The sequence below is a fragment of the Adelges cooleyi genome, unplaced genomic scaffold (genome assembly GCF_023614345.1).
Source record: "Adelges cooleyi isolate 19-005CV unplaced genomic scaffold, UGA_ACOO_1.1 ACOO_flye_CR_arks_rails_tigmint_CR_PRNA_9, whole genome shotgun sequence".
Taxonomy (NCBI): Eukaryota; Metazoa; Arthropoda; class Insecta; order Hemiptera; family Adelgidae; genus Adelges; species Adelges cooleyi.
This window is the reverse complement of record NW_026096579.1, coordinates 14,556,889-14,619,023: the sequence shown is the minus strand read 5'-3', so window position 1 is coordinate 14,619,023 and position 62,135 is coordinate 14,556,889. Positions and strand designations below refer to the sequence as shown.

General features: G+C 32.0%; 3 protein-coding genes across 5 annotated transcripts; 1 reads left to right on the top strand and 2 right to left on the bottom strand.

The window, feature by feature from the left end:
- Nucleotides 1-3,203: 3,203 nt before the first annotated feature.
- On the bottom strand, nt 3,204-4,391 carry LOC126846438 (protein jagunal). The gene is made up of 4 exons (XM_050585829.1): nt 4,122-4,391; nt 3,875-4,016; nt 3,474-3,689; nt 3,204-3,399 (listed from the first exon to the last, which is right to left on the bottom strand). Exons 1-4 carry the CDS (start codon nt 4,205-4,207, stop codon nt 3,268-3,270), a joined length of 576 nt encoding a protein of 191 aa, XP_050441786.1. The 5' UTR covers nt 4,208-4,391; the 3' UTR covers nt 3,204-3,267.
- Nucleotides 4,392-7,263: 2,872 nt separating this feature from the next.
- LOC126846218 (aryl hydrocarbon receptor protein 1) lies at nt 7,264-44,834 on the bottom strand. 3 transcript variants are annotated; one of them, XM_050585473.1, is made up of 11 exons: nt 44,562-44,834; nt 37,043-37,236; nt 14,079-14,194; nt 13,851-13,940; nt 11,651-11,872; nt 11,384-11,574; nt 10,937-11,043; nt 10,706-10,847; nt 9,975-10,457; nt 8,986-9,786; nt 7,264-7,780 (listed from the first exon to the last, which is right to left on the bottom strand). In XM_050585473.1, the coding sequence occupies exons 3-11, from the start codon at nt 14,187-14,189 to the stop codon at nt 7,591-7,593; spliced, it is 2,337 nt and encodes a 778-aa protein (XP_050441430.1). In that variant the 5' UTR covers nt 14,190-14,194; nt 37,043-37,236; nt 44,562-44,834; the 3' UTR covers nt 7,264-7,590. The 3 variants fall into 3 exon arrangements, with proteins under 3 accessions (XP_050441430.1, XP_050441429.1, XP_050441428.1); XM_050585472.1 differs by lacking the exon at nt 44,562-44,834 and having other exon boundaries at nt 8,986-9,355; nt 9,449-9,786; nt 37,043-37,157; XM_050585471.1 differs by lacking the exon at nt 44,562-44,834 and having other exon boundaries at nt 9,051-9,786; nt 37,043-37,157.
- A 3,527-nt stretch (nt 44,835-48,361) lies between these two features.
- LOC126846301 (stress-associated endoplasmic reticulum protein 2-like) lies at nt 48,362-48,838 on the top strand. Its single transcript, XM_050585606.1, has 2 exons — nt 48,362-48,384; nt 48,616-48,838. Exon 2 carries the CDS (start codon nt 48,626-48,628, stop codon nt 48,836-48,838), a length of 213 nt encoding a protein of 70 aa, XP_050441563.1. The 5' UTR covers nt 48,362-48,384; nt 48,616-48,625.
- The last annotated feature ends 13,297 nt before the right edge of the window (nt 48,839-62,135 follow it).

The window sequence follows — 62,135 nt, the reverse complement described above, 5'->3', positions numbered from 1 at the left end:
TAGATAGAAAAATTATACATAATTAATTGTGCTGTATGTCTACGCTGTTTCGTTCATCCCACAAGTAATAATATGAGTGTTTATTCAATAGGAAAGAAAAGATCCTACATCCGATGGGGTAAAAATTATAGAAGCATATCCCTCCTGCATATAGGATATGATTATGTCACCAGTCACTTTTTTCGGGGAGAAGGTTACAAAAATATAAGGAAACCATTATACAGGCAATTAGGCTTTAGAAAGGTGTCATACTATTTTTGTCCAAGACAAACACAAGAAAAGCACTACAAATAATAAACATGGATATTTATTTAGCTTAATAGACTGTAATCAAGCTTACGCTTAATAATAGAAACCGTGTTGAGGGTTAAGATTAGCCTAGATTGAATATGTTTGGAAAGCTGATGGTTCGCTTATTAAGATGGTACTTTTATATCAGATAGATCTTTCAAAACGAAGATGGCTGGGCACAATAAGAAAACACCTGATGGAGGTGAAACTCAACGGGAATGGAGTTTATGTAAGAAGATAATGGAATAAATTGGTTTTGGAAGCAAATAGCCTTAGCCTTTAATGCATGCTGCTAAAACAAAAATGTGTATAACATTTAATATAACATAGTACAGACTATAGTATATAAGTATAATATATCCATCGCAGTTTCTTTATTCACCACACTCATATCAATATGTAAATATTTATCACCTCCACCCACTTCTTCGGTCTACCTTTTCCTCTTAACTTTTTGTACTACTCCACTTTCTATATGGAGTAAAGTTGTTTCATTCTAAACGGAAATAAACCTGTATAACTCCCATTTGTAAAACTGGTAATAGAAACATAGTTACCAATTGTCGTTCGGTATGAAATTTAATTGATTCGCCCAACTTAGTTTTCAAAAAATACACTATTCCTATATTTTAAACACAGTCAAGTCAGGCAAAGTTAAATTTATGCCATTTATACTTATCTTAGAAAAGCTTTTGATACATATATTAATTCTTACCTCAAACAACTTAAAAAAATGATATTAAATTATATATAGTCTCTAAAGGAACAAAACGTATTTTCGATGCGAATCTAGAGGAAAATCCGTTTACACTTTACCACAATAATTTTTCTAAGTAATTGTGTAGTTCATTGTTACAATGCTTTTCAATTTCCAAACATCTATAAAATTTTGGTATTTACTAGACGTTACCCACTTTGAAACTTACATTTTTAAGTGAAGAAAATACTATATTGAACATTTTCACTTGTAAGTCATCAGCACTGTTATACTGTGAAGATAACCGTAGTCATCAATAAGCTTATAATATTATATTATAGTAATTATAAGTATATATATATATATATATATATATATATATATATATATACTTTTATGGGCTGGCTTTATGATTAAATCTATCTGGTAGTAAAAGGATGATCAATGTGTGTCCAAATATCAATAATTTCTGCTAACACCAAAAAATATTTAACGGATATGATTATTTTGTTTTATTGGTAGGGCCTTATTACATTGTCATGTTAACATAGCGGAGACTTTTAGCGGTTACTTACACAAAAGTGAGGTCTTTGTAAATAAACTTTTCAAGCACTATATGAACATATTATATTATAATATATTAATACATAATTTTTTGTACATGACTTTTCATAATAAACTAAAACATGTATTATAAATTATAAATTCTATTACAGTTAATTTACAATCTAAAAAGCAATAATACATTCAATAAAAAACGTTTTTATTGCATGTTTTAGAATATAGTTGTATTTTAGATTATTGCTACAATAAAAACACTAATTTTAACAATCATAAACATTACACTACTAGCACCAAGCTGTATTATAATAGTCTTGTTTGTCGTTAGGTATTCTACTATTTGAGTATTTTTTCGTATTTTATCCATCATCCGACCCCAGATAATTAAATAATTATTATTACGTAACTAATCTCTATTCTACGTCTTTTCAACCCCAGTCCTTAAAAGCACATCTACAAATTAAAGAAAAAAGAAGTATAACATAAAAAAATTACAAGTTATTTGTCATTAGGTAGTAAATATCTAATTTAACAAAATAAAAAATTTAATTATGCAAAACTATATTATACTATTTGCTATTATTACACAACTATTATTGGCGCTTAATTAAAATTAGATAAAATTGAATTATTACCCTGAACTGACTTAACATGCTTTAAAATCTAGGAGATAACTAATTTGGTTTTCGGTTGAATCCAAATGTATTTTAACGCCATATGTAAACATAGTTAATTATTTACAAGGATATAATGTTTATGGTTTCTGTTAATTATAATCCTAATGCACTAAAACAGAGAAAGACTCAAGTTTAACAGTAAATTTTATAATATTATCTACAGTCAATAAATCAGTCACGTTAAAACCTAATACATTATGTGAAATATTAATTACACTAGTTAACATTTTATTTTATCCGAGTACGACCACACTGATTTAATTGTAAAAATGATCTATTTAACCATTGATCTGTATACATTATGCAATATATATTTAATTAAAATTAATTGTTTATTTCACTTTCTCATGGCTTATAATATAATGTATTCTTAATTCTATTAAAATAAGTACAGAGTTTTTAAAAACAATTTAAAGACTTAAGTGTAAACTTGACCAAACACATGATAATAAAAACTGAAAGAAACCATTTTTCTTTTTTTTGATAATGCAATTTAGACTAGATTATATTTGACAATAATTAGTACATATCTTGCAACTATACTATTAATAAATAGTTTTTTTTTTTTTTAGCATAAAAAATATCAAATTAAATAATATTTTACTTTACAATATTTTTAATTGAAAAAAAAGAAAACCATAAAAATTTATATTTTTGTTGTTTATACAAAAAAATGTATTGTATAAATTATTCAGATCAATTGTCGACCTAGTTGTAGGGCAATTGCGAAATGCCCACTGGGCCGTAACTCATAATAAGACATGGTGTAATATGTAAAATCTACATAAGCATAAGCTATATTTACCGACTACCTATTTAACCTCTCCTGATTAAGATATTTCAATTTAAATATGAAGCAGGCGTGTTTTATGTTTGCAACATATAAATGATAACCTATAATAAATGTGGGTTCAATCTATACATAATAATATGTAGAGCTTGTTTAGATGAACGTTGTGCTGTGTAAAACAGTCATGTATAATCAATAACCCTGTATTTACATTTTACTAGATCAAATAGTGAACACATTATTGTACAAATTTATTTTTTCTTTTGCGTCGATCCTCTGGCAGTCCAAGCGCTTTTCAAATTTGACGCAAAATGTATCGAAAACCCGTGAATTTGTACTGCTAGTGCGATAAATATGTACCATAATATTCCATAGGGAAAATCCTGTATTATAGAAACATTTATTTTAATTTTAATTATAACTACTATAAATGTGAAATTATTACAAAAACACTCACTCTCCATTTTAGTACAGAATCGGACGGATGTTCTGTAATAAATGTGTATACATCGGTTAAGTAGTAAAAGAAAGCGTATACGACAGGTAATATGCCCAACAGTACAATCCATTTGATGTAAAGTGATATATTTCGTACGCAATTGTGTTTGACTGCGCTTAAGGCCAAAAACGACGCTGGCAAACTAAAACACCACAAGTACTCCCAAAGCAGTGGCTAAAAAACAAGAACAAATATTATATTAATCGATTGTGCTTTACTCGTAACGTAGAATAATTATCACTCAACTCGGTAAGAACAAATTTAAAAATATTAAAAATATCAAATACACTAATATTTAGGTATTAGGCTGGTCGAGTTGAATGGAAAACGTTAACTAAAAAATAATATTGTAATATTACCTTGGGAATTTCAAGTTCTTCGATTTCTAATACAAATATATCTAATCTATCGAGTACATCGGGACACAATTTTGCAAGCATGAGGAAAAATAACAAATAATGAAATAGTATACAATATTTCAATCGGCTTTTATTTTGCACACTAAAAAAAAAAAAAAACGATTTACATTAGATTACAAATGAGTAGAATTTTAAATATAAGTATAATAAAATATAGGTTTTTTTTTTTTTTTTTAGCTAAAATCACCTTATTTTATAATGGTCGGCTACTTTTTGTCGGTGTGAAAAATCTGATCCATCCGAACCTTCTACCATGGGTCCTCTCGATGACATTATTGTACTGTTTATTTGGAATATTCACTTAACTGACTATATTGAGTAACCATGCACAACGAGCAAAACCAAAGTATTACAATATTATTACTTTCTAATGGACTGATTCAAATGTACTGTACGATTTTTCGCCAACATACCTATTAGTTTGTTAAAAATGAAATGAAACTGCCAAAGTGGTCCCTGATTATTGATAACAGCGAATTCTTAACCTAAATATAATCTACTTGGGCAGCTGACTGTCAATGATAACTGATAACATGGCTTGTCTGTGTAAGCGTGTCATATCGCATACGTTTACACGAATGACTGCACAAGTACTCAACCTAAGACCAAACTTAATACTTGATTTAAGTATTAACATTTCAGAAAAATCAAATTTATAATGGAATGTTGTAATAATTATGTAAAACAAAATTATTTTATTAGGTACCTATATACATATGACTGTTGACACAACTAATATAATATATGTTACCCAATAATAATTTGGCTTATAAACAAACACACCAATAGCCAAAATAATTTTATATTTAACTGAATAAAATGAATGTAAAAAATATCTAAAAATAAAAAAAAATTGTCTAACACAAAAATTGCTCATATTTTTTTTGGAATTTCAATTTTGAACACTAAGACACTAAGAGGGTATTTTTAATTTGTATTTAAACAAAATATCGGTCGAATGTCTTAGGCATAATATTAGAGAACAGCCGTGATTAAATTCATATCCTTGTAGGAAGTTGTTCTAATTTCATGATTATTTTTTTGTTTACACTGTCAAAAAAAAAAATGTTTTTTTAACTCAAATGGTTATTTTGATTTTTAAATTCTCGAAAATACCTATCGACAAAACCGTGTTTGTGATTTCTATTTTTAATTTCAGTTGTTATTAATTTAGAACAGGTATGCATTTAAGCATATTTCAAAAGTTAACAAAACTGTACAAAACACTAACAGCTTAATAATTAAAATATAATTAATAATTATTAAATTATTATTTATTATATATTTTATTCAAAAATAGTGATAAAGAATAATGTAGTAAACATTTTGACTGGTCGATAACCAGTTTTAGATCACTATTTTTGCTAACCTAACCTAACTTAACAAAATTCGTTTTAACATTCCCGGGGTAAAACAAATGATAACATTATTCGGTATAACGTTCTCGGAGCAAATAAGTTTAAAACGTTTTTCGTTATAACGTTCTCGGACCAAATAAATTTAAAACGTTATTCGGTATAACATTCTCTCGGTAAAAAAAGTTATAACGTTATTCCTAGTTAACGTTCATGAACATATTTTTGAACTGAACGAATAAATAACGGTTAACGGAACCCTGATAAAATATATATGTGTCAAAACGACAACAGTTGGTACTGATACTGTTTGATTAACTTAATATATTTTTAGTTTTTATATCCATGTGCTACCTATTAAACCCCTTTTGTTAAATGTATGTACTTAAAATTTAATGGGTAAATAGTAAAAACCTGTTTTGGACATCATTGCTGGGAATAATGTTGAAACTTTAACCTTGATATTTGCGCCATGGCATACTTTTTTTCGAATAAATGTAATTTGTATTATTTATATTGCATTATAGCTCTTGAAAAAAAAAACTTTTATTGTCAGTTATTTATCAGTTTAACACTCTCCAAATGTGCTCAGACTGTTTTGATAGTTTTTCTTAATTTTGCTATTTTAGTTTCAGGGCTTAATAAATTGCCTCGATGGGTATCTTTATCTTTTCTTGCTCATTCCAGATAACGTATTTTTTTTATGAATATAATTTATGAGAATTTTTATCTAGTATTACAAAATAATTTTATTTTTTAAAATTCGATTAAATACCAAATAGTACACATGCCTGTAAGTTATTTTATCTATTTAACATAATTCACGGCGTAGAAATGATGTAACATTATAATAAATATACTTTTTTTTTATTGTAAGGTATATATAATAATATAGCAAAGCCTTACGATATCGATGAGTATAATATTAATATTATACTTAAAATTATAAGTATAGTAAAACCGTATTGATTACTGCAGTCTTTCGCAAAAGGATTTGATAATAATTTATATTCATGTATAATCAACTTGTATGTACAGCTGGTATATAAATAATTACAATGAAATGAAAAACGAATAAAATAAATAAATACAAATAGTCATTTATACAATAGTAGTAAAATAGTATAATAATAAATTATCATAGAAGATTCGATACGGGCAAATTGTTTTTGTAATCATTTGTCCTGTATAATAATAATAATAATATGTACAATATATTATAATATATTTATACAAAAATAAAATATATACATAATAATATAGGTACACGTTGAAAATATATTATTAAAATAATATAAAACATTATAATATAAGTCAAAGGCTCGCTGTTTTTAATGAGAAAAAAGAAACTTAGGTATAAAAAGCGATAATCGAAATTTTACAATAATATAGATTCGTATATAAGTTTAATTTTAATTATTTATCAATATAAACTTCTACTTAAATTACAAATTACACTATTTATGAATTATAATAAATAATTGTATAGATAGCGATTACAATTCAATGTTCATATCACAGAAACAAACGATAAAACTAATGTACAAAATGCAATCATACAAAATGTCCAAAATAGTACCTAGTAATTGTTGTAGAATTAAGAAAAATAAATTTGACATGCGATTCAAAATGACATATATTTTGTTTTATTATGAAATCTATTTTATTTTGTGCACAAATCAAATAATATATAAAGATAAGAGACCTCTAGCATGTAAAACGACAAAAATTGGCTTAAATATAATAAATAAATTACTAATACAACTAAACAATATATTAATATAAATATATATTGTATAATTATATTGCACAATCTATGGATAATAATACTATATTAAGCAGGTTTAATGCAATAATCAGTGTAGCAAATTTAGGAACGGAACAACTGAAATCACCGCTCTATCCATCCTCGGTAGTTTAATTAATTATTCAAAATCTAAATAACCTTATTTTTTTTTTTTTATTTATTTATTTTTTTTTTTTATTAAATATTTTTTTTTTCGTGAGGAGCTACTAATATCAAGACTAGAACTGGCAGTAATATAATATTAAGTACCTTACTGTGAGTAAGAATGAACGTTTACATTGAGTTATTGTTAATCCAGTCAAAATTCAACCGTTTCGGTACTTTAATATTAATTTATATAATTTTTTCAAAAAACCATTTATTTTTTCCACGTTAAATGTGTATGGTTTGGGAAAAAAAAGTCATTCCGGAATGAGCTGTAATATTATGATTTGTAATCTTATTATTATTTCCTGATTGCCTGGACCATCATCATTGGTTGAGCAGTGTGTTGGTTACCTCCGAGATGGACAGCAGAGGACTGCAGTCCTGTGATTTAATCTGGACGGAGACGGACTCGGGTATTGCGATTGTGGAGGCACAGCCGGTTGATGATGATGAGCACTGTGATTGTACAGATAATTGTTGTGGTAAGGCGAGTCGTGATAGGCATCCGTGCTGTTGCTGTTGCTGTCGGTGTTGCTGCTGTGGAAGGACAAAAAAACAAATAAGTATTTTTTAACCGTGTGCTTATAAAAAAAAACGTTATGTTAAGTATAACGTACAACGGTTTTATTTAATAAGAAAAATATGTATAAATTAAAAAAAAAAACGCGCGATGGCAAAAACAAAACAAATCAAAAAAGGTTTTTTCTATCAAAAAACATGCTCTATTAAGTGTTGTTTGTCATGACAAACAATAGATAAATACTTTTATAAGTTTATATCGAGCTAATAATAGTAATGACGTTAACTATGTTGTATTATATGTTTATAAGGACTTACAAAATATATGCATCTTGCAAGTTGTTAATTATTTTTTTTAAATAATCATAGGTACTCTTAATAAATCTACTATATTTAATCGGGCTCATATTTAAATAGTAAGATCTGAGACACAAATGTTAAGAGGGGGTAGACACAAATGTTTGTAGGATCAATGAACTAATTTCATTAAATCTGGCTCTGTACAGAACTGGATGTTAAAATTCGGAGGACTAGAGGCAAACAAAATTTTGAGGTCAATTATTCTGACTGGAACCAGTAATTTATATTGTTATGTTAATATTGAAATAGTATTTTTGAGCGTTAAATAAATTTGAATTGAACAAATTCTGACCTAGAGTAACCTACGTTTTTAATTATTTCTACAATAAAGCTAAGGATTAACATGTAAACACCTGTATAGACACTATACTGGGCAATATAATTAGTTAGTTCAAGAAGAAGATGTCAGGCGGGGAGGTATTAATTTCTATTTTTTTTATTAATTATTGTCAAATTAATTTCGCTATATGTCAACATTTTGAAAATATAAAAAAATTATAGTAAACAGAGTTATAGCCAATAAACTGCGATATGCCACGAAATCAAATTCAAAAACCTAATAAACAAGACTAACATACAACTATACAAGACAACATATCTAAATAATAGTAAATTTGTATTAAGAAAATGGCCATCTCAAAACGGTCACACTCTAATCTTAAAATGGCCGTCCTCTGTAAATGGTTTTTGATAGGTTTGTGCTAAGATGTACCTATTTATTTAATTGGCAAAATATAAAAAAAAAAAATAATAATCTAATGATATAAGTAAATAAAACACAATCGCTTTGCGCGGTGCTTGGAATAAAAGCACGAACTAAGATACTAATACAGTTTCTTAGTTCGTGGATAAAAGACACTCACTGGTGGTGGTGGTGGTGATAAGCATAGAAGTGGTGCGGTGGGTGCGCGTGCGGGGGTGTCCATACCTCAGCGCCCCCGGTCAGATGTTGGTGATACTGGTGATGGTGGTGGTGATACTGATGGTGGTTGGCGTACGCTGGGCTGGGCGGCGTGTCGGGCTGCATTTCCGTCAGCAGTTGAGACTTGAGCCCGTCGGACGACGACGACGGCGGCGACATTTTCTTGGGCTGCAGCTGATACGGCGACGGCGGATGGCCGTTGGTCTGTGGCGGTGTCCTCGAGTCGCCGCCGTCGCCTCCGCTACTGCCGCTGCCCACGCCACTGCCGCCACTACCGCCCGGCGATTGGTTCGGCGACGTCGACGAATTCCCTACACACGTTCCCCACATGAGTACCGTTTGTCTAGGCGCGTCCGAATCGGACTGCATGCCGTACTCGGATTTCGAGTCTTCTATTTTCAAACCGTTTGGTATCGGCGAGGAACTCTTCACCCGGAACTGGACGTCGCACAGCGGTATCAGGTACGGCGTCCCCTGGTCCATGCACTTAGAGACGTCGTTCTCCGCCGACCCCTGCTGCTGCTGCTGTTGCTGTTGTTGCTGGTGTTGTTGTTCCATCGACACAGGAGGCGACCCGTACAACTTGTCGCAGTCCCTGTTTCCGGCCACCGCGGTCAGTTGGTCATACGTGGGTAAGCCGCATTGGACCGGCGGTGCCCTAGGGTTAATGTCCAAAAAACCGTGTCCCATGTACGGCGTACTCGCCGGCGTGTGGTACTCGGTGTAATAATTGCCCAAAGGCCTGCAAAATAATAAATCGGGCGTTCATAATAGAGTTACGCATGAATGTTTTATTATGGACAATTGATGAACTTTTAAAACTACAACTACATAAAGTTTATTAAATTAATATATTAATAAACATATTAAATTATTAATAAAATAAAATGATATTCGTGAAAAATTAATTCCTCAATGAGAAATACCTACCTGTACTGGAATAGATTGTCTGTCGTCGTCAAGTAGGGTATCCGCGTGTCGTACAAAGTCTGATGGTAATTCGTTTGGTAGCCTGCACCGTTGTCCGGCATGGCGGTACCGTTGTACGGCGCGGTCGAGTAGAGTGCGGCCGTGTTGAGATTTGTGTAGAGCACGTCCGCCGGGGCTGCCACCGGTGGCACGGACGGCACCTGTACCGTTGGATACTCGGCAACGGTCACCGGCGGCGTGGCCGCAGCCGACGCGGAAAGTTTTCGCTTGGTACGGCACGTGGACAAGAAGTCCCGTAGGTGAGTTTTGTACCGGCGTCTGGGCTGCGATGGCTGCGGTTGACTAGTGGGCACGGCGGCGGGTGGCAGAGTGCCCGTCAGCTGATCCGAGTCACTAAAGTAGCTGTTGGTCAAGCCGGCGTCCAAGTAGCTCACCTTAAAGTCCATCGTCCGTTTGCCCAACAAATCTCGGCCTTCTTCTTCCCTGTACAATTTGGTAGAATAAGTCTTACATAACTATAATAATAATATATATGTATATATTAATGTATATGTATTAATATGTATATATATTTTTGGTAATACATTGGGAAAATACACTAATGTTGTATTTTTGGAGAACAATAACATAGTTAAGGGTTTACTAACCCAGATAAGAGTGGTAAACAGCTAAGTGTCGGTGAATTCGTCATTGCCATAGGTAGCAGATATTTAATTATATAATATACTCACATCAACGGCCTATGCGTGCCTATCACGAAATCAGGTTTTGAGTTTTTGTACACCAGCCTGGAACTGGTCTGCAACCATTGCCACGTTCCCTGTTTTGTTTGCACTCTGTACGCTATCATTCCCGAAGCACCGGTCTTTAACACTGTTGGTGCATACAAAAAAAAAAAAAAAGAAACTTCAACATAAACGCATAATAGCATATTTTGTGGGGATCCAAATCGGAGTACTTACGTTCTTGGTGAGCACTGGCCACGTACGCTAAGTCGTCGTAATGGACCAGGTCGTATCCTCCCATGTTGGCCAGTTCGGAATCGCAATAACCCAATAATAGTTTGCCCCTGAAAATAATAGAATACACGGTGTATTATACTTTCATACTTTTTGGAAATTTATTTTTAAACAATGGCGTAGTTAGGGGGGGGGGGTAATAGGGTTTAGATCCCTCTTCCCATTTCATCCGAAGCTTTTAAATGCCAGCGTTTCACCTCGATAATGAAGCTAATTTAGCCGCTGCTAGTAAGTTTATTACTGTATTTATAAATTAATTTATTTTGATCAAAGATACATTAAGACATCAATTGGCCTATTTGAGTAAAACTAATAAAATACTTGTTATAGTTTTAAAAATAGTTGAAAAAAGTCCTCAGCGTTACTACATATGCACACTATAGCACAAACCTTTGGTCCATGGACACCAGGCTGAGATCGAGCTTGTGTTTGCTCTTGAACATTACTTCCTTGTGCGGGATTTCCAGCAACGAAGGCGGCCCGAACGGCGTGCACAATGCAAATAAGCCCAACGGAGGGGGTTCGTCCGACTTGCGGTTTTGGCCGTGGATGACTTTGATCCGGCCTCGGACGTCCAGTCTCTATAAACAACAATTATGGTAGGTATGTAGGTAGGTATAACGAGAAGAGTTGAGCCTCTTTAAGCTGTTTGTGTACCAAAAATCCGGATGTGTTGTCCAAAAGACACCTGAAGCGGATGGTGAAACTGCGCTGCAGCAGGCGACCGTTGTCGGGGTGCAACGCCTCGTGCAGAGTGATGGACGGGGAAGGGGATCCTGGTTCAGACGGTAAAGCCGAGTTCCACATAAGTTGTCTCTGCAGTTCTTCCCGGTCCTCGGAATGCACTAGCTCGTAAACGGACTGGTGCACGATGTCGGACTGCGAAAGTAAAATCAAATGCATATATTATAACGGCTATCAAGGTCACTTCCGGTATTAAAATATACAATAAATGCATTAAACCGCACATGTGTAATATCGATAAAACCGTTGTGCGTTGGTCATGGACATCAGAGGGGGGTATGGGATACTAAAATTAGCACTTTTCAAAATACCTATATTAATTTTTTTAGAGAAATATTTGTTAGAAAAAAAAATATAGACCTAATTTTAAGTTTTACGGTTTGTTTAATGCAAACTCTGTGTAGAAAACTCTATATACATAGCCTACTACTCTGGATCTACCTAACTGTCTAATTTTCACATCTCAAGCCATTTATAAAACAAAAATGTCTAACTAAGAGTAACGGTTTTAATGTGTATAATAAATGTTGTGTTCTTTAAATTATAACGCTTGCGCTATTATAATATGTTTTAAGGCTGATTAATACATATGTAGGTATGATTAAATAATAAATTAATAGCATTAATTTTAATTTTAATAATTTCATTGTTTCATGCATATTAACATTGTGTGCACATTCATTTATAGCTGTTATTTCCGTGTATAATATATTATAGTGGCTTTAAGTCGAGTAGTGATACTTTGTGACCATATAGTCCACAGACATTTTAATAACATATATATATATATATATATATTGTGTACAATATTAGATACAATAATTATTATGAATATAATACTTATTTTAGAAATATTAAGTACTAAAGCATGTAATGATTTGATGTCTCGCATATACGAACGATCAGTCGGAAGTGTCCAAATTGGAAACCGCCAGTATTATAATAATTATATAATTACCTGTATAATAAAATTAAAATACAGGAAACACAGTTCACTGACCACTGAAGTCCCCCGCCCCCCTTCGCCTGCGCTTCCATTCTTTTTATCCATTCATCAAGCCTCGAAACATTTTAATAACATAGAAATCTACGAATATTATGTATTTTTGCAGTATTTAAATTTTAATTTAACACACAATAGTGTAGCGGGTACTCGTATAATGGATGAAAGCAAACTGGTAATTTTTATCGATTTTGGAACAAAATATTATACTGGTGTGACTTGAAGTGCTGAAGACAGTTGCAGGAAGATAATAAATATATTATTATGATTGCTTAATCCTCCCCATCTTAACATGGACATTATGTTTCAGGATTATTGGTCTATCTGGAAATACACAACGTTTAAATAGTAAATTTTCCTTTTTTAAATTACAGTTAGGGTTATCGAAATGCTAGTGTGGCATTTGCTCCACTACGTCCAACTTAAAGCAGTCCCTGCATTAACCTGTATATATAATATTATAATCTTATAAGATGATTTTACAGAGTTTTGTTGATTTATACAATTAACAAACGAATGAAAATACAGTTTGACAGTTTACAACTTCTTTCTATTACACACCCAGTGTATAATATGTAGTGTTGGATGGCGTTTAATAGCTGGCAATAATAATATTATTTCTCCCCTAACAAAAATATTGTCGGCGGGCAGATGTGAATTCAGTACACTCCATATATGTATAGAGGTATGTTCAATTAATTTGTCGACGAAAAAATTAGTATATTATTTTATTATTACAATACATCATTATATTGTGATATAAACAATAAAAACGTATTTTATTATTATACGGTTTAATATACATTGTATATTGTATTTCGTTTCGCTTTATATCCCATTGCAGTACATCTGTATAATATTATGACAGCTGTTGAAAGGTTTGAACTATAATGTATTACACTATCATATACCTACTCCTACAGCTAATCAATCGAATAGTAAAATATGTACAACATAGTTATAAATGTATAAAATATTCCATGGCGATATAGGTGATAATAATTATTGTCAGGCGGTTAAACTTACTGGAAAACGGGTGCTTAATAATAAGGGTATGTCTATTGAAAATGAGCATAATTATGTAAAATATATTGTATATAATACACTTACTTGATGGAAGCCAAGATAATTTTCTATGGTGTGCGTAGCAAAAAACACCTCGCCGTCGCAGGTGAGCATCACTAAAAATCCGTTTAACGCCTGTGGAACGAACAGAAGAGGATGTTAAGGGTCATTTTGCTATATGAAATCAATGGTTTTGCCAAAACATTTGACAGGTAAAAGACTTAACAAAACCACTGTTTGGGCTCGATTTAAGAATTCATCATTACAACGTACTTGTAGGAACATGTCTCCGTCCAAGTGCAAGTGATGAGGCTCCGGGCACGTGCGCGAACGCTGGTACTGGGAGCTGGTAACATTGGCTTGTTCTTCTTTGGACTTGTGCATTGTGACTGTATTAACACATAAAAAATAAAAAATAAATACAATCATTAATCCGACAGTGTGAATGTAGTAAAAAAAAAAATGCTGGTCATGATTCACTCGAACGACCTTTAATTATTATATTAACCAAACAGCAAATCACCACCACCCTCTTCGCGATGATCGTTTAATTTTGAAAAGTGATACATACTAACCTACCGTTGAGTAAATATAATTATTTTTTATGAATAGGTTGTTTTTTTATTGAAGGGTACCTTACTTTTTTAAACGCGGTCAAACGGAATGCATTGTTCTCGACATTATATTACTATGGTTTTGTTGGGTATAGGTATTATCATTATTTGTATAGGTACAACATGGAAATGCTACCTATTTATATAATATTAACTGTGAACATGGTGTATACTTGGTAACTGGTATACTTATTTCTGGTGTACACACAAACAGTAGCGTTTGAAAGTCTATAATATATACATATATAGTGTAGTGCAAAATTGTGAATATGTACTAACCGAATATTGGTATTTGGTACTAAGATTAAGACCACATTTTATAATAAGTGTTCTGGCAAATTTTTTAGAGTGATTTTTTAGTTTTCCAGAGTGTCCATTTCTGGTCATAACTGTTGAATAATTTGTTCAACGTGAGTAGACCATTTATTAGCGTTAACGTGTTTACGGTGCAGACAACGATGGCAAATTATTATTAGAGTTTAATATGTAGTAAATAATTATACCATAGAGAATACAATATAATAACACAATATTATATTATACTCAATGATTGTACCAAGTTATCATTTTCGTTGCCGACGGCATTGAATAAAGGTCAGGACGTCATGCGGTTTGAGATGATATATTTTATGTTTATTCGAGTTCGGCGTTGTTATGTTTTAATTTGATTAGGTTTTGAGAGGATAACGGCTATTTATTTAATGAATATTTTTTTCGTCGAGAACAAAGATTATATTTACATAATATTTTCGAAAAAAAAATTGTTGATTAATATTTTTTGTTAGTCGATTGTGCGGTGTGCCTAATTCGTGTTCACAGCCAGGTGACTTTAACATAATATGACATTATATCATAGATTGAATATACTCAGTTATATATTAATTATACTATGACATATTATTCATATTTTTAAAATATTAGATTTTCTTTGTTTTTTTTCCACTATTATTGTGGTCGATAAAAAATAACATTAACACAACGCTTACAAATTGTACGTGCGGTTGTAATGAAGGATTTGCATTAAAAAAACAATGCAACAAAAAACCTCATAATAATATACAAATATTAATAAATGTGACAACTCGGCGTGGGAATATGTAAATTTTATGTGATTTTTTTTTTTTTTGTATAAAATTAGTAGTCTATATTTTTATTTGCTGTTGGCCGCAGAGCCAAGTCGACTCGAAAAAAAATGTCTTAGAATAAAAGGAAATCGCGCATGCGGTGTGTGTGTGTGCAATAAATCCGTATAGTAAATAAATAACGAAAAGACAAATACATAAATAATGATAAAAATTATCGGCCGCCCGCTGGTGATGGCTTATTTACATCCCAAACAAATCGTAACCCATCGGCGCCCCACCTTAAAACGACAGCTAACGAGCCTAGTTTATTGCCTCTTGTACACACCACGTTCACGGTAAATATATATATATACAGGTGTATATAACTCCCTATTTTTTTTAATCTCATATTCTTTCTTCCTTTTATCCTTCTACGTTATGTTATTATATATTTTTATTCCCGTCGCCGCCGTTTTTTTTATTATCATTCTCTCTCTCACTCTTACTATCCCGACGGCGGCGGCGACGACTCCGACGACGACGGTCTTTCTTTCAGTGGTATCGCTTTAATTAACCGGAATGAAAATTATTTATTATTGTGTACACAGCGTTACTCGACCGGATCGCATAATATAATATACTGCGTTATTTTTTTTCATATTATTTATGAATATTATCAACCGGGCGTTTATTGTACATAAACAATAATACTATAATAAACGAAAAATAATATCAAATCCGTATTCCGTTTAAACCGGAATCATAAACTTGGCCCGTGAGGCGGCGGCCGTGTATACATATGTATATATATATATATACAGGTATACATATTATGTACACGTGGGTAATTGTATATTGTTACAAACACCGCCAACGGTAGGTAGGTACGAGCAACCCCTGTAACGGTGAAGTTTTCCTTTAGCGTGCCGTCCTACCCCTACAGCCCGTTTCTGGAGTGACATAAATATGAAACGTCAGATTTCTGAAAAGTAAAAATACACTTTGAGCGCGCAACCCCTCGTCCTACTTGCACGTGCTTTGCTTTCACATGTTACCATGTACATCGTTTATATATATATATATATATATATATATAAGTTATAATAAACATAAAACTTTATTATACTTACACACAAGAATATACCTAACTATATACATATATCATGTACACACGCGGTCGGTTTTCGCGGCGTATCATTGATTGGCGGTGGCTGTCGCCGTGGGGGCGGTGGTAGACCGTCGGCCGCACGCGATCTTATGCGGTAATCCCTCGGGCCGTTTGCGGGCACGGTTACCATGGGCACCTGGTGTCAAAACAAATCATCCCCACGCCGGCCGAGTGTGTATAAACGGTTCTGTGTCACCCGTCAGCCCCTCCCTTAAACCCCCTAAACGCGCGCGCTTAATGTTGCACACGGTACAATGTTTAATATCAACATCAAACGCTTAGATTTTGCTACCAACATATAATATTATAATTTACACAACCACATTTTCCATCTAGACTTGCCATAGGTCTGAGTTGAACTGTACAGCCTTCATCACATCACAAAAAAAAAAAATTACATAATTGGACCAACTATGTATTTTTTCCAGGCATATAATATACTATAACAGCTAATCGGTAAACTACCCCATTATACACCCTTCCCTCTCCCCTACCCCAACTAAATACGCTACTTTTTATCTAATTTTAATGCAAACCAAACAAAGATAATTATTTTTTCTAACCATAAATTATAAAAGAACAATATTAAAATTATAGTTGGGAAAATTAAGTATACCATTACATCTCTTTTTATTGAAACTTTTATGTAGAACCATATTTTATTGGGTAAAAACGTGTTAAGTGGTACAGTGCAGAGAATTTAAACAGAGTATAATATACAAACGCAGTCTAAGATTTAAATATGAAATTGTTCAGCTATAATAAACGGTTGGTTACAAACAATTCTAGCAAGTTTTTACATACATTTTGAATCTTGAACATCCTATAATAATACATCCTAAACGTACAGCTAACGCATGTCGTATGCGCATTCTTACTGTGTTTACTATCTACACATTTATAACGTATAAGCGATTAAAACGAATGGACTCAAAGAAGTGCAAAAAATAGTATAAAAATTAGAGAGTCCATAAATTGCAATATAGGCTAACCCCCCCATTGGATGAATGAAAGAATGTGTTTGAATGGTCCTTGAGAGGGCGAAGACGTGTATTATGTTGTAAAAATTATATCAGTGGTAGCATTGCCTGGACGGCGTTATCCAGCTGCGATCGCACGGCGCGTTTATCGTAATAAAAATAATATATCTGATAATATATTTTTATGACTTACATGAGATTATATAAAATTTTTTTATTTTTTTAAGTCCTCCTCCGTCCGTCGCTGCTGTCCGCGTATCGACGTGTGGGAACCTCGTATCGTGAATTATACACACACATAAACTCTATTTTAGTAATAATATAATTGTTATTATGAAAATGTACATTTAATATTTATAATAGGTACATATTATACGCGAACGTCCACGTCAACGTCTTATTATAATAGCCCACACGAAAGCGCTTATGCTTTTATACAGAAACCTCAAAGTACTCGTTTGTGTAATGTAATATTTGTTATACTAAATATATATTGTAATTGTCATAAAATGGGCCCTATTCCATTTGTACTACACTAAAACTATATCAACAAAATTAAATAATACATAATAATATGTAATGGATATCGGCCCATTTAAAACTGCAAAAACTGTTTTATGAGTATTGTATATAATGTATTATAATTAATCCTCTTGGGGCCTATAAACATATAGGTACTAGGTCCTATTAATAATAATTTATCATTATACAACCTACAACTCTTTACGTTTTGATGTAATAAAAGCGTTTTTTTGTTTTGAGGTACACCTATTATTATGATTATAGATACAATATTGTAGGTATCTATTATGATTCTTACCCGTACAAGTACCGTTGTCTTGTAAGACAAGAATAAACGAGTTAGGTTTGATTCCTAACGCTCAAGCTTAAAGGATCTTAAATATGATCGACTAATAACTCTGATCTTGAAAAAAATGTACTCAGATCATATATTGTTGATTTGTTTTTTAGATTTTGGTACGTTGAATATAGTGTATACTTTTAATTTTTTTTATCTAACAGTTAATATACATTGCTATAATTTGCTAATTGCTTTTGGGTTTTCATCAGTAAACATAAAAACTATTTCATTTAGCTAATTCCTACAGTTCGAAACAAATATATTCAAAATTTAAGCAGTAAACCTATAGTTTCACTATTGTTAATCAATTAATTTTCAATTTTTAACTATAGTTAGGGTGCAACCGGTCATTAGTATAATTGTTATTTTTTTTTATTAGATGTTCTATCATTAATGTAATTAGTTGTATTATCGATTCAAATTAAAAATCACAATGAACGGATTGTTTTGCGGTATTATACAAATTATAACAAGCATGTTTATTTCCAATAACAATTATACTTAAAATATCTATAGATTAATATTTATTAAAATATTACTATTTACCAGAAAAAATGTGTTGAAATACGACGTTTAATAATCTACTATTCGACGGCGAATACTTAATTATAAGTATAAAAGTTGCGTTTCAAGGGTGGGCAATATGTTCATCTATCTATACAGCGTATAACGTCATTTACATGGAACATAGTAATTAACTATCGCGTTGACCTCGCAGAAGTCAATTGTTTAAGTGTATGTCTAATTATCATTATGGAAGAACAGTTAAAAAATTATTTATAATAGTAATAAGCAAATATAAATTATAAACCGTGACAATACAGTAGTAAAATGTTTTTTTTAAATATAATTCAAACAATTTTCATTATACATTTTCAGCTGTTCCTTTTGTACTACTAATTCACTAATGAGAAAGTGGCAGTATTATCTGAATACTAATAAAGACATTTGGGTTATCTCAAATGTCAACTAATTACTTAAAAGTGTATATATCTATACATATTTTAAATGCCAATGGTAGTTTTAGATTGATATTCTAATTCGCAATACATCTTTTTTTCAATATCATAAATAAATAATTGGAAAATTAGGAATTGATAATTTAATTATGTTTAACAGAACTAAATAAACTGTAAGCACTGCATAATTAATAAGATAGTAAAATGTGTTTTTACAAATGGTGATAATGGTTTTTTAACCTTAGAACATTTTCATTATTTAAGAACTTTCTCGATAAATATTCATGTCGCATATTATAATGAAATTATTAATTATACTAAAAAGGTTAAACACTTTACTTTGTTCATAATAATAAATGTTAATAAGATTCGATAAACATATACTGATTTGTCATAGTAAATGTAGGTTAAAGGTTATTATCATAATTAGGTTCATATAGGTATGAGTGCTCTGAAAAAAATTATAATATGGTTGGAATAACAAAATTAATAGTTAGACCAAGTTAACACTTAGTAGGCCCGCCTTTTTATTTAGTTACTCCAACAAAACATTTATCGTGTCCCTATATATTAAGTATTAACCATAATTTTACTTGGTTCAACTAAAATAATAGTAAATAAATAATATAGGCACTATAAGGAAATATAATTACTAATTATTAATTGTAACTATCTTATATCACTGCGTACAGACAAAGTTAAAACTGCGTTCTGCAAAATTGTCCCTTTTGGGTTTTGCCTAAACGATGGCTAATGGCTTACACTTTTGGTCTTGACTAAATTACTTATAAATATATTATTAGCAGTTTTTTGCTCTTGTTGTGGTGCGTCCTGCTTTGACCCTATATATATTTAAACCTATACTTATTATAGGGGAAAAAAAACAATTACCATTTTAAGTAATTAATTTCCGTAGCAAGAAAGACGAACGGAGGGAGGGCGATGACATCATCGCGGTGGAGGGGTGTAGAGAGGAGTGGGCTTTGCCTACCGTCAAAACATCTGGCTGTTTGATTTATATCTGTCATTAGACTTATATACCTATATAATATACGGTAGGTGTAATTACCCGCGGCCACCACCACTGCTATCATGTCCCAAACGGTCACACGTCAGCTGCTGTTGTAGACCAGTCCACTCTCTCTCTCTCTCTTTGCGATGTCCGTCTGACTGTATATAATAATAACAGTAATTTATGAATATACACTATATATTACGTACACGTGTGTTGCACTTTTATTATTATACCTACTACTTGTGTCCGAGTAAACCGTATGCTTAATAATATTAGGTACTTGGAATTAGGGGTGAACGCCGGCGACCATCGACCGGTATAACGTCATAATAATATCACAGATTAAATAAAACCAAATAGTGCACTTCATTGTAAAAACAATAGATTTTCATATAACGGTTTTTGAATGGTTCATACTTAATGTAGTAGGGCCAAATAATTGTGCCGAAAATATTGTACACTATTTACAATAATAACGTAAACTGATAAGAAATAATGATAATAAGTGGTCAAATAACAATGGCGGATGGTAATAACCACGAACGTACATATAGTACCTATACTATTTTAATAACATATTACAGATGTGTGAACAAATTTCTTTAACCACCCTGGAAAACGGAAGAATAATTTTTTTTATTTTTTGGTCACACTGACCAGAGATTATTATAGTTTACTTACATTTTTTGGTTCTATCTGTAATCTGTTTTTATTTAATCTGTGATAATATGCTGGCAAACCGCAGTAGCTTTTTTTTTTGCGCCAGGGTTTTCCAGGAACTACAGCAAATCCGGCATAGCTCAATAATATATGTTATAACACGGGCAATACGGCAACGAGTAAGAATATTAATGTATAGGATAAAAACAGAACGATAATTTTAAGTTATTTTTTTAATTGTATATCATACCTATTAGTGTAATATAGTGGATGGCAGCCGTTGTAAAATAGGCCACATTTTTTGGTGTTCCAGGCCGAGTAGGAATATCATAAACCAGCTTTTTATTACTTGTATCGACCTAACATTAAAATAATAAAATGTACATTCGACTGTAGCATAATATATTATTGTCGTTATGCCGCAATATCCACGGTATTTTTTTTTAATATTATTATTATTCTTGTATTTTAATTAGTATATTATACTGCTCCCGCCGTCACCGCAACAAATACCTCTCCCCTATATATAGATAGTTACGGTCGAAGGACTTTTACAAGGGCACCCTTGTGCCAATGCACATGCCCCAAAAATTACATACCGTATTATAATAATTGACAGGGTCAGCTTGCTGGAATAATTACCACTGTCAGGTAAATTATACGTAGATGGCTTATTGTATACACCAGTGGGTATATATAGGTAGTACCTACCTATACCTAATTTACGTTAGACCTATGTTTAAATATATAGTTTTCGTAAAGCCCATACGTGTTGACGGGTGTGAATGTAAAATTGCGTCAAAACATAGAAAATATTTTTGATGTGAAGCTGTATTTTTCTAACATCATAAGACTTGTACATATATTACTATATAACGCATCAGGAAAACTGACATCCACCGAGAAATGTATACATTTAATAATATACCTATATATACACTGCTATAAGTATTAAATGGCGTCGTCAAGTTAAAGAATTGGCGTGACGGATGGAAGCATATTTTTGAAGATGATTGGTCGGTATGAGGCCTTAAAAAAATAAAAAATATCTTAAACAGTTATAGGAGAAAACATTTTGCCGTTTCATGCTTAAGTTGTTTTGATTTCTGGAGAGTTTGCTATTTATTATTCAACTTATTAAAAATGTATAGTAATATATAGATACATTAAAATTTAGATCTGATTTACTGAAAGTATTTTCAACCGGTTTGAAGTACAAGATTTCTAATAACATACAAATATAAATTTTGGTTCTTATTTATTATAAATTAGATAGTAACAATTAAAAAATGAATACTACCAAAAACTAAAATGTATTTTCTAAAAGCCAAACAAATTTTAAAACGTTTTTACACAATATAATAATTTACATAATTACATATACAATCTGATAGTGACGTAATAATTTCAACATTATTTTTTTTTTTGTGTAATTGTTTTTTCTACAAAAACAACGCAGTGTTTAATTTGTTAACTTTTCACAAGTAAATTATATACTCTGCTTGTCCTTCGAAATATCGACAGTCCTTTGTTGAGCGGAGTTTCGAAAGTTTTTAGTTTGTTTACGAATACACAAAGAACAAACTTTTCGAGTAAAGCCAATTATATTTTCCTTTTTTTCTTTACTTTAGCTCGACCGACCATTTTTGTATTTAAATAATATTTGACACTAAGAAAATATATATTTTACTACTCAACTTTATATTAAAACTATTTTGTTATATTATACCTATATCAATTAGTGTCATTGGGCTTATAGCCAGTTTAAATAAATAAATAAACACTCAGGTTGTATTGAACGGAAGTCGACCAACTAATGAGTTTAGGTTAGTGAGGAAGATTGTATTAACTCTACTAAAAAAAGTATAGTTTATAATATGAGTCTTAAGGCGCATTATTTTGTTATGTCGATTACTTTTTACTCGAGAACCCTTTTTGATTTGACAGTTATTCGCATAATTTTTTTTAAAAAGTATTCAAATGGTTTGTAAGTGATTTTTTCAAGTAATTATATTTGAAAATGTTATTTCGTATAAAAATCTAATATATTCTACATTTAGAAAATATAGGAAAACTATAGTAAATATAGGAAGACAATTTTTAAAATAAATAAATAAATAATTGTAGTATAGTTATTTGAATTATTTTAAAAATTATGATTCGAATAAGAATGTACATTTACAAATCTTTGCCAATACGTCTGTCGGTATTGCAAATTATTACCTGAGCATACAATGCATAGCGCCAATGGCTACATTCGACATACAATACACGTATGATAGCGAAATCCTATATCATATTATTATCATTGCTATACCTACACATATAATATGGCATATACGTCGACACACGCAGTATTTAGTCATATTATTATGACGTTTCTTATATGGTATACATACATAAGTGTGTGTGTGTTGTTTGTGTACAGGACAAGAAAAAGTAATATTATTACCGCCGTCTGTCCGCTCCTGGATACTATATGGGACACGGGCATAATATACCGACGTTATTATACATGTTAGCCACCGTTCGCCTACTCAACCTGTTGTAATGCCGCTGCGTTGTTCATTAATAATTAGCCGTGCGCGAATGCTCTCATAATATAATATACCAGAGGACCCCTGGCGACGGCTCAAAAACATCTACCAGTACATTACATATTATTATTTATACGGCCGTTTAAAGGATTTCTCTCTATTCCTGTCCGTTTGTTATGTAGGTACACTCCAGTTCCACCACATAACATACCGTGTATGTACTAACCGTACTACCGTTTCATTCAATGAAAATTACAAGACAACGTTCCTTTAAAATCTAAATCCAAAGCTCGGGCAGAGCTGTGCAGAGCTTGACTAGTTTAGCCTGTGAAAACTCGTTTAAGCTTGGTTCCTTAAAAAACAAAGTAAAAAAAACCCTCGTGGGCCATTCCAGTTCGATTACTGAAATTTGGGAGATTTTAAAGTATTTTTGGAATATCCAAAACTACCCAAGCTCCTTCCCTATATGTAAGGAGGTTTATAGGGCGCCATGTGTATTAATGGTCCGCCAATTTATCCTTTCTATCTATACCTACAATTTGCTTAGCTTTATTGTGTTTTTACAATATAATGTTTCTTTTATGTCTGGAAACCTTCGATATTTTCTAAGCCGCTGAAAAAATGTACTTAGTGGGCCAAAACTTAAAATAAAATTTACCTCTTCTTATATATTATGTGTACACTGGGCGGTTGAAACTTGTATGTAGGGTAAGTATTATTATTATTTTTTTAAATATTATATACATACATCTCTAAGCTGTACGCACAAAACATTATATCCAGCAGAGCACTATACATACATATTATAGTACCGGCTATACATTATTGCTTTTTTTGTTAATTGCAGTAACTTTCTTCGTTGTTGTACACACACACACAATATATATTATATAGGTAGAGGTACATATTATGATTATTGTAACGTTGCCCCCGTGGCGTTGATAGTAATAACTAATAACGAACGAATAAAAATTGTACAAAAAGAATACCGACCGTGTATTTACGGCTTATAGTAGGTATATGCACCACAAATAATTGTATCGCAATTGACATATTATTATTATTATTGTTATTATGATTACCCTATTATCATTATAGCCGCACGTTGTTCTAACAACATTGGTTGTAATGTATATATATATATATATATATATATATATTATGAATATCAGCCTACTCTTATATGTTTGAATGGACTTAAACCATATAAATCTGTTGTTATACGAAATCACTTTGTAGAATACCGCTAGAATATTAATATCTATAGTCAAATATATCTATGTATATTATAATGGTATCCTATAGACATAGATAGGTCCAATACAAAACGTCTTGACCCTCTAATTAACAATTGAAATTTGAACTAAATTTAAGTGTCCTTTATAAAATAAGCAAATACTGTAAGTTTAAACATTTTGTCTCTTTAAGATTCAACTTTAGTAGAAAATTTGGCCAATTAAACATGTCAAATGACTGATAATATGAATTGTTGGACGTAGCCCGTTCGGCTTCCGTTTTTTCTAAACGGCTCCCATTTTATGAAAAGTGATAAGTTAAAAAATCACAATTTTGTTGAAACTATTTTTTTTAAAAATATGTTCTGATACTTGATTTTATTATGACAATTAAAAAATATTTAGCTAAATTAAATTAAATTTCGGAAACAGGAAAATTAATGATTTATATATTTTAAAAGACATAATAAATTATGTTGGTAAAGCAGTTTTGGTTTTCATCACTCTGTTGCAAACAATCCTGTTTATGATTTAGTCATTTTTTTTTATGAAAGGAGTTAAGTAACTCATTTGTTTTTGAAAAGGGTCGTTCAATTAAAACTCTTGAAGTTTTTTTAAAATTAATTTGAAAAATTGGTATTTACAAATTTAATAAGTGTAGTGCATAAGAATTAAAATTATTTTATACATATGTTTTGACATTTTCATGTCTTAGCTCTGGCACATAACCGAAAAAAGTGTTACCAAAAAAGCGTTCTTTACAAAAGCGTTACAGGCGGTAGGAGAAAGGGGGTAGGAGATAAGGGGTAAGAGATAAGTGATATGTTGTACGTTCAACGTTCAAATTAGAACTAAATGATAAATTCAAAATAGTTTAAGGGCTCAAATTCTCTATGAATTGTTTTAAGCCAGATATTAAACACTACAATATTAACCAGAAACTTGATGTTTTGATATACTAGTTTGTTACTGCTTCTTAATATACTATATCATTGACTATAATTCCACCACTACTCTAAATTTATTCGGTACTTCAACGAGACATGAAAATGCTCTTTCGTGGTTGCAGACCATACGAAAATTGTATATGAAAATCAGTTATTTTTAATTTTCCATTAGTTGAACTTTTTGAACTAAACCCCTTTCATAAATAATAATTTCAGATGTCCTATGTATTGTGTATATATAGGGTGGTTTTTTTTAAGTGATCCACTTAATATTTCATAGAGTTTACCGTTATTGAATTTGTTTTCTTAGTGATTTTATACAATGTGATCTCAATTTTTTACAAATTCTCATCTTTTTAGCCTCCGCCCCCCCCCCTCAAATTATTTGTTTTTATATAAACATTTGAAACGTATAAATTGTATATTATTATTTTTTACTTGAGAATATTTTACTGAAAATGTTGACTGGTCGGTAACCACTTTTGGATAATTGTTTTTAAATTTCAATTTAAGTTTAAAGTTTAGAATGAGAGGAAGAGTGGTGTGTAGTACTATTTTTATCTGCGCACATTACTCAATCGCACTCCCCTTCTGTCCTAACTTGTACATATGAATTTTAACAAATGCCTTTAAAAGTACTATTTTAAACTAAATATCAAACGAAAAAATGTTCTCACTAAATGTAGGTATACAAATATTTTACTACTAAAAAATAAATGTTAACAAGGATTTTATAGAAAAAATGACTGTGGCAAGAAATTTAGAAATCCTGTATATATTTATATATATATATATATATATACTATGTGTTACACAGTTATTTTAAAACTTTTATACAGGGCGATAACAAAATAATATCATAAACTATTAAAGTTTAATGAACATTTTGGAATTGTTTTGTAAACAACAAATATAGTGTTAAAAACGCATATTCGACAACAAAATACATAATATTGTTTTCTGTCGTCCAAAATTCATTCGACCACTGGTGCGGTATAAACTTGACGGCATTTGACTACACGCAAGTACTAAGTAAGTAAAAGTATTAAGTAAGTACAATCAGGGTTGCAATAATATAGTAATGCCCGTGTTCAACCACTTAGAGAGCGCTCTCGCGATGCCGTCTACCCTATTATGTTCAGTCAAAGGATTACAAAACGAAACCTTGTAAATCCGCGAAGCCAACAAATGTCGGTAGTTGACGGAATGTTGTTTGAATACTTATTTCTTTACTTCTTATTTTTCTCCATTGGTCATACCCCGTTAATTCCATAGAGCTTTGCCAACGGGTTTGATCGATGCTGTCGCCACCGGAATCACATATTGTAGTTGATAATTATACTATAATATTGTCATAGAGAAGGTGTCAAAACAACAATAAATTAATCAGTTAATCAGGCACAATATTAGTAAAACTACAGGGCGTTTGTCGCCAAAAATAATCATATACAAAATGTTAAAACCAAATTTGAACAGCGCTTTCGGTTTTCAAATTAAAAAAAAAAATACCTATCGCATATTATTTGTATAGACATTTCATATAATCAAGTGTTCTATATAAAAAAACGCATAAAATATGTAAAACCAACAAAACTTCTCAGCTACACGTATTAAAACTTAAACTGTAGACATCTAATGTTTTGTACAAACGATTGTAACTGAAGAAATCAAAAATATTTATATACAGTCATTACACCAATAGGTAGTTTAGTCAAAATTGTGGGTAAAACACAAACCGACGAATATTCTAAACGATAAACAGTTAATTTTGAGTCGTAACAAATGTTAGCATCAATATAGGCCCAATTTGGGGAGACTTTTAGTGAGCCTAACAATGCAACTAGTACCCCTAAAAATCGATTGTGTTTCATACATCAAGAGTTGACTTTCTTGATACAGCTTTTCCAACAATTTTCATACAGGAAAGTTACATGTGCCATCCAAATCTAAATATCTGAGGAAAGGATAAAAATAATTCAACTAACTAGACCTCCTAATTACTGAACTAATTATTACACACCACAGTTTAACTTTTAAGTTAAGATTTCGCAAAAAAAATTGCCTTTACTTTACTTCTTCTAGAAATGGTCAGAGTGGCGTCCCCTAAACACGATGCGTTTCACATTAAAATTTAAATGCGTCGTGTGTTTTGTCATGTCAGAGGGTGGTCTGTTTTTTCTTTGGCAAACGGTATAATAATAGGCAATAGCAGTAATGTCTAATAACAACAACAACAACAATATAATGATATCGTTTTGTGACTTGTGTTGTTGTTGTGGAGTACTCGCGCCGCCGCCGCCACACCGGTCGCGGTCCATTACACACCGTCCAGGCCCGTTTTCATTGTGGCGAAATGTTTAGCCGTCTCGTTTGGCTGAACGCAACTGGCTCGACGCGCGGTTCCGGGTCCAGCGAACGCACAAACGCACCCTTAACCCCCTCGTCGCGTCCACAACGACAGCTATAACCGTTGTGACTGTATACATATAAAACGCACACAATGCGCAGTGTTGACCACACACCCACGCCGTGTAAGTATACATTTACATTTGCAGTGTACGATACACATAATATAGCCAATACGCGCGGTCAACAGCACACCGGATACTGCAGCGTATCGAACAGGTCCGCCGGCAAAACATTGCTCTCTCCCCGGGGCCTGTTTTTGCCACGTCCGACGTGCAAAGAAACGTTAAAGTACAATATATACCAGGCAAACGGAAGTCCGGTCGTTTAAGCAAGTAAGAAGCTAGGAAGTCAATAAAAGTATACGCCACTATTGAAGTTTATGTTGGCCCTTTGATGCGGCAGTTCCTTGTTTAATGAACGGTACAAAAAAAAAAAATTAAAAAATCATGTTCATTTGTCTAATGTGAAAAGAATCATAAAAACCAATACATTTATTGGCAATTGTGTTTTCAACTTATTATTTAAATATGGGCACATGTAATGCAGTTTAGTTACCAGTCTCTCTTTTTTAAAAATCGGATTTTTAGAAAATTATTGTCCGATTGTGGAAAACGTATGTAATTTTAGAGAACAATTTTTAAAATTGTTTATTAGATGGTATACAGTGTGAATTTTGGTCAAAATTTAAATGCACTATTGATAAGAGTTTAATAAATTATAAGTAGTCCCTAAAACGGAGGATGGTAAACTCCTATAAAAGATAGTGTTGTCTTTTACACGGAATATCTAAACCTACTAACTAATTATAAAATTACAAAAATTGTATTTATATAAGTTTAAAAGTTTAAAAATTAGTTTAAATACCAATTTGTAATACAAATAACGATAATTTGTTAATAATTATATTAATACATGGATATAATACAATAAATTATAAATTTAAAAAAAAAACCAATGAAGTCAAAATTTGTTGTAAAAAAAATAATAAATAAATTACAAAACTTTATTTTTACAACAGACTTTTTTTTATTGTGGATTTATGTCCTTATTGAGATTTAGTTTTTTCTTCTTTAATATACTATATTTATACTTTGAAATTTTTCTTTAATTTGTCTTCGGTTTTGTGTATCAGAACTTCTATTACTTTTATATAATATATATGTTTCGATGTATACAATATGTACTAGATACTTCTTTTAAAACATTTTTCTATCTGTTTGGGACGTAGGTAAGTACTATTCTTGGTTAAAAGCTCACTTTTGTAGGAGGATACATTTTTAACGTCTCAACCTATGAAAGCTTCACACAATACACTTCTTATGGACGGTTTTATCGTTCCTCGTTTAAATAGGCGCCTATCTACTTACAAGTGTGCGGCGGTTATGAATTTTTAAGTCGAATTGGCAACGATTCATTCGAAATCACCATATTATTACTATATATGGATAATAGTAGCCGACGACGGGAAGCGATGAAACGAGAACCAATTGTTTGCAAAAGGCTTTACAGTAAAGACAAGGCAGTCTGGGTAATACTATCGGATCGAGTTACTTACACTGTGACGGATTATCTCTCTTTGGTTTTGGCGATTTTTTTCTATTTCTTTTTTTTTCATTCTAAGTATACCCGGCCTGTAGACTGGTTTTTCTGCGACGCGGAACGGAAACCCAACACGACCGTGTATGACAACCACCGGATCTCTATCGAACCGCGATTAACCACCGTAAACCGGTTAAGTTTTGGCATTTTGTCCGCGGCAGACTCTTAAGACGGTTTTGATAAATATTAAAATCCAGACCGAGATGTACAAAAAAAACACGTGGTTACCACCATTAAGTGTGCATAAAGAACAACTGTTTAAACAATTATAATTTATAACATGGGCATTATGTTTTTTAACATCATATCTTTTCACTTATGCGATATTAATGGGTAATATTTAACCCTTAAAACTACATATTGCTTCTTAGAGTATATTATTTGCATTATAATATAACACCACATTCGTTCTTTTAGCCGTTTTATAACAATTGGCTAAATTGCATTGCTGTTGTTCGAGACCTCATTTATCACTATTCTGTCTATTTCTAACTTGTTTTACTGTTTCACTTTCAACATGCTCTATAACCATTCCTATCTGGTCTCTCCCTATTGGCGCCACTCGCAAACTTCCTTTTAAACGCATTCCCTATTCTGTTTAACCTATAGTAGGCATAATAAGACCATACCATGTAGATCTTAGTAGATAAACTTAACGAGTTGAGACAATATCATTATTGCAGTAAACGTGCAAACTAATCACAAATAACATGGACTGGACAATAAAGAGTTCTGTACCTATACCTAGAGATGGATGACCACGTTTTACAATTATTGTTTTGAAACTATACAGGGCGATCCAACTAACGTAAGCCTAACGTTTCAGGTACATATTTTACTACCTTTTTCAATATTTTGAACATTTTTATCACCAATCATTATAAGCCAAAATGGGGGATTTTTGGTTTTTTGAAATGGCAACATACGTTTTTGACTACATAAATTTGTAGAAAAAAAATTTAAAAATATGTTAACGTTTGAATTTTGAATTTTGAATTTATTTGTTCATTTGTTATAGCATTAAAAGATTTGATTTTTTTTACTGTATTTCTTAATATTTTCAATCGTTACTACAAAGACGAGTAGTTTTATTACATAACATGAAAATAATTTGACGTGTTACCGTACTCTTTATCATAATCAGATATAATAAATAACCTGTAATCTAAGTAATCTGTAAATAAAAACCGTATGTCTATCATTATTTAAAAATCTTTTATAGTGACTTCCTAGTTGTTAGAATGTTATCGCCAATAAGACAATGTGAACATGAATGTGAATTTTATGTGCTATCGGTTTTGGAAAACCAAAGAAATATGATAATTATTAAGAAGAAATGTAGTATATTGACAAAATCATAGCTAATGAACAGATAAATGAAAATTCGAAATTCAAACGCTAACATTTTATTTTTTGTCTACAAATTTTTGAAATTAAAAATATAATTTGTTGCCAAGTAAATAAAAACCAAAAATCCCCTTTTTTGGCTTATAAGAATTGGTGATGAAAATTTTCAAAATATTAAAAATGTAGTCAAATATTATGTACTACTAAAAGTCTAAGGAAAAAAAAAATTCTCAAAATATTCATATTTTCAGAGAAAATTAGCGTCTTATACGTTAGTTGGATCACCCTGTATATTGTATATTGATCCCGACGCACATTTTTTTTTAGTTTTTTAAATCATTTTTTAACGATTTGCCGGCAGGTGAACGGCTACTGCTTGTACAGGTATATACATAATTTTTGCAATTTGTTCGCAGCATTTACAAGTATATTCGAATTATATTGCTTAATACGTGGGACCGTTTAGATAAAATCAATCGGGGGGCGGTTTCGAGGGGCTTGACCTCATCCAAAATTCCGGTACGGTTAGGAACCATATTCAACCTACCGTTTGTATGTGTAGTATTGTATACAATATGTTAGCAGTTATAGTTATAGTATATACACAAACACACACACACATAAGTAGGTACATACATACAGAGCGCTCGTTGATCAATACCGCGACTTTCTAGCGTCCCTTTTTCCGCCGCCCTCGGCCGCACCCCGCACTATAAGCGTACTTAGGTGTATATACATGTATATAATATGTATTTTGTGTACATATAGAGCGTAGGGTACATGTGCGCGCATGTTATAACCCCGGTCGGCGCGCGGCACGCGATCCCTCGTTCCGCGCGGCGACGCCCCATTGGCGGGCGGCACCGCTCGTCCCACCACTTGACACGTGGTGGTGGTGGTGGTGGTGCCGGAAAATCGTCAAAGACACCCCCTTCGGTAAAGCGCGGACCGCATTATAATAAAAAAACACCACCGTGCCGCCGTATAGGGGTGGAAAAACTGTTCGGGTACCTTTACACACACACACATACACAGATACAAGTACACATTATGCGGGTTTATGGAAATTAAATTTACGACGGCGCCCGTACATATTGTACGGTGGCCGCCGCCTGTTAACCCCCCCCCCCCCCCGTCGCTTCAGCGCTTTGCCTTTTACACACCCCTATCCTCCAACCTCCAACCTCACCCCGCAAGCAAAAGTTCATATACAATCTCGATAATGGTCGGAACGCGCCGTCGCCGGTACGGACCCCATAACTCATACCGTGTCGCGCCGTCGTATTTTCCACAGGATAATTTTTACCTATATTAAGTTTTAAAGTATATAATATAATATATGTTTATAATATATAGTAATATACGCGTCGACCGGAACCGCCTTTAAAAATTATTCTGATTGCATTATCGCCACGTAAAAAATAGGTATAATATTATAAAACCCACGCTCACAGACTGCACGATGCCGTTAAAATATACACACGCCCCTAAATCCCAATTTCACATATTCAGCCGATTTCACCAACATTTGTTAAGGATTTAACTTATTGTTAATTATATTTAACAATTAGCAAGTGAAAATTAGGTTTCGTCGAGATTTGTTAGCCTTAACACGTTTGTTATAACGATTGTTATGTTAATCAGCCGAAATCAGCTCGTTAAAAAGTTAATTGGCATGTTAAAGTGCTATAGATCGAAATATACATTACTAATTGAAATTGTATTGTAAAATTATATTATTATCTCTTATCAATTATCACATCTCGTGATAACTAATGAGTCATGAGAACGTTGGAATCAAGGTAACCGCTTTGGTAACCCATCTAACATTTTGTTAACTTAACAAATAGAATTTAATAATGATAATGTTATTATGAAACTTGCTTAATTTAACCAAATGTTAAACTTAAATGAATTGTTAATTAACGTTGTGTTAAGAGTGTATTTAAAAATAGTTGGTAAAACCGGCTGATTTTATACTATTCCATATTATTAACTTATGTATGGGCGAGCCATACAGCTGGTATGATGCAAACCTGCAATAGATTAGTATGTCTAACATCTAATCTTACCATTACTTGGCTGACTAAGCAGCTTTGAGCCTTGTCGTGCATGCACAAGGTTAGATTCATGCGATCAAAGAGTTACTAAACATTCTGGACTCAAGTATGAAAAAAGTTTAAATTAATTGAATTTCTATTTTTTAAACATATCATTTTCTACTGATAACTGACAAGACGATTCGATGAGTATAATATATATGTACATATCCATGCAGTGAATATGGCTTGCGTGCAAGACTTGTATCATCACCAGCACTCATCAATGAGCCGTAGATAAATCACACATTTATTAACGTTGTATTTGAAATTTGGAAGTTTAAAATTTCCTATAAAAGTGACAATACGAGTAATTCACATATGTATAAACGCATTTGGCAATATATTATAATATCGTTGTACATAAACATTCGCGTGTCTGATATAATTTTACGGGCGAATTATTTATGATATTAATGACCTTCTGTGGGTATACATACATAACAGTATAGTGAACGTGAACGACCGGTTGTTTTTTTGGAATGGTCGTAAATCGTTATGAATCGTTTTCATACAATAATACACATAAGAGCTGTACGCATCTTCGGCAAGCCGAAAAATTCTCTATGTAGTCTATAACACATTGAATAGATAACAAGCATAGCTCAAAATCTTGTGGGGTCATTGCTAGGTTAGTATATTATAATATACTATGACCTAACCTCACCCTGTATTGTACTGCCTATGACAAATCGGCCTGAAATTTAACCATTCAATATATTTCTTAATAATTTCAGAACTTGGTGTATTTCAACGTCGTACAGCCCAGATGATGCTTGTTGTTTTAATGGAAACACAATCATTGGGAACAAGTATGTTCCCAGTTAAATCTGATGTTTTTAATTGTTATACCTACATTGAATTTTGGACAATAATATCTAATTACTACACAAAGGTTCATTAACATACGATTTCAATAAACCAAGCGGTGATTAATGTGCTCTGTGTGAGTATGTGTAATAAATATATAAAAACATTGTATGCCGTAAACGACGGTTTAAATGCTAACAAAGGAGTATCATAATTTATATTTTAGTGGCAATACATTATATTGACCGGATGATACAGTAAACATACATAACATGTGAATTAATCGCATCAATTTTTATAATAAAGTATTAAATACACGTGTCTTACTGATTATGGAATTTAATATTCATGTAAATATGCACTAACGAGTCTAAACTACTATTATTTCATTTCAGTATGTCAATAGTTTACAATAGGTAAGGCATTGTATCAAAGCGCGAGTAGAAAAGAAATTATTACACAACCCTGCGCGATTAATTGTCTTAATTATTTAACCAAATTTTAAAAACTATTTTTTTATCAGCACATATTTTTTACCAAGTAACGTTTTTTACATTCCCATATGCATATAATATATATTATAATTTATTTTTTTTTTATCTCGAGTTTATACATAATATAAAAAAAAACCACGGCAGTTCCAGGGCATATTATCGGTTCAGACTATCGGAATTGCGAAAAGCCAAGTATATAATAACTTTTTTTTTTTTTATTCTCACTCATTTATTTATATTGACTCGCACAACAACAGGAAACCTATACACAGGTAGGTGCCTGCCTATATAATAATATGTGCGAGTGCTTTCTTTTACACACAAACACACACAGATATATACGTATATTTTTTTTCAGAGATGAACTCTGCAGATAAAGTAATTACCGGGCAACACCTTTGCAGCAAGTGTTTGCCGTAATTGATTTAAGGCGTGTTTATCGCGCAATGCGTTACCGGCTGCTGCTGCTGTTGTGCTGAGCGCAAAAACTGGCTCTTGGTCGTGGCTTCGGGGGTATCGGTATCCGACATCTGGGGCTGTTCGGTCGAGGAGTAAAAAAAAAACATAAGAAAAAAATAATACAATCAAGAAGTACATAAGATAGACAGAGAGAAATACTTATATATATATATATATATATATATATATATACAAAGTGTATGCTCGCAGTTGGTTTTAAACGAGAATAATAGTAATAGTAATAATAAAACTAATATCTTCAATCGGCTGTGCGCGCACACACGGTAGCGAACGGGAGACCCTCTCGAAGGTAATAAATAATTGTCAATAATGTATTTTGTATATAAGTAAGTATATATTTTTTTTCAAAACGCGTTTCACCCCGCTATCGGATCAGTTCGCGCCCCGTTTTTCTTCGGTCCACACATGACTTGTGTGTATACTTAATCTAAATCTTCCCACGCATATAATAAAACACGGACACACGCTTTTGCCCATTTGCCTTTCCTGGTCCTCGTATACACCATCGTGCAAGCATATAGGTACGCTCCATACGAATCCTTGTGCAGTGAAACACGGTATTATAATATGGTAATAATGCACGTCTATCACACGGTACTGTTACCTAATACTAATACACTCCATTACTACGTGTACTTTTAAATATTTTTTAAATTTAAATGTTACAACAAGCATACATATTTATGCTTACCCATTCGTATCTAATGATTTCAACACAAAAGTAGGACAGCTAATTTAATCATCCTATTAAGGATGATCCAGGATCCTCCGTAAACAGTAATTGATAAGAAGATTGTTATCAGTGATAAGAAACACACTGATAACATTCGCTTGTTATTAGAAGTTCTTATGAAATGTATGAAATACTCGCTGATTATTAGCGCTTCTAGTAGTAAAATAAACTATATATTGCCCGGCAATATGATTATATTTTGTGTCTAGTATTGATAATAATAATTTATTAGGATAACAGTATACCATTAGGATAACAGTTCCCATAGCTGCAAACAAGATCTCGCTAGAGTACAGTGAATTTCATAAATTATTGATAAGAATCTTCGCAGCCGCAAAATTAGTCCTCGTCGCGTAACCATATTTTATCTATAATCGTGATTATACCCCATGGATATATATATATATATACATTTTTTAAAGCTTTTTTTCCCTTATTATTACCTTATCACTGATAACAGTCCTCTTATCAATTACTGTTTATGGAAACTCAGCTCAGTCCTAACTCCTACTCAGATATATAATACAGCTTTTAAAAATAAAAACAATGACAATAATTATTGTACAATTCAGTTATTTTTTCCTTTTGATCGGGATTTAGTGGCCTTTTTATATTTGATATTTTACTTAATTTGGAATTATAATATATGTTATATTACAGTTTTTGTGTTTTAAAAATGTGGAACGTGAGTTGGATAAGGTGGGGAAACAGACTATATCGTACAGCAGACTATAATATAATAGATGAAAAGCGCGTCCGCTCATGACTTCCAAGACGGTTTTTTACTTTGCCAAAAATGATGAACCTTTATCGTTTTGCTATCTAGTTTGGCTACCTAGGTATAACGTTCCGGGGTTAGGGCTTCGGGCCAACGATTTATGGCTGCCAATTACAATGTATAACGTGACGTGTATAGGCATATCATATTTATTTATTTATTTTTTTTTTTTTAAATGACGACGGATTCTGTTGACCACGGTCAAGGTCGCGTGTTCTACCTATTTTCGAAACGGTTAATGTCGCGTGTAAAGCGTTTTGGTCACGTCATGCGCGTCTGCGGCATCCGACAGACACGCAGAGCAGCCGCCGACACGAGACACGGCCGTCGCAGTTCAACTAGACTTAAAGCGTTAAGAAAAAATTACATAAACAAACAAATAAAAAACAAATCCCCCAAAAAAAACTCAAATTTTGTTAAAAAAAACACAAGACGCGTGACACTTACCTTGGAAATAGCTCTTGGTGCGCAGATAGCTAACCGACAACCGGAGTATGGACAGCCTGTCCAGTTTGGACAGGATGTTGTGCTCGAACGGCAACAGGTTGGCCAGCGTGTCCAGTTCGGCGTTCAGCCGTTCCCGGTGCCGTTTGCTGGGGTTGCTCTTGCCCACGCCGCCATCTTTTGGGGTGGCTTTTACACTGTAACAAACAAAACAGGGCACACACAATTCAGATCCAGGTTTAATTTTGTTTGGGTATAGACAATAGAAACAACATTACCTAATGATAAATAACAATAGACAATAGCTGTATAACAACGAGTCGAATAGATTAAGATATGCATAACTATGTATAACTGATTACAAAAAGGTTATAAAGCTACTGAAAAACAAATTTTAGGATCAATTAAGTACTATGATAATTCTAACCAAAGAAATGCAACACCTTGCATAACCCACAATGACTCTTCAACTGCTGAACCAATTTTTTTGTTTATAAATAAATTCAATAGGGTTCCCTCCATCTCCTTCTCTGTAAAATTAAAGGAAAACGCCCTCCGAGTTTATAGATTTTTCCACGGTAAGGTTAATATGTGTAACGGATTTACGCAGAAAGCACGTGAATTTTCATTGTTGTTGAACAAATATAGACTCGCTTTACATTACTTATATTATAATAGAAGAATGATTGTATTTGTAATACGCTGCATTTTTTTATGGGAATGTGTTGATAATTTTGCTGTTTTCCGAGTGCAACAATATTATTTGGACTTGACAACTCGGCTACGTTACGCAGTGAAATATTGTTATCATATTTAAACACCATATTAACTACAGAGATAGTTGACGATCGATAAAAAAAATTGTACTGCTTAAATAAATCATACAAGAAACGGATGAAATAATATGATCGCTATGAATTTACAATAAAATACACAAATACACCTATCTGTATATGGCTAAAAGCTTTATTATAATCAAATACTCAAAGTATATAAAGTCAATCCCCCAATAGTTAGTTAAACTAAAAGTTTTTTAGTTTTTTAATTGATTACTATTTATTAACAAAGGTGAAAAAGAATAATTTATTTTAAAACGTTATCAAGTCTAATGGGACTTACTATGGATTTAATTATATGTTTTTTTATAAATACCTAATATGTGTTAATTTAAACTAAGTGAATTTTATCGAAGCATAAATAACATTGTTAATATGAGTGATAAAGAAGTTTTGCTTTAGAACTATAAGGGACAAAAACAGCATAATATTGAACTCATTATGACATTGCTGTTTATATAAATAAAAATGCAAAGTGAACAACAATTCTTATAAAAAAATGTAATTTTAAAAGTATGTTGATTAAAAAAAATCGCAATGGAAATATCCTTGTGGGGGGGCATCATACTATACATAGACAGTGGACCAAATTGAATTCACTGTATACACGGTGCGGATAATAATACACGGAGAAAACGGCAGTCGCCTGGAGATCGACAGATGATTATAGGGTTAAGAGTAGGAAAACTACTGAATGTAAAAAATAATTAAAAAAAAAAAAATATTGTTTTATTCATCTTGCCACTCTAATGTGTTTGTAACTGTCGCCGGATCCGGACAAGTTACACAAACACACATGACGTATACAGGTTTGTCTTCCGTCTCGGCAATTAAACTGCAGTGGATTATACCCCCCAAACACAATATACACACAGGATAGGACACGTGTCTGGTAAGCGTTTTAACCCTTTTTCTCACCCGGCTTTTATTGCATGGATTTCCGTAGCCGACCAGACGATTAATTGCCACACGCGACACGGTAAGAGAAAAATGGCTTGGCCGTGTCAATACAATGCAACATAATACAGAAAATTGTGACAAAATCCGAAAACTGTCTGACACCCTTTGGAACGGTCGAATGTAATGGAAAGAGCCATATTAGACACACACTCGGACATCTCGGTGCTCTTAATAAACCAACCGAACCTATATAGGACGCAATTTAAATGAATTCCATTCAAAAAGAATTGGATGATAACTTTAAGATTTGACAGTATCTGAGCACAGTGAGACTTTAGAGTCTTCTTCTTCAGGTTCCTATCAGATTCCCATAATGTTGGCGACCATCATAGCAATTCCCACTTTGTCTGATGAGCTATTCCCAAACCAAGCTCTCAGATGTTGAAGCCATGATATTCTTCTTCTGCCTGGTCCTCTCTTTCCAAATATTTTCCTTGCACAATGCATTGAAGTATAGAATATCTGCTCTCATTTCTCATCATGTGTGCCGTGTATTGGAGCTTTCTGATCATAATGGTGCCAGTGTCTTTGTTCATTCTTCTGAGAACTTCCATGTTTGTAATCCGGGCAGTTATTCTTCTATACAACCACATCACAAATGCTTCTAATTTCTTTGTGATAACATCATTCGTAGAGATCAGGATCCACTCCATACAGTAGCACAGATAACACACAGCATCTTGAATGTCTGATTTTTGTCTCAAGAGAGAGGTGTTGTTCTCGCTTTTCTTAGTGTAGTGTAGTCAAACCATTCACTAAAAATCAAAGCGGTTTAATCTAAACTCTATCTCGACATGATGTATTTTGCTAATCCTTAGCACATTGGTTTCATTTCAATTCGAACAAACTTTTGAATTTGTTTTAATTTATTTATTGACACACACACACACACAGATCACGGTATAGGACACGTTCTGGTCGACAATAAAAAATAACAATTATAATAATTGCTGTCTGTTATTACCGTATAGATTCCATATACCTATTGCACAGCTCAGTTACAAAGTGCAAGTATATCCGTCACCGAAGAATATCCGGTCCGGGAAAACCGATGTGAAAAATCGACTATTAACCGCCCTATTATTATAATACCTAATAATAATAATATTATGGCGTTTGTGTAGAGAGCAATTATAAAAATAGCGATTTCGACGCGATAGGTGCAAAATTCTGTGAAATCAATTTATTTTACACAAACAGGTTCATATAGGTTGGTAGTATGTCGATCAGAAATGCCAACTGTCATAGTAGTTATGTATATTATATTCAAATATTATACATATGGTAATTCGCTGTAATGCTAAAATGACACACATGCCCGGTTGCACCGAACTTCTCGTCATCTATTGATAAATTATTTACCAGCCTAATAAACTAACTTTTGTTAAACTTTATCTTTTGTTAAATTAACATGTGTTAAATTTACGAGTGTTGTTCAATCGTTGTTTTATATTCAGGTTATTACCGTTTACCAGTTATCGAATAAATGGTATCAGCCGTAGGAATTAATACAGGGTCTAATCAATGATAAACTGATAACGTACATTTCCATTATCACCACATTAACGCAAAACATTGCTAACACAATTTAACTGTAGGTACATACATTTTTACACAGCGATAAATGACCCTGTAATTTAACTAGTGATAGAGTAAATTTTTAACAACAAATAAAATTTAAAACATGGTTTATGCAACAGAATTTATTTTAACTCCAATTAAACGAGTTTATCTCTGTGTAAATATTTGGTGCAACCCGGCAACAATATACGCAGCCTCTTGTATTTTGTAGGGCCGTTCAATTGCTTACGGTGCGATCGTGGCACTATACCTACTTTTATTATTATCATTACATTATTATTAACCGAGGAATTTTTTTTTTTGTTGTAATTTCTTGGACTCGACTTGGAAAAACGTCGGCGAATCGGAGAAAGGCCATAGCATCGCGCGACAGCGGACAACCGTATAATTTAAATGTATTTTAGACGTCTCCACCGGTCTGACCCCGGCAATTACCTTAAATTATCCCTGTCGTTGAGCGACCTCTATATTATATACCTACTGCTGCAACTATTGCTGTATAATATATGTATACAATATACTACACGGCACTACGGGTTTGTTCTCAATTTTGTTTTTTTCCCCCGTTCCTAGTTTATAGTTTGTTATTAAAAATCACTTTTGACGTTTCTTCAGCGCCACGTCGCGTCGTCCGTTCGTTCATTGCAATCGAGTATAGCATTTCTAAATAAGAAAAAATATAATATATAACCTTATAAAGTATATAATAGATGCCCTCTATCTTATACTGCAGTACAAAACGCCGTAATTATTATCATTATAACAGCACAAGTGTTCAATGTTCGTATACGCCGGACTTAACCCGGATGGCGGCCATTAGCGGCACAATTTAAATGCGAAAATTTCTGTGATGATAATATAATATGACACACACACACATCATGTCGGTCACTATTAGTATTACATAGCGCTTTGTATTGGTACCTATACCTACCTGTAATAATATGCAAACGTCTCCTCGATAATTATTTATTCATTATTATTATAATTGTATACCAGTGTTCAAAAAAAATGTAGGTACAAGCGTAACGACATGTTCAAGGAAATCGTGTTTTGCATAATATATTACATATAGGTATTATATTATTATATAGGCGCACAAAATCGCCATTGATGCGTACAGACACACATATTAGAGGTAGGTATAACAATTTAGTCGTTTCCTTGATTTGCCGTGGACAGTTTAATGCCGGGTCTCGGTTAGCAGTTAGGTATGATAACTATGCTATAATAATTAATAATTGTTCTGTAATACGGTGAAGACCGCCACCAAATGGTTTATATAGTAACAACTATAACAGACAGTTTGAATCGTTGGCGTCCGTGTCTACCACCTTATCCTATCCATTGACATCCAGTGACCGGATCTTATAAGTGTAGAGTTTGCTCAGAATATTATGTTATGTGAAAAGAAACTTATGTACTCTATTGCCGGCTGCATCAAATTTTTACACAGAGATAAACTCGTTTAACTGGAGTTAAAATAAATTCTGTTGCAACAACCATGTTTTAAATTTTAATTGTTGTTAAAAATTTACTCTATCACTAGTTGAATTACAGGGTCATTTATCGCTGTGTAAGAACTAAGAATGTATGTATAGTTAAATTTTGTTATCAATGTTTTGCTTTAAAGTGGTAATTATGGAAATGTGCGTTATCAGTTTATCATTGATTAGACCCTGTATGATAATAGTATTAACTCCTACTGCTAATACCATTTATTCGATAACCAGTATACTGGTAATAACCTGAATATAAAACAACGATTGAAAAACACTCGTAAATTTAACACATGTTAATTTAACAAAAGATAAAGTTTAACAAAAGTTAGTTTATTAGGCTGGTAAATAATTTACCTATAGATAACGACAAGTTTGGTGCAACTGGGCATGAATATATGTGTATTGGGAATCTTGGTATTAGATGATTTACATACATATAAATCAAACCGCTTGAAAATTACACACAACTATTTGACTGATGCCCAAAAAAATTAATTAATTTGTTGTATACATTTTAAAATCAAATTTGTTTTAGTTAGGTACCTACGTATGGGTGAACATGATTAATTGTTGGGGGAAAACAAAGGCAGGGGCGTATTTTCTTCAACCTCTAGGGAGGAGGGGGTGAATAGAAATTTTTTTTATACATTTGTATACAGACATAAATTTATCAGTTTATAAGACCTGTAATTTATTATTTAGTTTAACTACAGAACAAATGAAATCAAAAAGGACAGTAGCAATGGAAACAAAAACGTGGCAGCCATGTTCTGAACTTGCCATAATCATAAAAAAAATATATAATAATAATGTATAGATACATAAAACTCTACTGATAAACATTTGAGAAGATGGCCGCTACGGTTTTGTGTGATAAGTATATCTATATCAGTGCCGAAATCAAATATACCAGACCAAAATATAAACCATAAGAAAATGTGCCACTTGTGTTTAAAGATCTCGGTTACTGGGTGGGTAGGTAAAATAAAAAAATATATATAACCGGCGAAGGTTTCCTTTTGTATATTTATTTTGCAACAACAGTAAGTTTTATCTAGATAGGTGTTATCGTTGATTATAAATAATGTATATATTGAATGAGACCGTATGGAATAATAATAATAATTGTAATATACATAAATTAAACGCTATACGATCCTATGTGTGCAAATATCAACGGAATCTATACTTTGAATCGCATAAATTAAAATACTATCCGAACGACGAATTAATTGGCCAACCGAGTATTATTATTATTATTTTTTTTTAATTATATACATAACAAAATTGGCATATAGACGATTGCCGGCTGATTAAATGCAAATCAGTACCTATGTGCGTGTGCAAGGGGAACTTTTCGAGAACCAAATACATACAATACAAATCGCATTATGTGATCTATTATCTCACACCTCACGTTCTCAATAGTACTACCTACTACTACGTTAAATGTATCACACCCGGTATATACATAATAATATAATTAATAAAATAATTTTTTTTTTTTTTAATGAGATAATAATATGCTTTATTTCATACAATATTTTTCTCAAGTACAAAATTAAGTTATCAAGAATTTAATTTTGTACAATAATGTACACACAAATGTGTGCATTGAACGTTTCAAAAAAAAATTTATACCGAAAACTGTTTTTTTAGCTGAAAATTAATTAAAAAACTTACAGTCACACTAACTGTAAGTGTATGCCCAATTTTTTATTTTATTTTTTTTTTTAATGGTAAAACACGGCTACAAATAGCCGTATCAAATCAACACAAAGTAATCGCACGTCGGACACAGATTGGGGGGGGTAGGATGGAGGGTTAGGGGGCTCACGCGGCGTGAGTCGTAAATCCATCCCCGCATACATGCACACGTGCCTCATGGCTGGCCGCAGCGGACTTAACTCATTGCGGTCCGACCGGTAGGAATTGACCACTGCGGATCATTACTTTTGCAGCAAAGGACGACGGCGGCCGCTTAGGGTGCGGCGTGGTGGCGGATCGCGTGATGGACAAACATTACATTACCGGTGTCCGGATCTACCGTGTGTGTGCAATGTGTGTTGTTGTTGTTGTTCTTGTTGTATACGCGGCTGTTACGATCGGGGCCCATATAATATAGAAAAGTTACTGTAACATAATCTCCGGTAATGGAGCAAACTACTATATATATATGTGTGTAATAATAATAATATATAAATACACACACACGTCAGTGACGTCATACTGCGCTAGTGTATACGAAATGCATCAATTACACACACACAGAAAACGCGAGCGGCGCATATATATACATGTAATGTGTGTTATTATAATGTATATTATTCTATATGCGGTACACCGCTACCACCCCCGAGGAGGGGCGCTTATATCCGATTTGTATCAATCAGCGAAAACAACGTAGGTACGACCATAATTTATAGTGTGTATATATATATATATATATGTGTACATAAAAAAAAACTGTGCGCTATGTCTATACAACTCGCCTATAATAGCGTCGTTTTAAGACCCTTTTACCGAAGCCGGAAGCTAACAGCTGCGCTCGGCGCGCCGACAAATTACCAGAGTGTAACCGGTGGTTATATTCGTTTAATATACCTAACCTTTATATGGTAATATATGAGTGTTAAAAATCACCTTTTGCCGTTTCGCCGGCGTCTCTTGGTCGCGTACACCGTGCTCAACGGGTTGACGGGCTGGACGGGCGTGGGTAGAACGGCGGCGCCGGTGGATTGACCACCGCGCAAGTGACCGCCGGCCTGCGACAGCGGCAGCGACGTCGGCGGCGGCGGTACTAGCTGGTGGTGCTGCACGTGGTTGTTGTTCTGGTGGTGTTCGATCAACGGCTGGTGATACGGTGTTGGGGGGGCGCCGCATGGCCCCGTCCCCGTGACGTACTCCGTTTTGGGGGCGCCTCAAGCAAACCGTCGCGCGGACGCCACGCGCCCATAGTCAATGTATCGGCACAGGCCGACAGACATAATGGCTTCCGGTCGCCGAATACTGCAAAAACAATAATGGCACATAAGAACACACAAATCAACGATGATAACGATTTTTTCTAAGTAGATTGTTCAAAAGCTAAAAGATTATTCGTGCTAAGAGCCTAAGTAGTACAACTATTGTTTTTATTTTTATTTTTATTTTGCATACTACCATTCACAAACCATTATAGTTAATGCATCAATGTGCACTAGAATATACTTGTACTCGACTAAAATTCTCAATAATCCTAACTAGAACAAATATAATATACTATAGCTTCTAGTGTCCGAAACGCGGATGGTAACTTCAAAAATAATAACTTATTTTATTATTTAATTTTTTTCATTGCCCTTAAATGTATTTAATTTTAATTGTATTTTAATCTACCTATCGAACACGAATAGAATATAATTCAGAAAAATATAATAGAAACCAGTGCTAGGAATAAACCTCTGGCGGTAAACCCCTAAAAAGGTTGGTAAGAATTTGGCGCTTGACCTTTTAACTAAGGTAACTAGGTTTTTATTCTTTTAAACCCGATTAATAATTTTACATGAAATTTTACACTTAAATTTATATTCAAGGGTCAAGATTGTGATACCTATATTATATAAAGACTTTTGATAGGGAATAAAGGGTTGCATGTCAAAATCAAAATAAACTATTATAGGATCGTGAAGTGGACACCTAACTATATACATATTGATTACACGAATAATAAGTAATTTGGCCTTCGTCTAATAATTGTGTATGGTCAAGATTGTTTTTATCTTTAAAACCAAACAAAACAAACAAGTTTATATTTATTTTATTTATTAAAAAAAACAATGTAAAAGACTCAAAAGACTTAAAACACATCTATGGTGATTATAGATAAAAAAGAAAAATGCTCCCAAATTAGGTGTGTTTTGCTAAAGTTTAATATGTTTTTTTTACAAAAAAAAACAAGCAATTGCACTGATGTCGAATTATACCTATTTTCTAGAGTGTACTATTAGAATTTTCATTATTTAAAAATGCTTTGGGAAATTTCGAAACAGATCTGTATTATTATATGTTTTCCCATTAGCACTTATGATCAGCTTAGATCATTGGTAGGTATCTATAGGTATTGTGACTTGTGTTAGTCTGATACTGTTTCTTATCGGTTCAAATCCAATAAAAGATTCATATTGTACATGTTATTGCATGTTGGTAAAACTTATTTTACATTTATTATCATTTATACTAGGCTATAATATATTATGATAGATACAGCGGTACCTCAGATCTTGCATAGTTTAAAGTATGTATTAATTAACAAATAATTTGTGTAATCGTCCAAACTGAAAAAAATTAGCTCATAAAATTATAATTAAGAGGCATCTTGTCAATTTTTAATGACCATATGATTATATATGATTAACACTAACTTAACATAACTGTATGTATAGCTTTATATCTCCATATTGTAACTTAAAAACATTTAACAAAACAGTAGGTGTGACGAAGGTATCAGATGTTTACAAATAAAACAATTTTAACGTAGTTTTGTCCAAGTTAGCCAAAACTAATAATATATATTATAATTTCTCAGATTTGGGTCGGATAAATATTTATAATGCTTTTTTTCTATAAATCTCGTATCGGATATTCAGTAGCCATATATCATAAATAAAAATCTAATATTTAGTATTTATTGTAGTTAATTATTGTTTTATGGATGAACATACAAACATCTACATTGGAATAAGGAATTGAATATGATGTATATATTTTTTTATTTCATCTAATCGTGTGATCACGTTTAACATAATATTATCTATGTAAATAAAGTGTGTACAATATAATATATAGGTAATGTTTTGTATATGGCTATACCTCTACTATATACACTCTGTGATGTAAACTCTATGGTGTATTCGTCAGTTGCGCCGATTTGGCTGTGTGAATGCACGTATTGCGTGCAACACTCATTTATTATAATAATACCTATATAATATAGTATACTGTCAAACAACACAAATTAATAACCTCAATTCGCGGTAAGTATTTTGCATTTCGACCATATTATATACAGACACACAATGGCTACATGTAAAACATACCTATATATTATCATAATAATATTAAAAAAGCTAAAAAACACACTCGAGTACTTAACAATTGACACGAATATAATAACAATATATAGTAAAACGCGCGCAGATTACATCAGTATTATAGGTACAAGTATACATAGTATACCTCTATAGTTTTTTTATAAGCTGTCTATTAGACAGTGTCTATGATATAATATTATGTTGTTCAAGTATATAGGTACAATTAGTATTATTGTTAATGCCCAGCGATCCATTCGCAATAAGTATATAATATATTATAATAACGGATATTAGCCTAGATGTCTCGCGTTGTCAGATTTCACAATTTTTGGACTGAGTGGTCCTGAACTTAACAAACCGCTAATCAACCTTTTGTAGTGTATTATTATTATTTCAAAATTTAAATTAGGTTTATATATATAGGATAGCTGATAAAAGGTATTGGTTTTATAATAATGTCAAAAGTAGAATATTAGTCAACTCCTATTGTGGTTGAAAGTGTTTTGGTTTTTTTTTTTATTACTCTTTAGGTTCAATTTTGGGATATTTTATAAGAGCTGAAAATTAGCCTAAACATATAGGACGTCTAACATAAAGATACTTATAACATGTGTAAAAAAAAAAAACTGTAATAAAAATTGTTTTTTATAACCTTCTTTCATAAATGCTAAATTATATAGGACTAGTTGAGAGGTCTGACAATCATGGACGCTGGACTCAACTTTGCTAACTTCTTCTGTACTGATTGTGTAATTATTTACTTAGAAAATATATTATCATCTTAAAGTATATTAAAATTGTATTAGAAAATGTACATTTAAATTACTAATAATCGTTTAATAGTGCATAATATTTTAATGAAGAGTGGAACAACTATAAAATGGAACGAATGAGCGATTCTATTTAAACTTGAACAGGCAATTTGCGTTGAATGGCTCAAACCACATTGCAGAGTATTAATTATGTGATTTGAGAAAGCTGTATAAGAGGGCAAAGCCCTTCTAACAAGCGCCGAATTCATTTACTTTACTTTGAATAGGATGATTTTTAAATTTTACTAATAGTTTTTAATTAAGTAAGTACTGATATTTACAATAATTGATATACTGAACCATTAAACCGACCAAGTTCTACCAAAATTTTAAATGATTATTATGGCCACAACAGATAAAAAATGATAATTAAAGATATATAAACCATAAGATGTAGACGCCATGGTAGTGCCAGATTAATAAAAAATAAATTATCAATAAATACTTATTATTGCTATATGTTTGCTTTAATATATAATATAAATGTACCAATAACGTAGGTACCTATAAAGTTGTATTATTTTTAAATATAATGCGGAATGCCGTTTGAAATCTTCAGTTATAGTAAACATGAAAAACAAGGTAATAGTTTCATTTCTATTATCATTAGGTATTGTAAAACAATGCTATTAGTATGAATTATTGTAATTGTTTATGATGTGAAACTGAAGGTAAAAAATTGCTTAGAGATTATAAATGGTTGATATTATTATTATTTATTTTTTTATTCGTATGACAATAAATAAATAAATAATATCAACAATCCGTAGGTAAACCGAGTTTGAACTTTAAACATTTTTATTTTTTTTTTAGTTTTCAAAAAATGACTCCAAAGCAACGGATGAGGATAGCCAATGAAAAAGCTAGGAAAAACATCACACACCGAGGAAATGTACCAAAATCGACCAAGACGGAGAATGACAAGACACCTGCAGTTGGTCCGTGGCTTTTGGCGTTATTTGTTTTTGTCGTTTGTGGCTCTGTGATAGCCGAACTCATTCAAAGTATAAGAAGAGCACAAACACCAGTCGTTTAAGATGAAATTTATGTATCTCTGATCCTACCACTCCCATCTGTCTTTACCCATCTGTCTTTAATAACGTTCAGATGTATTTTTGGGGGGAGGTTTTATCTACATAATATTATGTAAATTAACTGCATAGTATTTTGCTATATATATTATGTTAGAGTATTGCATCCTATTTCACCGATTTGATTTTAATATAATTTTTAAAACGATTTCATATACTCTGTAGGTACGTCATTTGGATTTAATACACGTGTGACCGGTGACGTCATACCGTGTGCAATGCATTTAATAAAATTCCGCTTAAGATTATGTAGGTATAGTGTTTTACCTACACCTCATATTACATTTCAACTATATTGGTTTACTAACTAAAATAAATCATGTAACTTTTTAAACAAATTGAAATGTCACTCGAAATATCTACTTTTATATTTTTAATTTCACTAGATTCGTATAACGTAAACAAAGAAATGTGTTCGTTGCAACGGAAGAAATTATATTTTTGGCAATATCGAAAAAAAATTGCCACTATAGTTGTATTGATACAATGAAAAAAAAATAGTTAAAGTCATACCTATAGAGATACTAGTACGGGACAATCACAATTTTTAAAATTTACTTTACTAAATACATTATGTATTTTTCACCAACCTAAAAACTCTTGTAAAACGTTTTTACTGAATCTACGATTGAAGAGTAGTATATATAATGTATATATATATATATATATATATGACTTGTATTTAGTGGGTAGGTATTTACATAGAAATGAAAAGAAAACCTGATGACAGAATCCAATTTACTTATTAATATTATAAGATTATAATATGTTTGTACATGTTTAAAAACCGCTATCTGTGCTTAATACTTACTTTTAAACTAGGTAAACCATCCAATTTTGATGTTTGTATGTATATATTGCATACAGGCTGCGTTTGTGACTTGACGCACAGTAAAAAGTAAATAATAACTTTAAATTTAAATTAAAACCAACGAATTATTGCACTATTTATGTATGGAAAAATTGTAAAGTAAAAACCTACAAAAAAACATAATATAATACATGTAAATTTTTTTACACACTCCTCGAAACCACCCCCCCGTAGAAAAAGGTAGAGCCCGTGCCTGTTTACCAACTCGCGGGTGCCAAACGAGCGAAAACCGCGTGCATACAGTGTGTGCGACAATGCCAGCGCGCGCGAATCACCACTCCCGGAGACGGCACGACCAGGCGCACTATACAAACGCACCGTTACTGCGGTCGCTGCGTGCCGGTGCGCGGGCGGCGGCGGCCACCGTGCCACCGTCCGACTCTGCGGCGTAGTCGCCTTCACCCCTCCTCTTCCGTCCGACCCGGCAGACGGCGAACGCGCCCTACTCCGCTACGTTTGCCCCCTACTGCCCTCCGCGCATCCCCCTAGTGGCCGCCGCCGGCGCTCTCTATTCCACTTGGATTGGCGACGGGCGGCCAACCAATGGCGGTCCGACCGCAACAATGGCTGACGGTGTCCCGTGGGAGAGAGTCGGTACAGCGTAGTAGTCGACGCCGACCAGCGATTACCGAAATTGCACACACACACACAACATATTATTTTAACTATACTGCGTGTATACAGGATGTTTCCAAATTAAACAATACCTAAAACTAATCGAAACAACCTAACCAATTCTATCTTATCAGTGTAAGGCTGCAAGCCTGCAAACGCTTTGTTTATTTAAGAATATACCCGTTGGCATTTTACACCTACCAACCTATTACAGCTCAACTTTCGTATCATTTATATCTTTATATAATAAAAGTAGTCTAGGAGTACTTGTGACAATAACAATATAAACATATGCGTTTAGAACCTGAAGACACAGTGGCGTACGTTTGGTAGATAGAGAAACGTTTGGAACTTTGCACTATGCCTAACCTAAAACGACAAAAATTAAAACATTTTTAAGCAAATACTTTTATAGAGCTTTTTTTTTTTTTAATTCATTATTTGCAGATTATCGGTACCTTCTCTGTAAAGCCAACGAACAAACGAGTGGTATACTTGTCGATAAAATGTATTAAACCATATGAGGTGTACACAGTGGTCTAGAATCCAAAAATCAAGCGATTACTATTTAATACTTTTTTTTTTGTAGAGTTGAATTTCATAAAAAAAAACCATAATTAATAATGATTGTTTTAAAATGTTTTTTTACCTGAAAAAAAGAGGGGAAGGGGGTAACAATATATTATAATTAACCATTGGATAAGATATGCTATAATGGTACATAACTTTTCTTAAATATTTTTTTTATACCTTAAAATTTGATTGAATATAAAGGTAAAAATAACAGTAGCGGTGATCTCTCAACTTTAACCCAGCAGTTAGAGTAGCAAGAAAAATGTTAAAAATCAAAACTAGATATTTTTATATACTACAGTACTTAGTTAACAACTGCTAAAAAAATTAGGTCTCTATGATAGTAAACTGTATAAAATATAACGTTGTAGAAGCTGATGAATGAATTTTCGGATAGGTAGGTAACTATATATACATCTATTTGGTCCCGAATCTTAGGTGTCTTGGACGGAAACAAATTAAAAAGACCATATTTCGTTTTGTCCGGTTAGAACAATTATTTTGTTTAGTTTTGAATTCGCGTGATGCGTGCGTGTCCGAAAAGTATTACTTACACAACACATGACAAACGGTCAAACGCCACTGCAGAGAACATGAACGTTGTTATACACTAGTAATATAATAATTGTGTTATAAGACACACAATCCTAATCCTCGGCCGGAAAACAATTTAAAATTCACGTGAGAGTATATAATATAAGGGCTGTTATGTATTTCTATAGTCAAGCTGGAAGTCGCAATTTCAACCCCAAAGAACAAGATTGTTGGTTCAATCTATCGAATATTATCATGTAGAAATGTTGTAAAGGCGTTCAAGTCTGGTTTACTGAATTTTATTTTATCTTTGCTTAACCTACCTATATCATTTCATCAAACAGTATAATTGCATATGTCTTCGGTTTATATTCACTGACATATTAAAATGCACGTAGGTATATCACACAAAGTAGGTATACCTACGTCACTATTTATACAAAAAAAGCACTTTTATATAGATGGCACAATTCTATAAGCATTGAATTATTACAATAAATTTACAAAACACCTTTTAGAGTTTACACAGGTTTGGCGTGTAGGTAGAATTTATTTCACGGATTAAAATTAAATTGCAACTATTTGGTTTGATTGTAGGCCAAGCATTTCTATATAATTTTTGCATGACATTTCACTGTCATGCTTAAACTAAATAGTCATAATAGTTCATCGGCACTCCAAATTGAAGTTAATAGCATAAAAAACGCTGTTATAAAATATATATACATTATATTATACAATAACATATAAACCTACCGTTTCTAATTATTTTTACCTTTGATAATTTAAACTATACCGAAAACCGAACCGAAAAACATTTTAAAAATTAAGCTGTCTATTAGTCAACATATTATGTAAATCAACGCGGTGGCTTGTTTGAAATAAACAAAATGTCTTAGCTGAGAAGGTATTGTTAATGTGATTTCATTTTTTTTTGTCGACCCACGAGGTATTTTTAACCGCTGAACCAATTTATATAAATGAGAAAACCGTACCTAAAGTTTACCCTTTCCCGTTAAAAATGGAGAAAAACACATAATAAATGACATATTTTTCAACTTTGAGTATTCCAATTATTACATTAATTCAGTCAAAACTTTCAATGTTAAAAAAAGATTTTTTTAATACACAATTAATAGGAAGAAACAGTAAAATTTAAATTGAATCATTTATATGACGTGTAGGTATATTATACTAAATTATCTTAAATATTTTGTAATAATTTTTTTCTTATTTAATAAAATATTTAGATTACTTAGTTTATAATTGTAATATAGTTTGAATATAAGTAATAAAAGTAATCATAAGTTATTATTATTAGTTGTAATATAAGTTACACAATAAAAATAATCTACAGTATTAGTAATTTTAATGGTCTTAGACCGTTCAGGGTCTGGTTAGCGACGCATATATTACTACATATATAAATCAATAGGCATTTGTAGATATAGATAATTACCTAAATGTTGACTGTTTTATCATACTATTGGATAAGATGTCAGAAATCTTTAATATATACATTTTTAATAATATTGTTATTATAATTCTTCAAAGTTGTATCTAAGAAAATTCTTACATAATATATAATTAGAAATCAGTTGTCAAATATCGTATCAGTATAATTTTGATAACCTTAAAAGTAAATAATTCTTGACGTTTAAAATGTTTGCAAACGTTGGGATTTCCTCCAACTTGATATTCAGCTGAATATTAAATTTTCGCCTTTAAAATATCTGAATAGTCTCTAAAACGTTTTAGTGTTTTATTTTTTATATATATTACTTAGGAATTTCATTTGTTTTAAATTTTGAGATGGTGTGGAGATATCAGCACCCCTTGCCTGAGTATATTATGGAATTCTCGTTAATGTTTATAAAATACAATTCAATTTATTTTTAGTTAATCGTAAATTCTGCTAATAAAAACCATCTTCAAGAACATATATTATTTATTATGAATTTGTTTGATTTAAATCGTTCACTATTTACAAGTTGTACGATTAGGTATATGGTTTTGCTAATACCTATTCAAAAACTTTTTTAACATATATTTTGTTTTTATGAACTTTTTTGTAAAACAACTATCATATTAAAACTGATATACCTAATTGTGCAAGCAAATATATTAAAATATTTATTTAGTAGTAGCGGTTAACTGTAAAATATATAGTACATTATTTACTTTTATATAATATGTATTAACAAACAAAAAACAAAAAAATAACAATTCGACCTAGATCATTATTTATAACTTACCTATTTGACAAATTTGAACTAAACCGCTTTAGACATTTTCTTCACTTAAACTATACACCCAACCATTAAGTATACAATAATATATTATTATCTTTTACACAGTTTTAGCTGATTCCCCTTTACATCGACATAACTTTTTCCATTCTCAATTTGCTCTCAAATATATTATTTAATATATTTTTACTTCCTTTTCGAGATCAATACCTATCGTTCGCACGTTCACTCATTGAATAATATACTTGTTTACTAATACTTAACCGTGTATATAGGTACTGTTTTTGACTGCGGTATGTTTTACTGTAAATCGTGATGTCACCGCTTTTTAATAAACGATAATGATCAGCGTTGATAGGCACCCGCTGAGATGTTTCAAAAGAAATAGCCAAATCTTTTTTTCCTATTCCACGTTTAGTTAATAGGTGAACATGACGGTATTATAGTGAACAAGAAATAGATTATTCGGAAATCAGAAACGGACAAACTCTATAATATGATGTTATCATGGGTTGTAAAGGTGTAGGTATAATAATTCCAGTGTACTTAATGTGCATTATTTTCTAAATTAAAACATGTGATAACATAATAATGTAGTATTAAACTGTTGGTATAGCCGTGTGGTTTCTTTCCTTAAAATGTAGACAACAAAAATATAAAATAAACATTTACATTTATTGTTGTGATGATAATAGGTAGGTAATTTGTAACGTATGCATAAATTCTCAACGTCAGACAAAATCGCACGATCCGACTTCTTTCAACAGCGGATAGATACATGTGATAATTATTATTATATATAATATATGTTTATATTATAAACTCTCGTGGTAATATTATAATATATACACTCCAAAAAAAACGGCCCCGGCAATAGGTACCTATAGTGCATTACACACTCACAGTTATCGCGGGAATCCGGCCAACACCCCCAACTGCGAGCACCCTGTGGATTATCAGCGCCGTAGGTGTTCTGGCCACAAATCAAATAATTATGCTAGTATTCTGCATCCGTCGTAGGACATAAGTCCAAAACGGTCATGTTTTTAATGTTTTTTTAATCTACCACAATAATAATCAAAATCAAAATCGAATGTGCAGCGTAATAATGTTTTTGTATAATATACAATACAGTTTTATTGTGCAAAAAAATAAAAATGATTCAGTGCCTAATTATAACATTAAAATAGGTACGCACCTAACTTAACCTAACCTACCCTACCCTCCCCCCCCCCAAATTCGACATTATGTTCAAAGATGATAATCATTCTAATATTTTCAGGTGAAGTAATTATAATTGTAAACGTGAAATGTAAATGCAATTTTTTTCTAATGAAATATTTTATAATTTAATATTATCATTAATCGTCATCGTCGTTTCATAATAAAACAATTATTCGATTAAACCAAACTATTTTCAATTACTGTGAAAAGTCACATTTCCATTGGATCCATTCAGTCCAATTACTTAACTGTAGAGCTGGTTATTGCTGCCCCCGTTAGTTGTTGGGTCGGTGTATATCTAATATAATATTTCTTTTCAAAATGTCAATTATATAACAAAAAAAAAATAGCTTTTTTTTGCACAATTTTATGGGATGTCTTCAAACTTGCTGGTTTCTGCTTGCTATTGACAACTGTACAAAACTTCTATCAAGTCTCTTTTAAGTCGGATACTTCAATATCGGGTTAGAGAGTTCATATACCTATGTATTGGTGGTCAACATTTTTGTATTTTTTTTATTTAGAATTAAGTGAATAACGGGTATGGGAGGGGAAGCACCATACAAATTAAGACTTTACCGCTATTATCAAAGTAGTTAAATATTCAAAATGTGTACCAATGTCCAATAGTAAAACCTTGTTATGTATAAAAACTTGTTTATGGCCTTGTGTGGCTTAACCTTACAGTATATAGTATTATCTTATTATAATAATATGTAAGTATTAAACAAACTATTTATAGTATTGGCGCCGAATATAATATATTATACCTGCAAGTTTAATAACCCGTCACCGCGGGGAGATCTAGTCTGGCAAAGGTGGTTAGACGGTGTTGTTTTCGCGCCCTCAATGACAGCAGCTCTGTGATCTTAATTTAATAATTTTTTAATTTATACCTACCAATTATTATAGCCTTATACCTACCTATAAGCTGCGTTAATCGAATACCTATACTCGACTTTGGACGACCGCCAAACTATATAATGTGTCCACGCACACGGGCGACATGTGGAACACAATAATATAATAATTATAGTGATTTTTGTACACAAAGAAATACGTTTAATAATTAAAACTTGCTTTTGTAGGTATATCATATTGTAGATGTGGTGCATATAGTAGGTATATTATATTATGAGGAAGCGCTGTTGGTGCCCAAGTACGACCAGAGGAACCCGGTTTTATACTACAATAACATCTTTATGTGTAATTTATAAAATATCAAAAGCCATGTTCAATATATAATATTAAATCGTAATGTTATTGACGCTATAAATCTCGCCAACACTCGTATATCACTGAAGCAGTGGGGTTGGACGTCATATGTGTGTTTATATTGTACCTAATACTCGTTTATAATGTATATATATACTTTATAGATTTTTTTTTAAACAAACACTAAATTATCGCTAAAGATATAAAACTATGTTATATGTTATACCTAACCGACTTACCTTACAAAGTATATAAAGTAAAAAGAAATATAATAATTATTATATATTATAAAAAAACGTATATTGTGTATTCCTCAGCTTAGTCTTGAACTCGAAATCGTTGCACACAGCCACAAGTGGGAATATGTCAGCTCGTTTCGATGGGAAATTTATATTCATACAATAAATAACCGACCACTGGGCGAACTTTCAAGTATTATAATATTATTTTGTAATGTCGGTGCTTGTGCAGACATATTATAATATACCTACACTCTATACTCGTAAATAAATGTTGTAAATTAATGTTTTCCTCGGGTTCATTTGTCAAAATTATCAAGTTAGTTAAAAAAAAAATGAATTACCTTTGCCATAACGTCTAAATACCTATTGTATGTATATCTGAATTTTAAGCAATTTTATTTAAAGCTGTTATCGTTGAAGAAAATTAATTCATTAAACTTAACAAAAAAAAATATATATATACGTTTAAACAATATTTTTTCGACCAATTAAACAATTTGATTACACTTAACGTCATAATAATATTTATGCGAATTCACCAACACAATAAATAATATTATATTGTTTTTTTTTAAAAATCATCATCTTAAGCGTTATCTTGACAAAGTTAAGTGATGGTTGTAATACCATTTTGAAGTTAAAATTTCATATCAAACAAGTTTTGTCGGAATTCACATAGTTGACAAAATATGCTGCCTACTTTTGGCCCCATAAGAAATGACCTTAGCTAAAGTTCTCGTTTTCCTTTAGGGATATATCTATCCGTGGCTCATCTGACCTCTGTCTTATGATATTCTTTACTTCAGCATCTATCAGGCTCGACCTTGCTGATTTATAGAGAATTGTAAATATAATACTCGGTATATTAATTATAATTATCTAATTACACATAATATTATAGAAATTTCAATTTACACGTTTAACTTATATAATTAAGTGTTTAAAAGTTAATTGTATATTCGTGACACTAGTCAATTTGACTAAAAAGATATTTTACTACTTCGGTGTACTTACACGCAGTGATTTCAACTATTAACTGTAGCCAATACAACTAAATATGTAGACTATATTGCGGCGTTTACTATAATATTACTATACACTATTGCATCGGTTTTGGTTTAGCTTTCAATAAATAGGATATAAAATGTATGGAAATATTTATTAAAAAAAAAAAGTTGTCTTCATTTGTCGTTGACTTTTCTGGCCACAATGTAATTGTTTATAATAGCTGGGTTCATTATTTCATTGTATCATTTATGCATTGATCAAATGTTAGCTATACCGTTGTTAAATTATAACACTGTATATGTATACAGTAGCTTTTTACAGGATGCCAGTTGTACCTATGTAATTTGCAAAAAAAAGTAAATTGTTTTATTATTTTAACTTATGATAAAAAGCTTGGGGGGAGGCTTAGGGGTATTAGCAGTCCCAATTTCAAAATAAGCACCTTCTAATATTTTCCCTGCTAATGTCTTAAAACCTCTTTTTATAAAAAGTTTAATATAAAAAAACCAACAACTTTTTGCAGAGTATATAACAGTATTTGTTATTCGGTATAATTTATATCAATAATTTCAGGCGGCTCTCACGCTTGCCACTTAAGTTGTGCATCTCGTGAACGTTCGTTTTCTACTTTAAATAAAAACTAAGACTTGGCTTGGGGTTTCAATGAGAGGCAGGACAGACTATTACAGCTATGTCAATATTATATATACAGAAAAAGATAGGAGAAATGTAATTATACATAAGCAAAGTTATAGACAAACTTTCTTGGCCCTTACAAACCATTAACCTCATTAATGGAGATTTAAATATCTAGAAAATGTGGAGCTTAAGCGCTTTAAAATGTTTTTTTTTATTGAAATTGCGCCTATGCAGCAACCGTCCAAGAAAACAGCCTTCGGGGCTGCATTCCACGTTGGTCGAGTTGTGTTTTTATTTTTTTTTAGATTATATTATACATTATTTCCCTTACATATCCATCACAGCCATCGATTGACGTGTAATTGAGACTCGGATACACGGGTCCACGCGGATGAGGAGCAAAATCCTCAGGGCTAGTTCGATACGTATAGGTAATTACATACCCCAGTCCAGTATTAATATAATCTTCTACCATCATTGGACGGCCTTCGATTTTTTTCTGTTGTCAATATCCTATATAATATTTTCTGTTATTTTTTTTCCTCTCATTTCATTCTATATATATATATATATATATATATATATATTAATACAAATATAATATAATATTATATATTTCAATCGCGCCTCGGTCACGCTACATCACTTCCCTCGCTTTATATAATAAGACACTTATAATATGTACATACATACATACATTACCGTTGTGTAATACCTACATAAACATTATTATTATCTTCCTATTGATGTTTGACTGTAACAGTACATATATATAGGTACAATTATATCACACATGCTGCACACACACCACGGACATGTACCCCTCATTATACACCACAGACCTTCTATAGCTATACCTACTTACATTTTTTTTTCCACAAACTCAATCACGCGTTGAACTTAACCATATTTTTAGAACACGGGTGGCAGCGGTCATATAGACTAAGATTACTGCACATTATAATAATATTATACATTCTACAAAAATATACTATTATTCTGTAAAATTACAAAAAAAAAATACAATAACACTTAACAATAAAGTGTGTTTCAAGTTACTGTACACGAATTGTGTTTAGTCATTACTATTAAACTCCTAAAACCAAAGTTACAATAAAGAAGGAACGACAGCAATTCAAAAATGGCAATTACATATATTGATCCTCAGAGCAAACAAAAACAATGCTACCTTGATCATGATGGAAAATATCTCAAAAGAAAGACCGTACAAAATAATAAATTGAAATCCTTTAAACTTGAAATAGTGAAGCGAGTCGACGAAGAAAGCAGTATTATACCTGATGCAAAAGATAAACTTAACACCAAGATTATGATTACCAAGAATATACCCAAAGAAGAAGTACCCTTAAGACAGCTAATCAGTGCAATCAACTCAACAACTTGTACCCTAGAAGGGGACTTAGCAAAGATACTAAAAGAAAAAACTGGAAAACACCAAATCATATACATAAGAAACTCAACGTTCTTTGTGGAAATAATGAAATAAGCAAAATGGGAATCAAAGTGTCAATGTGATTTCATTGTTCACAATGATTCCAGTAAAAGCAACGTTAGAAATCATACAAAAGAATACTGGTAAGATAACTTTTTTTGGAGGGGTTTGGAAGTGCTAATCAAGAAATACCCAAAAGAAAACTTCTATACAGACTACAGAGTAATACAGGAAGAAGAGTCCACACCGACAGGTACGTTCACACCATTGTCCTATACATTAATACATATAAGTTATAAAATGGGTCTACTACACACAATGGCCACGATAAGTTAGGTTAAAAATTAACATGGGTACTTGAGGCTTTTCAAAATAATGGATATGCACTAGCAAACATCAACAAAGAAGAATATTAAAAGATGGTCAGAAAATTAGCAATACGTGGAAATGAAATTTTTCAACAGAAGAAAATGAATCATACCTACAAATTAGATAAACCAACCGACCAAGTATTAATTAATAAAATGTAATTATTAAAAGAACATACCTTTATACAAATGGAATGTATACAATTCTCTTTATGTTTTTTGTAGTTGTTTTAAATAATAAGTAAATACTAAATTAATAGCTATACACTAGAGTATTGTAAAACTAAAAACACATAGAATGTGTAAGATGCGCTCGTGTCATGTGTCTTATCAGTAGTTAATTGGAAATGGTAATAATAACATAATACCACCTATAATTTAATAGGTGCATACGGTATATGTATTTCCTGTTAGAAAACTTCTACGTGGATTACATCACAACATTTACATACAAGTCATACCAGTCTAATTATCTCTTTAGACAAAAATTGTTTTATTTTTTTATTTATTAAAATTAAAATGTTTCAGCATATTACACGCTATTACAAATTTTCTTACGTTCTAATTACATATTACAAATTAAGTTACTAATTACAATTAGTTTATGATATTATGATAATGATGTTTTCATGTTGATATTAGTTAATAGGTTATTTTAGTAGTAATTTAAATTTGATCTTTATTTTCACTTGAAGCTGATAGAAGAAGATCTTGCGGTAGACGTAGTTTTAAACGCCGATTTTTCGTTTTGTTTCCCAGGTTGTAGAAACGGGCGCCATCGGATGTATTGAGATTTGCGTGAAAGTTTTGGAATTAGATTTTTATCCAGTCTTGTATAAGAAGGATTCCTGTATCATTGTGTATTTGTCTATTCCTCATTTTGAAAGATTTGAATTTTGTTGATTTTAGTAGAAGAGGCTGCTGCCCAGATCAGGCAGGCATAAGTGAATAATGGCCGGATTATTGATGTGTACAGTAAGATGAACGATTTCATTTGGAGGGTTGATTTAAAGTTAACTAAGGAGTAAAGTGTGTTCATTCTTGCATAGCCTTGAGTGAGTTTTTTGTTTATATGAATTTTCCATGTCAGTTTTTCGTCTAAAAACACTCCAAGGTACTTGACAGAGTCATCTTTATTGTTCCATTGTATTGGTTGGTTATCAATGTGAATGGGTTGGGGATCTTTGTATCGTTTTAGGGAAAATATTTTTGCTGCGCTTTTTGTTGGATTAAGGTTTAGTTTCTACGTTTTGAACCAGTTGGTCACTGTGTTTAGAGCTGTTTGAAGATTTTGGATTGAAGATTCTAGGGAGTTGCTTTGGGTTATTACTGTTGTGTTATCCGCAAACATTGCCAGCTGGGAGTTTGGAGGGATTGGTATGTCGTGGCAGTAAATGTTGAACGAGGTGGGACCTAGAACCGAGCCTTGGGGGACTCCAGCTTGTATATTGTGAAGTTGGCTCCAATTAGACAAAATTATGTACCTACATCTTGTACAGAAAATAATATTAGTATTATTGTTTGTATAATATACATACTAATTACTATAGGTACATAATACATATATTATACAAGATAAGGAAGACAATTTTTGTATTTGGTTTAGACAAAGTTTCACATAATATTAATCAGTACGTCTTACCTAGTGTGAATCTCTGATTACAGAAATGACATAAATAATTATATTTAAAATAAATTATTAATATGACTTGACTATAATGTTTATGTAGGTATCTGGTTTAGTAATACTTATAGATGCCAATCAGTAAATATATATTTACTGATTCTAAATTTTATGGCATAGTAATTTTGCTGATCATTAAATATCATATTGATTTTATTCGAAACTTTTTAATCTATTAAAACAATTATTACGTTGTTTCATATTAACTTAAACTCTTGTTAAATACTGTATTTTTAATAAATTGTCCCATTTATTAAGGATTAAGGTTGTATCACGATATACGCCATTGTCGTAGATTTTATATTTAAGATAGCATACCAACTTCTGAAAATATATAGAATTCATTTTTCATTGCATTTACATATTACATTTAGTTGGTAGGTTTTAAAATTGAAATATTTTCAATGTTTTTTTAGGAATATTTTATTTCTTTACTATAATTAACCACAAGTGTTGCTTTAGATTTTTCTTAACACATATAAATAGTATAACTAATTGACATAAAAATTAACCATGGATGGAAAACACGTTACTAAACAAAAATTAGCATTATTTATACAAATGTTG

Excerpts from the sequence above, each read along its gene's own strand:
- LOC126846438 (XM_050585829.1), bottom strand. The coding sequence starts at position 4,207 with ATGTCATCGAGAGGACCCATGGTAGAAGGTTCGGATGGATCAGATTTT. Across the intron at positions 4,017-4,121 it reads GCCGACCATTATAAAATAAG|TGTGCAAAATAAAAGCCGAT; the intron begins GTGATTTTAGCT and ends TTTTTTTTTTAG. Across the intron at positions 3,690-3,874 it reads AAGAACTTGAAATTCCCAAG|CCACTGCTTTGGGAGTACTT; the intron begins GTAATATTACAA and ends CTTGTTTTTTAG.
- LOC126846218 (XM_050585473.1), bottom strand. The coding sequence starts at position 14,189 with ATGCACAAGTCCAAAGAAGAACAAGCCAATGTTACCAGCTCCCAGTAC. Across the intron at positions 10,848-10,936 it reads GGCCAGTGCTCACCAAGAAC|TGTTAAAGACCGGTGCTTCG; the intron begins GTAAGTACTCCG and ends ATGCACCAACAG. Across the intron at positions 10,458-10,705 it reads GGCACGCATAGGCCGTTGAT|GGAAGAAGAAGGCCGAGATT; the intron begins GTGAGTATATTA and ends CAAATTGTACAG.
- LOC126846301 (XM_050585606.1), top strand. The coding sequence starts at position 48,626 with ATGACTCCAAAGCAACGGATGAGGATAGCCAATGAAAAAGCTAGGAAA.